Source organism: Euprymna scolopes, chromosome 31 (genome assembly GCF_053919585.1).
Source record: "Euprymna scolopes isolate OS-2025 chromosome 31, ASM5391958v1, whole genome shotgun sequence".
Taxonomy (NCBI): Eukaryota; Metazoa; Mollusca; class Cephalopoda; order Sepiida; family Sepiolidae; genus Euprymna; species Euprymna scolopes.
Window position 1 is genome coordinate 68,599,971 of NC_136512.1, and position 72,089 is coordinate 68,672,059.

At 33.1% G+C, this 72,089-nt stretch overlaps 2 protein-coding genes across 2 annotated transcripts in view; one reads left to right on the plus strand and one right to left on the minus strand.

Moving 5' to 3' along the window:
* Positions 1 to 765: 765 nt before the first annotated feature.
* Positions 766 to 39,704, minus strand: LOC145255807 (aspartate dehydrogenase domain-containing protein-like). Its single transcript, XM_080114495.1, has 8 exons — positions 39,522 to 39,704; positions 30,047 to 30,182; positions 26,214 to 26,298; positions 24,643 to 24,786; positions 23,743 to 23,848; positions 18,668 to 18,788; positions 14,944 to 15,098; positions 766 to 2,958 (listed from the first exon to the last, which is right to left on the minus strand). The coding sequence occupies exons 1-8, from the start codon at positions 39,559 to 39,561 to the stop codon at positions 2,921 to 2,923; spliced, it is 825 nt and encodes a 274-aa protein (XP_079970621.1). The 5' UTR covers positions 39,562 to 39,704; the 3' UTR covers positions 766 to 2,920.
* Positions 39,705 to 60,112: 20,408 nt separating this feature from the next.
* The window catches only part of LOC145255803 (dynein regulatory complex subunit 2-like), a 59,333-nt gene continuing 47,356 nt past the window's right edge, over positions 60,113 to 72,089 (plus strand). The window contains exons 1-2 of the mRNA XM_080114490.1: positions 60,113 to 60,481; positions 67,761 to 67,898. Of these exons, the coding sequence (XP_079970616.1) occupies positions 67,764 to 67,898 (135 nt within the window). The 5' untranslated portion in view covers positions 60,113 to 60,481; positions 67,761 to 67,763. The remainder of the gene's footprint in view (positions 60,482 to 67,760; positions 67,899 to 72,089) is intronic.

A 72,089-nucleotide genomic window follows, 5' to 3' on the forward strand; every position in this document is an offset into this window, starting at 1 on the left:
TAGAAGTGGTTAAGAGATTCCTAATCAATTCTCAGATCATATGTGCAAGCAAGCACACACACACACACACACACACACACACACACACACACACACACACACACACACACACACACACACACACACACACACACACAGAGAGTTGTAACCCTAACGCAAAGCAACAAACACACTAATATCTACTAGTAGGAACTGTGGAAATTCCACAGTGACATTTTTCAAAAGTAATATATTGCTGCTAGGCATTCTGTGGACATTCCACATGAGTGGAGACCCCACGATACTATTTTAGTCCTTTTGTTAAAATTGTGAAAGTATTTATCTAAGTAATCTGGTTAGTGTAATGCCAGAATATATCTGGTCATTATGGTTTATCTTCAATATCCTTATAGGAATCTATGACATATTTTCATTGTATGGACGCCATTTCTCCTTAAGGCAACATTTAAATAGGTGTAAGTATGGTAGCTAGTTCCGGCAGGCTTCACTACACTGTCATGACAATGTTTCGATCTGTAGTTATTAATAACTAAGATCTCATCAGGCGAAAAGTCTGTCTTTCATTTAAGACATATTGAAAAAGGAAGGAGAATGCAGTACAGGTCTTCTGTCCAGTTATGACCGATATTATGACCATCAGAAGTTGATACTTGGACCAAAGAAAAAGGATTTCTAGGGAACAGAAAAAAATGGGGGAAAAAATGAAAGGTATGTGATTCATTCTTTCAGTTTCTGGTATACAACATAAATGAATCGAAAATCCTCTTACATGAAAATATTCTTTATTCCATTAATTACATTTTGGTAGAATTTATCAGAGGTCATCAGAGGTCAGCAGATGTGTTCTATTCTTAGCACCTCTACAAAATTTCCAATCCTATCATGAAAACTCAAAAAAGAAAACCAACAAAAAAAAAAAACATTAGCATAAACCCAGAACCCCAACTTTTAAAAAAATTTTTTTATTGTAAATCGTCCCAGACAAGGCATGAAACCACTTGATGTAAGGAGCTAAAAAATACTTCAAGGTAAAAAACTAGCCAATGATAAGTGTTAAGTTGATAACTTCTGAGCTAGAAAACAGCTTTTTGTTTGTGTTTTTTTCCTTAAATAGAAATTGCTCCAGACAAAGCATGAGGTCACTTAATGTAAATAGCTAAAAAGAATTACTTTAAGGTCAAAAACTAACCAAAGATATGTGTTAGGCGGATAAATTCTGATCTAGAAAACAGCAATTTGTTTGTTTTTAAATAGAAATCGCTCTAGATAAGGCATGAAGTCACCTAGTGTAAGTAATTTTTTTTAAGCTACCTAGTGTAAGGAGTTAAAAAAATTACTTTAAGGTTACATACTAGCCGATGATAAATTCCAACCCAGTAAATAGCAATCATTCCCCCTTTGTTAGAACCGTGGCTCATGAAATGTGAGGACTAAGGGACACAATAAAGGAAGCAAGAGTTGTGAGACTTCTGGAAGTAAATCCAGGGTTTTCTTTCCTGACTTCGAACATAGATCCTTTTTACCTATTTTTTTTTCTCCAATCTCAGGGACCTACTTTCCAAGCTTCCAGAGGTTGAAATCCATTTTTAAAAAATACTCTCCCCCCTCATTTATAATTAGACTATATTTTTATCTTTTATTTTTTTTTTAAATGTTTTTTTTTTTTTTTTTTTTTTAATGTTTAACTGGCTTTGCAAATTTATTTTTCTCTCTGTTCCAAACAATGAAATCGAATAAGTCGCATTTCTAGGTGTATCAGAATTTTTGTAGGAATTTTTGACACCCCTAACACGAAACTGCGAATAAAATATAAAAAATTCGTAATTTCTCTTTTAAAAGTGGGTTGTTTATTTTCTTTATGGATTATACTTCCAAAATAAACTATTAAAGTTGTTTTAAAAGTAATAGAAATATTTTTTTTTATTTTTTAAAAAACAGTAATGAATTTTACGAACTCAATATTTTTCAATTTTTAAACTTTAAAAATCTATAAAAATTTTTCTATCGATTCTATTTTTACGATATTTTCAGGGTCAATGGGAAATTTTATGCTCTTTCCAATAAACCGAATATAATATTTTAGACAAACGTTTTTTTTTAATTCACGCCCCCCCCATTTTCAAGTGTCTATTAAAAAGTAAATAATTAATTTACTCACCAAAGTTTTATATATCACAAATTGAAGAGAAAAAGGTCAATAAATAATATATTCAAATTTAAAACAAAAAAAAAAATGCGTTTTTTAGAAATTTACCTGTAAAGTTCGAAATTTAAAACCTTTTTTTTTTTTAAACCACGTATTTATTTTTTCTTTTATTTTCTTTTAATGAAACCTTGGCTCTTGTTCCTTTAATTGAAAAAAAAAATTAGAGCATGAATTACATTTTTCGAGTAGTTATAAGCTTGGAAAGACAGGGGGTCGAATAATTCACGCCTCCCATTTTGAAATATCTATTAAAAAGTAAATAATTAATTTACTCACCAAAGTGTTATATATCACAAATTGAAGATAAAGGGTCAATAAATAATGTATTGAAATTTAAAACAAAAAAAATGTAGTGTTTTTTAGAAATTTACCTGTAAAGTCCGAAGTTTAAAACCTTAAAAAAACACTTTTTTTTTTTTTTGTAATGAAACCTTGGTCCTTGCTCCTTTAATTGAAAAAAAAAAAAGAGCTTGAATTACATTTTTCAAGCAGTTATAAGCTTAGAAAGATGGGGTGGAATTATTCAATATTTTTCACGAAATTTCTGACACACCTATCGCATTTCTATCTAGTATGCTTTTAAAGTTAAGAGTACATGTATAGTTTTACCAGGGGCATCAAGCTATTAGGTAGGTTTGAGAGGGTGTGACGTTTGATCAAATTGAACATCAAATTTTCATCTTCATTTTGATTATTTCTTTATGTTTTTTTTCTTCAGCACAAATGCAGTCCACCACCTTTTCCACCAGCTTCTAAAAAAAAATAAATAAATAAAATAAATAAAAATAATTTTTAAAAAAAGTGATGGAATTAAATAGGAATGACAACAATAATTTCTTCAGACTATCACAATAAATATAAACAGGCTTATTTCTTTTAATCTGGAAATGAAAACTTGTACATATGTATGTGTGTGTATATATGTGTGCGTTTGTTTATGTGTGTACGTGTGTGTGTACGTGGATGTATGTGTGCATTTGTTTATGCTTGTATATTTGTGTGTGCATAAGCGTGTCTGTGTGTACCTGTATGCATATGCGCGTGTCTATATTTTTTTATATGTGTATGTGTGTGTATCTGTGTATGTGAGTGTATCTATATGTGTATGTGTGTGCGTGCATGTGTGTATGCGTATATGTGTGTGCATGCGCGTGTGTGTGGACATTCATTGCACAGATTGTGATTGTACGATCCTTGTCTTTGTCCGAATCCAGGTTACTTGACTGAGACCACATAAGCGGCACTACGGCCAGTGTCGATTATGGGGTCCCAGTCAATGATATAACAAAAAGGTTTGCCTAATATTTTATTTGGAGAAATCAAACGACAGACGATAGGTGTTAAAGATTGCGGCTTGAACAAAATGCGTAAAAAAAATTCTGTATAGGCATTAAAAAATACTTTTATCTTGTTGTTCTTGTTAAATATGAACAAATGAGGAATCATTTTGAGTTAAGATCCAGTTAGTATTACGCACGCAAACTTGAGAAAAACACACTTGAAACGTGTCAAGATTTTGTGAAAAAGCGAAATCACAAGACATCAGGTCATATTCAGTCGCCATTTTGTTTTGATTTTGCTTATTCACATAATGATGACACATTGTCAAATGGTTATGCCGTATTAATAAACAGAGAGAGAAGAGGAGAGAGAGAGGGGAGTAAAGAGAGGGAGAGGAAGATAGAGAGACGAGAGGGAGTGAGAGAGGGAGACGGAAATATATATATATATATATATATATATATATATATATATATATAGAGAGAGAGAGAGAGAGAGAGAGAGAGAGAGAGAGGGACAGAAGCAAGAGTGATAGATATCATATGAAATAAAGGTTGGAGGATCAAGCACCGTATAGTAAGAGAGGATGAAAGTGATAGACAAAAGTTTAGTAAGATATGGAGCACTTGGCGAAATTAATTGAAAATTTCGGCTAGTTAAAACAATTAAATATAACTCAGTCTCAAAACCGAGGAATATTTTAGCATGTATTTTGTTTGGTTAAAACATATAGGAAAAAAAAAGGCCTTAGAGAAACAAACGTTGATTAACATAGTTTTAGTTATAATCCTCTCATATAAAGTTATGCATGTGTCTATGTTTACATATTTACTAATTAACCGATCATTATAAATTTTCGAATATAGCTGCTATGTAAGAGGGTCATAATGTGGGCTATATTTAGTCTAATTTAATTTTATGCAAAGAAGGTGAAAAGGGAAGGAAGCCCTTCATGAAAATTCAGATACCGGATTTTTGTTAAAATTTTAAAAGTAGTTATTAAACAATGAATAAATATTTGCCTAATTTCAGTTTCTTTAGGGTATTTTTTAAGGGGTTTCACGGGGCAAAATATGGGCAGAATCTATCATTTGAAAACTCAAATATTTCAGAAGTGCATTAAATTTGATCCATAATCATCAGAGACAAACTAAACAAGATTCCTTGAATTTAAATTTCTTCTTGTGATCTCTTAAGCTTAAGCCTGAAATTTTAGGCATTTTCTAAAGTCCAAATCATGTAATTGATTTTGACCAAAATTGGAATAAGGATTCTAGATATAAAGTCTAGCATCATCATATCTTGATTTTAATCTCTACAAGGGGACAAAAGGCGGTGCAAAACTGGGGAAATCATTTTGGTTCTTGCCCAGAATTCCTGTTGTATTAAAAAAAACTGTTAAGTGTTGTGACATTATGTGGAACAAAGATGGCAGCATAGTTTAGATCAGATCCTGACTGTAATTAGCAGTAACCAAGATGGCGGCCAAGAATCGAATGTGGTCCATGACGTATTTAGTGGCGAACTGATTGAATCCAAAATTCGACAATTTTTATACTAACTTTGGAAGGTTTTCATTGATTGTTTAGCACAGCCGGTGGTTATAAAAATGATTGGCAAATTTATTTGTCTCACTCCCCCATTAGGAGTCAAAAACATTTTACAAAAACAAAAATAAAGAAAAATCTACGATGTACATACTCATAATGAACCGAGCATATCATATCCCCCAAAATTGTGCCAATTGATCAAGTAGTTTTATTTTTAACTAAGAAAATCAAATTTTATATCAGAAAAGTGACTGCCTCACCCGGCATTCTGAAAAAAAAAAAGAAAAAAATCTAAGGAAAAAAAACAAACAAAAAAAACAAACAAGGTAGATAACTTAACAATAATTCAAACCTTGCAGGATTTATGCCTATGAATTCCCCTCAAAAATAATTTTCTTTATATAAATGTAAACTACTTAATCAATCAACGTGATTTTTGGAATATGATATCTCGATTTTGTGCATCAGACAAAGTTTTCCTCATTTTTGCTTTTTTTTTTTTTAATATATGGACATTATGGAAAAGAACCTTAGTTTTACCCGTCCTGGTGTGGATATTCTTCTGGCAGTATAATATTATCCGTATATAAATGAGAAAAAAAAAGAATGTACACATATCTAAAGCAATAGCAGAAACACTAGGAAACGACCTTTGTTAGGTAGTGGAATGGAATCGTAAGTGGATGATAACATATAATGCTACTAAGACTGAGCTTCTTTCCTTTAACAACTACAAAAAAACTTCTCAACCAGCGATTTCCATGACAAATAATACTCTACCTGAGGGCCCATCTTTCAACCACCTTAGCTTAACATTCACAGGTTACATGAATTAGAACAAATACATTGAGAACATTGCCAATGGAATGCACTCTGATGAACTCTTGTTCATCAGAGTGCATTCCATTAAATGTAGATACTCCTAAAAACAAAATCTCAATTGTTCATCAGAGGGCATTCCATTAAATGTAGATACTCCTAACAACAAAATCTCACCTCTTTACTATTGAGGTCCCTAAATGCTGGAAAGCCCTGCTGAACAGTGTGCTAAGGAGACAACCAAATGATGCAAAACAAGTATTGAAGCAAATATTCCCACATAGAAATATTATAGTAAGCCCTATTCTCCCCAATGGTTTACTTCTACATGCGCAGCTGCCATTGCACAAAGGCAGCATGCATCCTGCCGGTTTGTATGTCATAAGTTAAGTACAAACAAACAAAAATATATAGAAATCATTATAAGAGTGAAAAAGACGCACGGACTTTCTTTACTGGTAAATATCTCAGACAAGAAATTGTCTTGATTTCAGATTGCCTATTTGCTTCTATTTCTTTTCAGCCTAATTTGCCCAGTTTTTAATTTAATTCATGCCTGGCCAAGTTACTGTTATAAAATCTAAACGTGACGAAGTTTTCAGAATCTATTCAAAATATATAAGCAGAATATTGGTATTCTTCCTTTCCTTCCCCTTAAAGAAGGAAAAGCTCTCACTAACGACCAAATGTAAGGTGTGCCCCCCCCCCTACTCCAATTGACCTGGCTTAGCGAGGTCAGTATTTCCTTAGCGTCAATTGCATGGTGGTCGAAGAGATATGTGCCGCTACACCGAAGACCTAATTTTTAGCTAAGTACATTTTTTGTATTTTCTTTGCACACTTTATCTTATTTTATATTTTATTCTATCCTCTTTTTAAACCAAACAAATCTAACCCTTTATTTTATTTATTTATTTGTTATTTTTATTTATTTATTTATTTATTTTTTTCGATGTAATTTTATCTTATCTCTCAGACATCTTGACCATTCTTGATTCACTTATTTTAAAAACAATTTCCTGACTAATTTCTTTTTATCATGTCACATCGACGTAGTAATACGGAGGGGGAATCCCTTTTTAGCTTATTTAGATGACAGAAGAACTTTATTTAAGTACAATACTTAATAGTAACAGCCATTGTAAGGTGCAAAAAAAAAAAAAAAAAAAAAAAAAAAGTGCCACCTCATTTAACTTTCACTATTCGTTACCTAAATATGCAGTATCTTAGCTGTGATACTAGAGCTATTCTTCCTGAGTGGATGCTATGCTCCTATACGGTACCTTAATGTCTTCCTATAAATACAAAATACGGAACTTCAGACCGCCATGAACTAGTTCTTGTAACTGGAACAAACACCTAACTGCTAGCTACGAAATCCCAATATACATTTTACCTCCAAGACGATTACCTCTGTCTAGCCTGCATGCGCAAAAAAAAAAAAAAAAAAAAAAAAAAAAAAAAAACTTACCTGCCACTCTAAATCCTTGATCTGTTTCTTGTAAACTAATAACTCCTATCCTTTGAAGGCTAACAATCTTCTCATTCCCACCAAACCGCCACTTAACTCCTACATTTCACTCCGTTTTGTACTGGAATCTTTAACTTCCAGCCCCTGACTCTCACATGCTAACTGCTTAGTCATCACTAAACATCTATACAATTCTACCCTCTAGACATGCATTGGAGTTCATTCCTATTCCAGTTGGGATTAAACAGCTAAAGTATGTACTCGGAAGCAAAGCACACCGCACTGCATTACACAACTGTCCCCTCTTAGATATCTTTGCAACGCTAATACGAAACTGAACCAATGCTCCTTGCTATGCTAAATGTCCATAACTTTTACTTGAAAGCTACAAACATCTTCTCTCAATAATAGTAACTCACCTTGTACCTCCAACTTTATTCACACCTACTAAAACCAGCCCATATATCTATTTATCAAATTACACATGACTCAAAACTTACTGTTTTACCCGTACTATATTGCACTCGCATCTCATGCCCTGATATTCATCTAAAATAGTTTTGGCACAACTCTTAGTTCAATTCTTAACTCCTACTCACACTTAAATATTATACTAGACCCTAGCTCACATGGATAAAAAAAAAAAAAAATAAATAAATAAAAAAATAAAAAATAAAATAAAATAAAATAAAAAAAAAAAAAAATAAATAAATAAAAAAGGAAAAAAAAATGAGAAAAAAATATTCATAAACAAAAATGAAAGCCTCTAACCACACTATCTCCTAACAAGCCTCCTTACAATCATAGTTGCTTACACTGCATGAGCTCTACTCAACCCCTTTATCCAGTAACAATGAAATAACAATATCCCTAATCCACTTTGAGGAGTGTAACTATTTAGCAGATATAACCTCTACAAACTAACCCAATAACATTATCTAACCACGCGGGGTCGCAGAAATACCTGGATTAGAACCCAGGCGCGGAGCAAACCCTCTCAGTGGTGACGGACCCAGTAGATCTTCCCAGATCATCCGTCTAGGAGAAGGAAAACTCTGAAACTAAACCAAAGAAGAGGGAGGCCTCTTCAGTCTTGGATGACAGCCTTCCTAGAGCTGGTGACTCAAACAAATTACCGGTTTGCAATACCAAAATTGCTTAAGGAGTAGATAGGTCCTGCCTATCGCCCGGCTTCCACACTCCTTCTTTGCCTATTAGTCAGGCGCAGAGATACTATCAGTGATTCGACAGAAACACCCATTGGTAGATCTTGTTTCTTGTCTAGGGCAATGAACGCCGTTTCCCCCCACTCCCGACACACCCCACCCCTAAAGCTGGGCATTTGAGAATGCTTGAGTACCACATATGCCTGAGCAATTAGATCGGGTTGACCTTCCTCTGATGGGTTGAGGGTACCGGATTGACAGTTACTGGCTGCTGTTTCCGACTGGTAGTACAGGAGCCCTAACTCTTTGGTAGCGCTTAGAGCGGCTGCTCCATCAACAGTTGAATAATATCGGGATGTTTGCAGTGCCATGGCGCGCATGGAAAGGGACCCTGCACTCATCCCCGGTGGGCTTTCCTGAGGCCACAGTCCTAGTTGATGGTGGGTCAGCTGATGGTCTACTTGTGATGCATGTGTGATATTCTGCATAACCTCCTGTTCGGCTTCCCCTAACCCAACTGAAACTCGTTAAAAAACATGATGACAGTACAATCTAAAAATAAGCTTAAACCAGGCTTAGGGTCAAACAAATTCAACTTGCCTCCTCCCTTGAGGCTTGCATTCACAAATATCCGTGGGCTTAGAACTAATTTAGCTGATGTTGAAGCATTTCTCCTAACAAATACCCCGGATATCTTAGCACTAAGTGAGACTAACCTACACTCCTCCATCCCCTCTAACTACTTTAACATGCCTGGATATCTCCCACTCTGCCGTAAGGACTCTGACAGACATATGCACGGACTTGGAGTTTACATTCGTAATACCCTTCCCCTGACTAGAGAGACAAACCTTGAAACGGATGATCAAGCCTTTATGTGCTTTAGACTAATCATGCAACACAACATTAGCTACTTCTACTTTCTCTACCGCTCTCCTTCGACCCAAGACTGCACCATAATAAACAAAGTATCTGACAGCATAGACACAGCACTCTCCTTCGACACTAGCGCCCAAGTACATGTATTTGGTGACTTTAATGTCCATCACAAAAACTGGCTTGGATTCTCTACTTATACAGATGCAGCAGGCAGCGCAACTCATAGCTTCTCTGTATCTCACTCCCTATCGCAAATTGTTACTTTTCCAACCCGCTTCCCTGATCAGGAAGAACAACACGCATCACTATTAGATCTGTTTTTGACCACAATTCCTGATGATTGTGTAACAAAATCCGACAGCCCACTTGGGAACGCTGATCATGCGGTAATAATGGTTGAAATCGCCCTAAACTCTAGACCCAAAACTGATGAGCCAGTGCTCAAATCAACCAGATATTATAAAAAGGCTGACTGGGAAGCTATCAGAGATCTTATCAGAGACGCCCCATGGGGAAATATTTTTTCTCTTCCTGCTGAACAGTGTGCAACTGAGACCACTGAATGGTTCAAAACTGCAATCGAAGCGCATGTTCCCATGCGGAAATTCTATAGCAAGCCCCACTCTCCCCAATGGTTTACTTCGACTTGCGCAACTGCCATTGCTCAAAGGCAGCATGCATTCCGAAGGTTTAACCGACATAAGTCCAGTTCAAACAGACAAAAGTACATAGAAGCTAGAAGTAACGTTAAGAAAGAAATAGCGACAGCTAAGAGGGAATTTACGGAAACCACTAAAAAACGCATCGAAGCACAAAAATTAGGAACTCGTGACTTCTGGAAAATCTACAACAGTGTAGTAAATAATGGGCAATCAACGATTCCCCCACTAACCAACAATCACGAGGTTCTTTGCTCAGCAACCGAGAAGGCTAACATGCTTGCCAGTCGGTTTGCCTCCAACTCTACACTGGACCCTTTAAACCACCCCCTACCTGACTTTCCTATGCGGACAGACGCCAAGCTAGACGATCTGGAAATCACCCCTGCTCAGGTGCATGCTATCATAAAAAACCTTGACACTTCCAAAGCATGTGGACCCGACCTCATCCCTGCTGTGCTATTAAAAAAGTGCTCAGCCGAAGTAGCTCCAGTTCTCTCCAAACTCTACAACAAATGCCTTAATGAATCTTGCTTTCCGAGCTGCTGGAAAACTGCTTCTGTGGTACCAGTATTCAAGAATTCTGGCGAAAGAACTGACCCATTAAATTATCGCCCTATTAGCCTCCTCCCACTTTTTGCCAAAATATTTGAGATCTTAATTAACCATGCTCTAGTCCAGCACCTTACAGATGCTAAACTTCTGACCGACCATCAATATGGATTTAGACAAGCCCGTTCCACGGCAGACATCCTCACTGTAATCTCTGAACGCATATACCATTCACTGGACAAAGCGGGAGAGGGCAGAGCGGTAGCTCTAGATATATCTAAGGCTTTTGACAGGGTATGGCATGAGGGTCTCCTCAGGAAGATTAGATCTTACGGTATCACTGGTAGAATACTTAACATAATTAAATCCTTCTTAGATAAGAGAAAAATCCAGGTTGTCCTCGACGGTCGTACGTCTAAACAATATAATATAAATGCCGGAGTGCCCCAGGGATCTATCCTTGGTCCTCTGCTGTTCCTGATATTCATAAATGACCTCCCCGATAAAATTGCCTCTGAGATGGGTATATATGCTGATGACACCACACTCTATAGCAGGCACGACAGGAAAACAAATGAACATATATCTAAAGTAATGGCAGAAACACTAGAGGATGACCTCAAATCAGTAGTGGAATGGGGACAAAAATGGATGGTAACGTTCAATGCCACCAAGACAAAACTGGTTTCATTCAATAATTACAGGAAACCTTCTCTACCACCTATAGCAATGGCCAACAACTCTTTAGCTGAGAGTACGTCTTTCAAGCTCCTTGGCCTAACGTTCACAGGAAACATGAGCTGGAACAATTACATCGAGGGCATTGCCAGGGCCGCTGCGAGGAAGGTGGGCTCTCTCTACCGTGCTAGAAAACTTCTAACACCCGAAAGTATCCTGTACCTCTATAAGGCCACTATTCGCCCATGTATGGAGTATTGCTGTCATATTTGGGCCGGTGCATCGGCTACTAGTCTCTCTCTCCTTGACAGGGTTCAAAAGAGAGTCGCAAATCTGATAGGCCCTAAACTGGCATCAAAACTTCAGCCTCTGTCCCATCGTCGAAACGTTGCATCCCTCTGCCTGTTCTACAAGTATTATAATGGTGAATGCTCTGAAGAACTGCAAGCACTTGTGCCCCCACGACGTGAACACCCTCGACAGACCCGACAAGCTGCAAAATCCCACCCCCACACTGTAGAGATCCCTAGATGTAAAAGATCGTTCTACTCCAGTAGTTTCTTCCCCAGAACTGCTAGACTTTGGAATTCCATTCCAGGTCACTGCTTCCCCAACTGTACTGACATGCATAAGTTCAAGTGCAACGTGAACCAACATCTCGCTGCCCTAATCCCTACATAGTGCCCCAGTAGATGTTTCCCCTGATAGTAGCCCCCTACACCAAAGTGGCAATGTGCCTTGTTTGGGGTGAAAATATAATAAAAAAAAAAAAAAAAAAAAAAAAAAAAAAAAAAAATACCGAAGCCAAAAGAAGGCATGTTGAAATAACCAGAAAACACATCGAATCGCAGAAGATAGGAACTCATGATATTTGGAAAATTTACAAATAAAAGACAATCAGTAATTCTTCCATAATCCAATAACCAGGAGGTTACATACATGCACAGCAACCGAGAAAGCTGACATGCTTGTTGGGCGATTCATCTTCACCTTAGACCCAACAAACAGCTATGGCGATTCATCTTCACCTTAGACCCAACAAACAGCTCGCTCCCAAATTTCCCTATGCAAACGGAAACCACAATTGATGATCTGAAAACCACTCCTTCTCATGTCCATTATATCATAAAAACTTAGATACCTCCAAGGCATGTAAGCCTGATCTCATCCCTGCTATACTAATTAAGAAATGCTCAGCTGAGCTAGCCCTGGTACTTTCCAAACTCTACAACAAATGCCTTGCTGAATCTTGCATCCTTAATAGCTGGAAGATGGTTTCTGTGGTGCTAGTATACAAAATTTCTGAAAGAACTGATCCATTTAATTTTTGACCTATCGGTCTCCACCTCCTCTTTGCTAAAATCTTTGAGTCATTAATCAATCAAGCACTAGTCCACCACCCCACAAAAACTAATTTTCTCTTTGTCCGACAATACGGATTTAGGCAATACCGTCTTTCTGCAGATATTTTAATGGTCATCTCTGACCGCATATACCATGCATCGGATAAGGTCAGGGAAACCAAGGTTGTAGCTCTTGATATATGCAAAGCCTTTGACAAAGTCTGACATGAAGAGCTTCCAATGAAAATTAAATCATACAGTATTACTGGACAAATGCTAAATATTAGATCCTTCTTGGCCAAGAGGAAGATCAAGGTTGTTCTTGATGGATGTACATCCAAACAGCATAATATTAATGTGATAGTGCCTCAGAGGTAGATCCTTGAAACTCTATTATTCCTGATATTCATAAACGACCTCCCAGATAATCTTGTATCTGAGAAAATGATGCAACGCTCTATAAAAGGCACAAAGGAAAAAGGGATGTACACATATCTAAGGCAGTGGTAGAATTCTTAGAAATTGATCTCCAGTCTGTAGTAGGATGGGACCGTATATGCATGGTAACATTTAATGCTACTAAGACTGAGCTTCTTTCCTTTAACAATTACAAGAAACCTTCTCAATATCTATCCACCGATAGCCATCACTAATAACACCCTACCTGAGAGCTCTTCCTTCAAACACCTCAGATTAACATTCACAGGCAACATAAACTTAAACACATACATTGAGGACACTGCAAAGGCTGCTGCAAAGGCTGCGGGTTCCTTCTACCATGCTAGAAACTTACTCACACGTAAGAGTATCCTCTATCTCTACAAAGCCACCATTCACCCACGCATGAAGTATTGCAGCCACAAATGGGCTGGTGCATCTACTAATAGTCTCTCCCTCACGCACACGGTCTGAGAAAGAGTCTGAGTCTCCAATCTAATAGGTCCTTTACTGCCAAGTTACAGCACCTGTCCAATCGCTGTGATGTTGCATCCCCGTGCCTGTTTTACAAGTATTTTAATGGGATGTGCTCTGATGAACTCGTTGTACTTGTGCCCCCTCAACATACGTACTTCTGACGAACTCATTTTGCAACAAAATCCCACCTCTTCACTGTAGATGTTCCTAGATACCGGAAAGCCTCCTACTCTAATAGTTTTTTTTCCCTTGAACTGCTAGGCTTTGTAATTCCCTCCCTGTTAACTATTTCTCTGAATGTACTAACATGCAGAAGTTTAAATGTAATGTGAACAATTATCCCTATGTAAACATGGTCCTAAATAGTAGCACCTTACGTCCTTGTTTGGGTGAACATGAGTAAAAAAGAAAAAGCCTTCTACTCTAATAGCTTCTTTCCTTGTGACTGCTAGACTTTGGAACTCTCTCTCTCTCTCTCTCTCTCTCTCTCTCTCTGCTTCTTGCTTCCCTGACTGTACTAACCTGCAGAAGTTTAAATATAATGTGAACAGACATCTCGTTGCTCAACTCTCCACATGATCCCAAAATAGTAGCCTCTTACGTTCAAAGTGGCAATATGCCCTGTTTCGGGTGAAAAAAGTAAGAATACGTGCCGCTGTTTTTTTCTTATTGATTTTTTTAGCAATAATTAAATATTCGGTATTAATGTCTCCTACCTTGGAGGAGACGCTAATACTGAATATTTAATTATCGCTACAAAAATCAACAGCAAAAAAAAAAAAAAAAAAAAAATCAGCATAATTTTAAAAGCAATAAAAAATAGCAAATAATATCAGCAGGGGCCCATAGCATAATGGTATATGCACGTGACCATAGAACCTATGGTTTGAGATTCGAGCCTTAGTACAGTCAAGCTATGCTAATGAGCTGTAGAACAGTGAAACATGTGTTCCTAGAGTACTGTTTAAAAAAAGTAAAATAAAAAATAAATTATATATATATATACAGGGTGTCCGTAAAGTTACTATACAGTCTTATTGTTTTATTGTATTATATTTGTATTAATAGTTAATATTTATTTTTTTACAGGTTTATTTAATCAAGCATGCCACGCAAGCTAACTTTGGAAGAGCGCAAATTTATTTCTTTTTATTTCTTTTGCTACAAATAAATATTTTAATACAATATCTTACTGTACTGTTAATATATTACAGGGTGTCTGTATAGTAACTTGTAAGACTGTATAGTAACTTTACGGACACCCTATATATATATATATATATATATTTACGTATGCATATATATGTATTTATTTGTTCCTATAAACATTTATATGTCACTACACGGTCATGAACATGTTTCGGTCTGTCAAATACAAGTAACTAGAGATCTCTTCAGGCGATACACAAATAAGAGATACTTACTCAACATGCTGTTTAGTAAGGACCTTTGGGCAACATCAACTTTTATTTTAATGGGTAACACTGGTCGCATGATGACTGATGAGCTCCTCAGCATCCGTTGTGTCTGAACATCTTGGTTTAAAACCTCCAGCTTGACTATAATCTCATCCTGTAAACTGGACAAAGAATAAAAAAAAAAAGTTTATTCAACAATATTTCAGAGCTGTGATAATGTTTCAGACCGTTTTCCTTGTCTTAGTCGCTATCATTTCTTTTTTCATAACGTCTTAACAGTTTGTACTCCTTCTCCAGATGTTCTTTTTTTTTCTCATAGTCAGTAACTACTCTCATTCCATATTCCATGCATCGAGTGTCAGGTTGTAACAGTCAGAAATAAACATGAAGAAATGTCCCTGCTAGGTGATTTGGTCATACACTGACCAGTCAACTTATGGGGTACATTGATTTTATCTGCCTCCTGAATAACTACTTCAGCTCCTTTGGGAAGCATTTACTATGGACATGAAAGGGATAACTGCTCACATTACATTTAAACTTCTGCATGTTAGTACAGTCAGAGAAATAGTTAACAGGGAGGGAATTCCAAAGTCTAGCAGTCCAAGGGAAGAAACTATTAGAGTAGGAGGCTTTCCGGTATCTGGGAACATCTACAGTGAAGAGGTGGGATTTTGTTGCAAAATGAGTTTGTCAGAAGTACGTATGTTGAGGGGGCACAAGTACAATGAGTTCATCAGACCACATTCCATTAAAATACTTGTAAAACAAGCACAGGGATGCAACATCACAGCGATTGGACAGGTGTTGGAACTTGGCAGTACAGGACCTATTAGATTGGAGAACTCTGGAAGCGACGAGAAACGTCATGAACTCTCTCTCTCTCTCTCTCTCTCTCTCTCTCTCTCTCTCTCTCTCTTGTCCCTGTTCACTAGACGGCCAAGCATCAACAATCTTCGCCTGCACATAACTGCTGATAGACCTTTGGCAACTATTTTTAATATCTATAGAAATTTTTTTTTCACGTTTTGTTCTTGACGTGATCTTTAACGCTTATCATCTGTCGCTTGACTTCTCCAAATAAAACATTAAACAGATCCCTTTGTTATAGGGCTGAGAACTTTGCATAGTTCCTTTCTTCATTTGGACTTTCTTTCACCTGTAAACATGTGCTGCCCAACATGGTTATTACTGCATATGATATTGTTAAATGCTTGGCTAAGGGAAGAGGTGGGGGGGCACAGAAAACTAAAAAGTCAGACCACCCAAGAGATATTCTATTTGTTCGAAGAAAATAAGACCTTCATTGAGTGGGAAAAGTCCTGCTAGGATCAGCTTTCTGAGAGGAATAATGTTCAGGGTCCTCTATGGTTGAGCCAAAAAATGAAGACTGGTAGATGTTATCTCCAGCGGCCAACCTCTGGACAATGACCACTAACAAAAGACCAGAATCAGTCAGGGGTAAAAAGATGTCAGGAGATGAAAAGAGAGAGGTGGCCAGAGCCAGACCCCTTCTCTAGAGAAGAAGAAAGATGAGAGAGCAGGAGTTGAATGATTGAGATGATTTTGATGATAACCACCAGGCAGTTAAAATAGTGTGCCCCTCAGGAAACGGGTGGCTCCCTTTGGGAGCTTTCAGTAAAGGATTGCCTTAATGAGTCTCATATGTTTTGGTCTGGTAAAGCAGGGATCTGATGCTGCAAGTCTGTCATTAAACTAAATAGAAAGATGCCACTTAGATCTTAAAAAGTAATAAACATTTATTATTTGTTTAAAAGCTGGACTTCTGGTTTTGCATGACTGAGTGGTCCGATGAAGAACTTTGGTTCCACATACAATGTGTAGGACGACCACCGTGGTGCAATAAACGAATACACACGATGCGCACGCACACACACACACACACACACACACACACACACACACACACACACACACACACACACACACACACACACACACACACACACATCTACACCAAACTGTGTCAGTAATTGAATAAATCTTTTCGTTAGTGAAGAAAAATGAGAAACAAACAATAGGAAGGAGAGAGACTCCACAGCTCCAAAACAGGTTGCTCAAAACAATTTAGTTTCAACACATTGGGTGCTGAACAGTTCAATGAAGTCACTTTATGTTAGATACGAAAAGTCTCAGTTCTCATTTAGAAGGACACAGTTTCCGATAAAGACAACACCTCAAAGTCCAGGCTTCCGTAAAAGGAAAACCCACTCCTCACAAGTTCGGTAGTTCATAAACAGAAACGATCACCTCAAAACTTCACTTATCTTCGCACTCAATAACAACACCGCATCGTAGTTTGCTACACACCATCTGCCAAGTGGTCTCCCACCGTCACCTTTATGCCAGCGAACACTAACTAATTTGCATACGGACAAGTTTACCTCCCCCCAATCCTCACAGCTACGAGATCGCGTTTCCCATAAGACTGACTTACCGTAATGGTAGTGTTTCTTCTTTCGGATCAATTACTGCCCTGCGCACCAGATACAAACGAACCCTCTTATGTTGAGAGCTAATGTTAGTCTCGCTTTCATGTCCATGTTAAGTGTTAGAAAAAAGTTTTTGTTTTTTCTTCCATATATTACATAATACTAATAGATAATTTGAATGCCTACTAGACACTATCCTCGAATGTCTAAGATTTCTCTGTACAGGGGTTTGTGAGAATCACCTTGCATAAAGATATTTTTCCCTAGAAGTAAACCCTGACTAAATATTCAAAATCACATAGTATTCCTGGCCCAAATAACATCTCCTCACTATTGTATTGTATTTTGTATGATTCTTATGCATTGTATTGTATTGTGGTTTTTACATAGAATGCTGTAACAGAGCTACTGACCCTTGTGTAGCAGCAGTGACATCTCACATATGCAAATGAGAAAGCCAATGGCGCAAGGTGACGTCACAGCAAAGGAAGAGAAGGGAAGGAAAAAGTGAAATTTGGAACCATGTGACGGCAAAAGCGACTGGGGAAGCAGGGGTTGACATGAGATAGACATGTAACCCCGTGGCGACATGAGAGACTGGAAAAAACGTGTCGAGATGGCAAAGTTTTCTAAACAACATGGCAGACGAGAGGAATTGTAAAAGACACGATTTTTGTAAAAAGACATGGTTTTTGTAAGCCGTTAATAAATGCCTTTTGTTAAAACTGAAAAAAAAGCTGAGTTGAATCTCTTTTCGTTTGTTTCTTTATGACTGTCTCTGCATGCAACATGTTGGGCCAGAGTGAGAATATAATGGCCACATTAAAATAGTGCACCTTTTCCAAGTAATGTTACCTCAAGTAATAACACAAAGCTGAAATTTCCACCAGACAAGATGAATTCTCGTCCTGAAATCCACTAAGACCAAGAGACCACAAGAAACCTATCCTATAACATATTTAAATGTTCAATTAGGAAGAGAAAAATTATGTTCCCAACTTCTTTATTAACTCACTGTTTAAGAGATAAAGGAGAACTTTAATGGATTCTTCAAATATTCGTGTATCTCATATAGAGTTCAAGTGTTAGCCCCAGGAAGGGGGCCCCTTGATTTATGAGAACTTTGACTGAAGCAACATAAAACAAAAAGTGAAAAGCTAGCATAAAAAAGTTCGTCTCATTTCTATAAGATCAATCGAAACGTTTTGAAAATAAGATGAGAATCATAGTTCGAATAATACAAATAATCGAAACCTTTAAGAATTTTCTGCACTTACTTTGGATCTGAAATCAATTCAGTCTCGACTTTTTCGTATCCGAGTGTATGTGCTGCCGTAGCTGCGACTATCATTGGGTAGATATCCAGCGGAGCTTGCGGATATAGATCCCGGATATTTCCTGAGAGAAAAGAAGAATAAACAAATGACTTGATTGGAATCATTGTTGCATTTGTTTTACACCATGAATTGTTTTAACGCTTGGATTGTTTTACAGCATATTGCCCCTTGAATTGCTTTACGGCATATCAACCCTTGAATTGTTTTACAGAATATCAACACTTAAATTGTTTTACAGAATATCAACCCTTGAATTGTTTTACACCAACTCTTGAATTATTTTACGACATATCAACCCTTGAATTATTTTACAGAATATCAACCCTTGAATTATTTTACAGAATATCAACCCTTGAATTGTTTTACAGAATATCAACCCTTGAATTGTTTTACAGAATATCAACCCTTGAATTGTTTTACAGAATATCAACCCTTGAATTGTTTTACAGAATATCAACCCTTGAATTGTTTTACAGAATATCAACCCTTGAATTATTTTACAGAATATCAACCCTTGAATTATTTTACAGAATATCAACCCTTGAATTGTTTTACAGAATATCAACCCTTGAATTGTTTTACAGAATATCAACACTTAAATTGTTTTACAGAATATCAACCCTTGAATTGTTTTACAGAATATCAACACTTAAATTGTTTTACAGAATATCAACCCTTGAATTGTTTTACAGAATATCAACACTTAAATTGTTTTACAGAATATCAACCCTTGAATTGTTTTACAGAATATCAACACTTAAATTGTTTTACAGAATATCAACCCTTGAATTGTTTTACAGAATATCAACCCTTGAATTGTTTTACAGAATATCAACACTTAAATTGTTTTACGGCATATCAACACTTAAATTGTTTTACACCAACTCTTGAATTATTTTACGACATATCAACCCTTGAATTGTTTTACAGAATATCAACCCTTGAATTGTTTTACAGAATATCAACCCTTGAATTGTTTTACAGAGTATCAACCCTTGAATTATTTTACGGCATATCAACACTTAAATCGTTTTACACCAACTCTTGAATTATTTTACGACATATCAACCCTTGAATTATTTTACAGAATATCAACCCTTGAATTGTTTTACAGAATATCAACCCTTGAATTGTTTTACAGAATATCAACACTTAAATTGTTTTACAGAATATCAACCCTTGAATTGTTTTACAGAATATCAACCCTTGAATTGTTTTACAGAATATCAACACTTAAATTGTTTTACAGAATATCAACACTTAAATTGTTTTACGGCATATCAACACTTAAATCGTTTTACACCAACTCTTGAATTATTTTACGACATATCAACCCTTGAATTATTTTACAGAATATCAACCCTTGAATTGTTTTACAGAATATCAACCCTTGAATTGTTTTACAGAATATCAACACTTAAATTGTTTTACAGAATATCAACCCTTGAATTGTTTTACAGAATATCAACACTTAAATTGTTTTACAGAATATCAACCCTTGAATTGTTTTACAGAATATCAACCCTTGAATTGTTTTACAGAATATCAACACTTAAATTGTTTTACGGCATATCAACACTTAAATTGTTTTACACCAACTCTTGAATTATTTTACGACATATCAACCCTTGAATTATTTTACAGAATATCAACCCTTGAATTGTTTTACAGAATATCAACCCTTGAATTGTTTTACAGAGTATCAACCCTTGAATTATTTTACGGCATATCAACACTTAAATCGTTTTACACCAACTCTTGAATTATTTTACGACATATCAACCCTTGAATTATTTTACAGAATATCAACCCTTGAATTGTTTTACAGAATATCAACCCTTGAATTGTTTTACAGAATATCAACACTTAAATTGTTTTACAGAATATCAACCCTTGAATTGTTTTACAGAATATCAACCCTTGAATTGTTTTACAGAATATCAACACTTAAATTGTTTTACAGAATATCAACACTTAAATTGTTTTACGGCATATCAACACTTAAATCGTTTTACACCAACTCTTGAATTATTTTACGACATATCAACCCTTGAATTATTTTACAGAATATCAACCCTTGAATTGTTTTACAGAATATCAACCCTTGAATTGTTTTACAGAGTATCAACCCTTGAATTATTTTACAGAATATCAACCCTTGAATTATTTTACAGAATATCAACCCTTGAATTATTTTACAGAATATCAACCCTTGAATTATTTTACAGAATATCAACCCTTGAATTGTTTTACAGAATATCAACCCTTGAATTGTTTTACAGAATATCAACCCTTGAATTGTTTTACAGAATATCAACCCTTGAATTGTTTTACAGAATATCAACCCTTGAATTGTTTTACAGAATATCAACACTTAAATTGTTTTACAGAATATCAACCCTTGAATTGTTTTACAGAATATCAACCCTTGAATTGTTTTACAGAATATCAACCCTTGAATTGTTTTACAGAATATCAACCCTTGAATTGTTTTACAGAATATCAACACTTAAATTGTTTTACAGAATATCAACCCTTGAATTGTTTTACAGAATATCAACCCTTGAATTGTTTTACAGAATATCAACCCTTGAATTGTTTTACAGAATATCAACCCTTGAATTGTTTTACAGAATATCAACCCTTGAATTGTTTTACAGAATATCAACCCTTGAATTGTTTTACAGAATATCAACACTTAAATTGTTTTACAGAATATCAACCCTTGAATTGTTTTACAGAATATCAACCCTTGAATTGTTTTACAGAATATCAACACTTAAATTGTTTTACGGCATATCAACACTTAAATTGTTTTACACCAACTCTTGAATTATTTTACGACATATCAACCCTTGAATTATTTTACAGAATATCAACCCTTGAATTGTTTTACAGAATATCAACCCTTGAATTGTTTTACAGAGTATCAACCCTTGAATTATTTTACGGCATATCAACACTTAAATCGTTTTACACCAACTCTTGAATTATTTTACGACATATCAACCCTTGAATTATTTTACAGAATATCAACCCTTGAATTGTTTTACAGAATATCAACCCTTGAATTGTTTTACAGAATATCAACCCTTGAATTGTTTTACAGAATATCAACACTTAAATTGTTTTACAGAATATCAACCCTTGAATTGTTTTACAGAATATCAACCCTTGAATTGTTTTACAGAATATCAACACTTAAATTGTTTTACAGAATATCAACACTTAAATTGTTTTACGGCATATCAACACTTAAATCGTTTTACACCAACTCTTGAATTATTTTACGACATATCAACCCTTGAATTATTTTACAGAATATCAACCCTTGAATTGTTTTACAGAATATCAACCCTTGAATTGTTTTACAGAGTATCAACCCTTGAATTATTTTACGGCATATCAACACTTAAATCGTTTTACACCAACTCTTGAATTATTTTACGACATATCAACCCTTGAATTATTTTACAGAATATCAACCCTTGAATTGTTTTACAGAATATCAACCCTTGAATTGTTTTACAGAATATCAACACTTAAATTGTTTTACGGCATATCAACACTTAAATCGTTTTACACCAACTCTTGAATTATTTTACGACATATCAACCCTTGAATTATTTTACGACATATCAACCCTTGAATTGTTTTATGACTAGGGCTATGACAAGAGAATATTCTTTTCATTAATTTGACTCTCAATTAATATCTCATATAACTCCCTCTCTATATATATATAATATCTCATATAACTCCCTCTCTCTATATATAATATCTCATATAACTCTCAGTTAATATACCATATGTTTTAGATAGAGTGATATATGTGGTTCTCGATTAATTAACTGTATCTAACTGTCGGATATACACTCGAGAGTCAAAACAAAGAAAAGAAAATTCTCTTGTCATAGCTCTAATTATGATATATCAACCCTGGAATTCAGTTATTACTAGCTGTACCTACCCAACGTTGCCCGGGAACGTTTTGCTTTACTTTTTTTTTTTTTTTTAAAAGATGCCGTTTTTTTTTTTTCATATGTATAATAGTTATATCTACCCGGCGTTGTCCAGGAGTGTATTTACTTGCAATGTGTCTTACTTTACTTTTTAAAAACTACTAGTAAAAATATGTGTTCCCACACCAATCGCATATTGTCACTAGGCTGGGAGGATTAGATAATTATGAAAGAACCACATACAATACGCGATTAAAGCAAAATAAATTGTTTTGCACTATTAAAATATTTTTAAACGTTTACTCATTTATTTATTTTTTTATTATCATCGCTTATGTTTGAATTCACGTTTTGAAACATGACGTTAATCATAAACCTATGACCTCACACCAAAGCTATAATTATTATTATTTTCTTTTATGTATGGAAATCGCTCCAGACAAGGCATGAAGTCACTTGATGCAAGGAGTTAAAAAAAAAAAGATACTACTTCAAAGTTAAAAACTAGCAAACGATAAATGTTATATAGATAGATTCCAACCCCCAAAACAGCAATTCTTCACCTCTTTATCAGAAACATAGCTTTTGGAATTTGAGGACTAAAGGATCATTGTATTAAGAAAGAGAAAGAAAGAGAGAAAGAGAGAAAGAAAGAGAGAGAGAGAGAGAGGCGGGAGAGAGAGAGGAAGAGAGAGAAAGAAACAGCTTTGATCGCTATTTGTGGAAGTTGACCTTGTTTGTTCGTTTCTATCATGTTTTTCAGGACTTTTCACTCACAAAGGCTAGTTGGAACAGGGGACAGAATTTTCGTTGTTCAAAGGAATATGAAAATTAGTTAACCTTCATGTAGTCGCTCACATATCCGTGACTGAGTATATTAAGAAGTTCGTTTTAATGGCTTTTGAAAAGAAAAGTAGGCTTTTAATATCAATGTCAGAGAGAGAGAGAGAGAGAGAGAGAGAGAGAGAGAGAGAGAGAGAGAGAGAGAGAGAAACAACTCAACTTTATAGGTATGTAGATATTAGATAAATGATAGAAAGTGAAAAGATTTACCGTGAAAAAGGACAACCGCTTCGGTTTTGACTTGGTCATTTTTTGTTTTCAGGTCTCCCAGGAGGGAAAAGTTGGATGGTTGCTTAGTTATTATTATTTTTAACGACTGAATAATAAAAAATAAAAACATAAAAAATAAAAAAAATAAAAAAATAAAGAATAAAATAAAAAAATTAATTTTGAAGATTCACACACGTGCATACATATTCAAGACTAGCGAGTGGGTGGGGGTAACCTTGCTGATTGTAAAATGCACTTACATATATTTTAATTCATACAGATTTCGTATTTATTACTACAGAACCAATTCTCTATTAAATATTATATTGTACCTAATATATAGAACTGGTTTCAAAAGTTAAAAAAAAAAATGACTTGAGTGCCATTAGCTAGAACCAAAACTAAAACATTTAGTGCTTTAGCTTCGCCCTAGTGTTACATAAAAAGGAAACATTTAAAAGAAACAGGGCAAAATAACAAAGAACATTGTCTGCCAAGAGGTACTGGACTGAAGGAGTAGAGTAAATTAAATATTGTTCTTACTATGTGATTTTATTATTCGTATTGAACTATGTAGCACAATATTACTTCCTGAGAATGTATTAGTACTTATTAATTTATCTCATTTGGGTCAGTTGTATATTTGAAATACAATGGCACTATTTTCATAGAAATATTAATAAATTCATATTTGCTGCCTGTTATTGGTTTTTAAAAAAAATTATTTTTTTGTGCTAACTAGGAAAATATCAGCTTTATTTTTATTAAACATATTTGTTGATTAAAAATATTGTTCATTCATATATATATATTTTTTTAAAGATTCCATGAATGGTACTATTTTTTGGAAGAGGGTGGGCCGTTATTCCGTGCAATATACCGACAGGATAAAAACCTTACACGAAGAGTGTCTTGATCTGCCATTCGCATTATACCTTCTACATCCCACAACATTCCCACCGGAATGTAGATCCCGTGATCAATAGCTGCAGATTTGAGGGATTTCTCAATTTCTGGATAAAGCAAACAGGAAGGGTAGGCGATCTATAAAACAAAAAAATGAAAGCCTATTAAGTACAAAAATAAAATGAATAACATAACCAGTCCAAATCCTGGCTGGCCAATTCTTATTTATTATTGTTACACTATGTTCTTTGCAAGTAAAAGTGAATAACGTCTTTAAGGATAATCTAATGTATAAAATTAAGGCAATCGGATTATCAACGTTAGACCTATATAGCAATGCATCTGTAAAATTTTGGCTATCCATTTTTTAAATTTTATTATTCATGTTATTCAAAAGGTGGAGAGTACTGGAAATCTAAGGAAATTGTTGTTATTGCCAATGAGTGATTACCAATGACAACCAGTATGAGAATTCCTTGTGAGTAAGTAAGTAAGTAAGTAAGTAATAATAATAATAATAATAATAATAATAATAATAATAACAATAATAATAATAATGATAATGATAATGATAATAATAATAATAATAATGATAATAATAATAATAATAATAATAATGATAATGATAATAATAATAATGATAATAATAATAATAATAATAATAGTAATAATAAATCACCACCATCACTACAACAACAACAACAACAACAACAACAACAACAACAACTCTCTCTCTCTTACTCTCTCTCTTGCTCGCTTTTCACATTTCCTTTTATGCGAAAGAAAAAAAAATTACATGGCGATGTCAAAGAAAAAACAACAAACATTTCACGGCATCTACATTATTGCTCACTCGATTTGTACATTTCTTTTTTATGCTGAAAAAAGACCCAAACATTTTACGGCGTCACCACTATCTACATTTTATATCCCCCCCTTCTCTCCCCCTCGATATATATATATATATATATATATATATATATATATATATATATATATATATATATATGTATCTATTGTATTTTGTCTCCGAGATGAGTATTGGCTGAAGAGACCTTGATATGGATATCTAAAACGGTCCTAATTATCGGGCTTGAAACCGACGGTACCAATGACTTGTCTTATCTAACAACTTTCTGTACACAAAATACAAAATATAAATACGTTTTTATTTTTCTCAACTTTCCTTTCTCTCTCTCTCTCTCTCTCTCTCTCTCTCTCTCTCTCTCTCTCTCTCTCTCTCTCTCTCTCTCTCTCTCTCTCTTTCTCTCAAACTATTTTCTGTATTAATTAACTTACAGATATTTTTCTATAATGAAAAAATAATAGTTTCTCCACAGGAATTCCTTCTTAAAAAACAAATTTAAATTTTGTCTTTTTTTTTTTGGTGTGCGTGTGTATGGGGGGGTCCATTTACAAAACCTGAGCCACAGCAACGCGTGGCCAGGTACCGCTAATAATAATAATAATAATAATAATAATAATAACAATAACAACAACAACAACAATAATAATAATAATAATAATAATAATAATAATAATAATAATAATAAAAATGTTCTTACCATATAATCTGACTTTTGAAGAAACAATGCTCCATATTTTTTCGCTATTTCAGGCAAGGAAAGATCAATGATCAAATCTGGATTTCTACAAAACAAATAAAAAAAACGTATAAATCGGCTAGAAGCATACCCGTTCCAGGACAGGTAAAATCAATTTATTAAACAAAAGCAGTTTTATATCATTTTATATGTCCCCATTTAGAAAAGGAGACAAATGTCCACCTTTAATCTTTAAAACAACTTCGTCTCCGTGTTACATAGGTTTATCATTGAGGTTCTCACTAGGGTTATCATAGAGGGGCACCAAATTGACGTTTGGTGTATAACATAAAAGGATTCCGTGCGCGTATGATTGCCTCTAATATAAAGGGTTGTGTGTTTGATTATCATAAAGGGAATCGTGTGTATGACATGTATTTTCAGAACCTACCTCTGCTTCTTCGACGTTGGACCATCTGGAAATTTCTCATCCTGGAGGGAGACTTGATACCTGTTTTTGGATGAAGATTCAATCACTCCAAGACAAGGAATTAGTTTTATAGTTTTTATTTCACTTTCCCCAGAGGTCCTGCAGGAGGTGGAAGTGAAATCGGCCTGTGTGGGTTCTTCTTCTACACACGTCAGCGTTCGTCCCCCCCCCCCGTGGAGAGGAGGAGACAACGGGAAGCTGTCCGTTGTCTTCTGTGTCCAAACAAATCTCACAGATCTAGCCAACCTGACCACGTCACTCATACGTAATCTGGTCAGCTGACCCTCGGTTCTGGTAAACGTGTCTACATTCCACGTTTACTCACCTCTCTCTCTCTCCCTCTCTCTCTCTCTCTCTCTCTTTCTCTCTCTCTCTCAATCCATTATGTAACATCCGTTGACGTAAATAAAACAGAGGAATGAAAGAGAAATGTGTTAGTAATAAAGGTTAGAGAATCCATAAATGACGGATGGAATGAATGCGTTGTTTCTAAAGAAGAGAAAAGAGTTCATACATAGAAATGTTTGTGAACAGTATGTAGGTGTTTCAGTCAGGGCCGTGTGTGTGTGTGTGTGTGTGTGTGTGTGTGTGTGTGTGTGTGTGTGTGTGTGTGTGTGTGTGTGTGCGTATGTGTGTGTGTGTGTCAAGCTACAATTTCTTATAAAGATCCGTTTAGATTTTAAATTTGAGACATTTTCTAGAATCAAAATCATGTAACAGAATAAGGATTCTAGACACAAGGTTTAGCAGCATTACATCTTGACTTTAATCTTCTTTAGTGGACATAAAATTGATGCAAATTAGTTCTGTTTGGATAACTAATTTTACCTGTCCTGGGACGGGTGTTTTTGTAGTTATCCAATAAACGTGTATAATAAGTGGACAAAGTCTTGTTCAAATATTTTAAAACAACTTTTATTGAATCGTTTTTGTGGACATGTAAATAAAAGGGGAGAAATGAAAGAGAAAGGTGTGAGTAATAAAGGAATACATCCATGAGTATCGATGAAAGCAAAAGGTTAGAGAGTCCACGTCTTGGTCAATAAATGTCCTTTTAGTGGGGAAGAGAGAAAAATTCACATATGAAGGATGTTTATGTACAGTACAAAGTGTTGAAGTCATGGCATGTATAAGTTTCTCTCTCTTTTTTTTTTTTTTTCATTTTTCTTAAACTTTTTCTTCTAGGGGATGGGACATCCAACCAGATGTCTGACATTTACCCCTATTTTAGTGAGTCCAACCAAGAGATCTTTTCAGGATTCCAGCCGTCCCTTTCAGTGCAATCGTTTGTATTTCACTTGCACTTGGTTCACCAGGTATACTTGCTATGTACTTTTTAAAATTCTTTTTCATAAACCCAGTTGCTCCTATGATGACTGGTATAATTGAAACGTCTTTTAATTTTTTTTAATTTCCATGTGTGTGTGTGTGTGTGTGTGTGTTATATTAAGTCCATGTGTGTGCAGTTAGTACGAATATGCCGTAGCTCACACCCAGAAATTAAGAGACGACCCGCATCCAAATTTCCATAAAGTAGAATTCATATAAAAAGCAAATGTCATTTTAATCCAATTTCGTTATATATAAAGTTAAGTATGTATATATGTTTATATAAAGACTGCTGACTTACTTTTTACATAACTTCAATCACAGCCACACATTTTTTTTATATCAAAATCTCCATCTTTGTTTTTCAGTCAATAATCCACAACATGAAGCAAAGTAGATCCCATAAAGAATTTAACACAACAGAACTCTTTATATAAATACAAAGGGAGATAACCAGTGTTTTCTTGTGAAGACTACAATGTTCTAAAAATATAGACAAAACAAAAATTAAATAACAAAAATAAAACAAGTCTCTCAGAAGTCTCTCAGAATTTCAGGAGATGTTCTAATCTGATTCCATGTGTATGGATGAAAACCAAAAGTTAGAAAGCCCACATAGCATTAAATAAATGTCCCGTTAGAACCGATGCACGTCAAAATTACTATGAATTCCTTTTTTTACAATAATGATCATATATTATTATAACAATATTCGAAAAGGAGGCTACATTAAAGGGAGTTCACTCTCATATTCTTGTCGAAGGTTGCCAGATTAGCCTCACAAAAGTCGGATGTATGTCTGAATTTTTATAGGGAGCTTTCACAATCTCTTCATCCCTTTTGCATAAAGCTAAATTAAATTAAATATAGCTGACATTACGATCACTTAAGCCTCATATCTCTGTTCCAATATTTATAATGATCGATTAAATACTTTAGGAGTGAATTCTTTACATAAAAGCAAAGAAACATACACACATACAACTGTCTTTATATAAAATAGACATACATCTTCCTTTACAAAACAACCAAACCAAACACCACGAATAAATATTTGAAGATATAAAGCACTTGAAGCATAGAAATTGTTTCCAAAATTACTGTATTCGGCATTAAATAACCTGAAGAGGGTTGATATGGCATAAAACAAAACAACCAACAGATTAAGACTAGCAATAATTTCATAATTTTTTTGTTTCGTCAACCATGACCGAGTTTTAAGCATTAACTATTCTATTAATATTCTTTGTGGTCATGGCTGATGGAATAAGAACGATCTACCTTGTAGATTAAATAAAGAGTTCATCTCAAAATTACACATAGGTTTCTGAGTTCAACAGAAAGATTCCAAAGTTTGAAAAGATGCATTTGAAGAAGGCCGGAGGTTACATCGGCCGAAACATGAAATAACAACCAAGATAAGAATAGTAGTCTGAATAATTGAAATAATACAAATTATCAATTCGTATCTACAAAAAAAGGGGGAAAAAATTCAAGACTTTATATTTATATGCAACTTACTGATGTTTCAACATTTTTGAGATGAGGATTGATAATTTGGATAATTTTGACTACTGTTCTCATTTTGAGTAGTATTTGCACATTTCTGACGATGTAACCTCTGAACTGCTTCACGTATATCTTGTCAAACTCTGGAATCTGCACAGAATTTCGTACAGAACACTTTTATTTGATCAACGTGCTGGATAAAGTGCTTGCTATAATTTAGTTGTAGGTAACAGCCTTTCTGGAGGTTGAAGATTCAATTCTCAGTGCGGGTTATACTAAGAATACAATTTTAAATTACTTAAGACCCAGTCATGGCTGACGAAACAAGACCATTCTACCCCCGTGGATTAAATAAAGAGTTCAGTTCAAAATTCTGTGCAGATTCTTGAGTTTGACAGTAAAGATTCTTGAGTTCGACAAGATGCACCTGAAGAAAGTTGGAAGCTACATTGGTTGAAATATTGTGAAATTAACTCTCAGGATGAGAACAGTAGTCCGAAAAATCCAAATAATAAAAATAACTTACCGAGTGTGAAATTCTCCGAGGTCTTTAAGAAAGCATTTACTCTCAATATGGCTGGCAAGAGCGGAAGGATTTGGGCACCACACAAACGATAACTCCAGTTGAAAATGTTGAAGAATGTAGTCAACAAGGTATCTTCCTGAAAATGGCAGTAAAAACAGCTTGAAAAATGAGACTATTTGATAGTCTGTTTCATCAAGTGTAGTAACGCCTAGGTAAAGAAATAAAATTAATTCTAGACGTCTGGAAGCTGGCAATATTCACTGTGGTTTTGTGTTGTTAAAACTAAAACGCATTGGAAAGTAAATAGACATTGGGATAAAACATTTCATTTATTATTTGTTTGTCTATGATAGTAAACAGGACAATGTTATACATAGACTACACATACAGAATATATTGTTTGGTTATCTTTCAGATGCAAGGTTCATTGTTTACTTGCGGTTTTAACGATGTAAGATTCCGTTGTACGGAAGACCAAATCGGCCAAAATGTCTATGATGTTTTTATTGGCGCTTTTCTTCGTATTTTTAATAACATTTTTTTGCACCATTTACAAGTTCTTTTTACAAATAATTTTTTTAATACTGTAATAGTAAAATAAAGATACATTTATTAATTATACGGAATAAGTATCTCGTAATGTTTTCACACGAGATTTTTTTCCTGTTGATTTCTCTTTTTTTTTTTAATATTAAAATTGATTTAACGTGATTTTCAAGCCTTTAACATGACGGAGTTTATAATGAAAACCAAATTACCGTTAAAATTAAAATAATCTTTATTAGAAATTTGTAACAAAATTACAAAATTATAAAACTATTAGATTATAATTAAGAACTTTTAATTAAACAACGTAAACATTTTATAATGAGTGTTTTCATGAAATGTATTTTTAATAATAAAAAAGTGAACTTTTTTTACTTAAACTTCATAAAACAACGTATCCAATATAGAATTTTACTAAAATAATTTTACTATTACAGTATTAAAAAAAATATTTGTAAAAAAAAACTTGTAAATGGTGCAAAAAAATGTTATTAAAAAATACGAAGAAAAGCGCCAATAAAAACATCGTAGACGTATATTATCATTTAAACAGTATATCAATTTAAATATTTAAATTCAGTAAATAAATTTAAATATTTAAATTATGGCCGATTTGGTCTTCCGTACAACGGAATCTTACATCGTTACAATCGCAAGTAAACAAGGAACCTTGCATCTGAAAGATAACCTATTGTTTCTATGCAAAAAAGAATGCAGAAAGTCATTCCTATAAAGAGATGAAATATGTATGTGCTAAAGAGAAACAATCTATTCAGTGACAAGAAATATGGATTTCTTCCTGCAAATCAACAGCTGATGTGCTGACTGTAATATTGTAACAATAATATTATATACGGCAAAATGACTGCATTTGTTTTCATTTCTGGAATAAAGGATAAAATTAGTGTCTCTTTAAACAAAAGTTCATGCTGAGAACATAACTCAAAACTTGTACTGGGTAGAATGTGTTGAAATTAACAATCTGTTAGAAGTGATCTCCCTTAGAATCTGTTAAGAGTTATTCCTCTTTGAACGTATTTTCTACTTTTCCCGAAGTTTCGTTTTTCATTTTTCTAAGCAATTATAAACGTTTGTAAAAATATTTGTACGATATTGACTAAATTTTGTACGATACTGCAAAATTTTTCATCCGATATTGCAAAAGTTTCTAACGATATTGCACAACTGTTCGTACAATACTGCAAAATTATTTGTACAATATTGAAAAATTACTTGTAAGATATTGAAAAATTATTCATACAATATTGCAAAATTATTCGTGCAATATTGCAAAATTATTCATACAATATTGCAAAATTATTCATACAATATGGCAAAATTATTTGTACAGTATTGCAAAATTACTTGTAAGATATTGCAAAATTATTCATACAATATGGCAAAATTATTTGTACAGTATTGCAAAATTACTTGTAAGATATTGCAAAATTATTCATACAATATTGCAAAATTATTTGTACAGTATTGCAAAATTACTTGTAAGATATTGCAAAATTATTCATACAATATTACAAAATTATTTGTACAGTATTGCAAAATTACTTGTAAGATATTGCAAAATTATTCATACAATATTGCAAAATTATTTGTACAATATTGCAAAATTATTCATACAATATTGCAAAATTATTTGTACAATATTGCAAAATTATTCATACAATATGGCAAAATTATTTGTACAGTATTGCAAAATTACTTGTAAGATATTGCAAAATTATTCATACAATATTGCAAAATTATTTGTACAGTATTGCAAAATTACTTGTAAGATATTGCAAAATTATTCATACAATATTGCAAAATTATTTGTACAATATTGCAAAATTATTCATACAATATTGCAAAATTATTTGTACAATATTGCAAAATTATTCATACAATATGGCAAAATTATTTGTACAGTATTGCAAAATTACTTGTAAGATATTGCAAAATTATTCATACAATATGGCAAAATTATTTGTACAGTATTGCAAAATTACTTGTAAGATATTGCAAAATTATTCATACAATATTACAAAATTATTTGTACAGTATTGCAAAATTACTTGTAAGATATTGCAAAATTATTCATACAATATTGCAAAATTATTTGTACAATATTGCAAAATTATTCATACAATATTGCAAAATTATTTGTACAATATTGCAAAATTATTCATACAATATGGCAAAATTATTTGTACAGTATTGCAAAATTACTTGTAAGATATTGCAAAATTATTCATACAATATTGCAAAATTATTTGTACAGTATTGCAAAATTACTTGTAAGATATTGCAAAATTATTCATACAATATGGCAAAATTATTTGTACAGTATTGCAAAATTACTTGTAAGATATTGCAAAATTATTCATACAATATTGCAAAATTATTTGTACAGTATTGCAAAATTACTTGTAAGATATTGCAAAATTATTCATACAATATTGCAAAATTATTTGTACAGTATTGCAAAATTACTTGTAAGATATTGCAAAATTATTCATACAATATGGCAAAATTATTTGTACAGTATTGCAAAATTACTTGTAAGATATTGCAAAATTATTCATACAATATTGCAAAATTATTTGTACAATATTGCAAAATTATTCATACGATATTGCAAAATTATTCATACAATATTGCAAAATAATTCGTACAATATTGCAAAATTATTCATACAATATTGTAAAATTATTCATTACAATATTACAAAATTATTTGTACAATATTGCAAAATTATTCATACAATATTGCAAAATTATTCATACAATATTGTAAAATTATTCATACAATATTGCATAATTATTCATTTAATATTGCAAAATTATTCGTACAATATTGCAAAATTATTCATACAATATTGTAAAATTATTCGCACGAAAAAACGAAGATATTGTGCTGTGAATAGAGATAATTATTTTAATTTTATTTTTAAAAAAGTATTTGCATATGATGTTTTAGAGTTTTTTCGTCAAAATACGGACTGAACTTTCAGAAGTATTCGGATGCATAATATTATTATATATGTATAACTTTTATTTCTTATCAGTGAGAATTTCATTATTGTACCTATTTACAATGCCTCCCCACGACGGTAGAGTTAGACACCAGGGTCGGTTTTTAACGTGGGGGAAAAGGTACAAAAATAAAAAATTGTCTCAGTCGTGAAGGACTGCTCCTCCACCGAAAAGAGAACAAGAAAAACTCATTCTTTACACGGGTTTTGTTAACTATTCTGTACTTTCATCTAACAATTTAATAAACAAGAGATACCATAAAAATTAATTTAACTTGAAAATTTTCTCTAAAAAAAAAAAAAAAAAAGAAAGAAAAATAGCACGGTCTGTCACTTAGTAGCAATACCAAATGTTATCTTCAAGTTTAGCTACCCCGTGTTTACAAAGTACCAAACTTAGTATCATTATGATCAGAGTTAATACGATGGTGCTTGTTAAGATAGAGTTGACATCGATGTTTTAAAAAACTATGTCGTTTTAAGCAGCACTTACTTAATTGTCATGTAGCAAATAGTAATACAGCCAAAAATTACGAAAATTCATAGAGTAGAACAATTGCTATCGTGTTTTTAGTAAAAAAAAAAAAAAAAAAGGCCATCGCTATGATCTTAAAAAAGTCAGCCATAAAAGTATGGAGAAGGAGATAAATATGTTCCCTATATTCGCAGTCTTCAAGATGTTAATAATCTATAGAAAATGCAATTCCTCCAAATGTTCTGTAAAAATGACCTAACTATAAATAATTTTCTACTCGATTAATTTTTTGGCTTCGGTTCTAGCTGATGGCACCAAAGTCATTTTTTTCCTACTTTTGAAATCATGATCATATATTAGAAACAATATAATAAACAATAGAGAATTGGTTGCATAATAGTAAATACGAAATCTACATGAATTTTAAAGTAAAATAGAACCCCGGAATTCGGCATTTAAAACAAGTAACAAAATACAATACAGTAACATTATAAATAACACCGTAAGGCGGGGCAAATACCTTAACCAGAGGTGGGAAAAGCATCGTATTACACATCGTAACCTGAAAAAAAAAAAAAAAAAAAAAAAAAAAAACCGTATCCTACGGTCACCGTATCAACTGTATCATATTTAAGTGTATTTTATGACCGGGCCACACCGGTCACCGTGCTAGTCTCTCTCTTTTATATATATATATATATATATATATATATATATATATATATATATATATATATATATATATATATATATATGAACAAATGATTAATAAAACATGTTAAAAAACATCTTGAAAAAGAGTTAAAAACATATTTAATTTTAAAAAAAGAAAGCACAAGATAAGTGGATAGTCCTTAATCCGCGGAGTTTTGAAGAAATACTCTCCTTCTAATCAGAGGGCAGGAATTAGCAAAATGCGGGATCGGATTTTGCATGTAAAAGTATTTAATGAAACCACAAGTAAGTATATATATACGTTTTTATTTTTATTACCGTTTTTTTCTGTTTAGTTACATTATTGTTTCAGCTACGCGACCGTTTTTTGTAGCCTAAGCCGGCCAAAAAAAAAAACGGTCGCGTAGCTGAAACAATAATGTAACTAAACAGAAAAAAAAAAAACGGTAATAAAAATAAAACGCATATTTGCTCTACAACAGTATTGAGCACTTTCTTCAGTTTTTATTAATTACCACTTCTACTATATATATATATATATATATAATATATATATATATATATATATATATATATATATATATATATATATATATATATATATATATATATATATATGAATAAATAAGAAAGATTTTGCTTCAGGTTCACAACAAAGTTATGAATGAAATGTTTACTATTTTAAATTTAAAAGATTTAAAGTAGCGAACTTTGAACCGGCAAAGCCAGTTATTTATATAAAAAAACTATCGTTGATGGAAAAGAAAAAAAAAAACGAGACTGACTTTAATTTATATATTAGATGAGTAACCATTTTGCTTTTTACTTTTTAAAAAAGTTATAACAGTTACAAGTGTTCATTGTTTTTATGAGGTAAATATAAACTGCGGTGGAGTTTTTAATTGGAAAAAATATTTTGGTTCCATTGTTTGAGAATTACATGTTTAATGTTGATTAATTCTTTGTTTGAAGAATTTTGTTTTGTTTGCTTTTGCATAAAAGAGATTCTTTTGGGCAGGCTAATTTACGTTTAGTTTATGACAAATGTCTTATTGTAGATATTTAGAATGTAGGAATTTGCGGGAGAATGTTTTTTTTTTTGCATAGGGTTGTAAACAGAAAAGACATCATCATCATCATCATCATTGTCGTGGTGGTCGTGGTCGTCGTCACCATGATGATGATGATGATGATGGATGATGATGATGATGATGATGATGATGGATGATGATGATGATGATGATCATCATCATCATCATCATCATCACCCTTTCTCCTCCTCCTCCTCCTCATCATCATCATCATCATCATCATCATCATCATCATCATCATCATCATCATCATCAGCATCAGCATCATCGCCATCATAGTCCTCCTCCTCCTCATCATCATTATCAATAGCAACAGCAGCAACAATAGTAGCAGCAGGCAGGCAGGTGACGGTGGCTAAGTGGCTTTTTTTTTTTTTTTTTTTTTTTTACACAGTGATCACCACTTATCAAGGCCCGGAAGCCACTCAGGGATAAGGGTTATTGCAAGTACATTACGTTAGTGTGGAGATTTGATGAAGTGTTTACTTAAGGGGGCGGTTCATTAGGAATTTGTTAACATTGGACTTGAAGACTAATTACATTGGCTGATAACCTGGGTGTGCCAAGTTCGAATCCATTTAATTCAACAGAAACACTTTCATTTAGGATGTTGGCGGTTCCCTACTGTAAATACCCAATATCCTTCTAGAAATAATTCTTAATAAAAAAGGTATCGCGAAACGAATGCCAGCAAATCATCATCAGGGATGATGATGATGATCATGATGGATGATGATGATGATCATGATGATGATGATGATGATGATCATCATCATCATCATCATCATCATCATCATCATCATCATCATCATCATCATCACTGCCACCATTACCACCAATTTTTGTCTCTCTACATCCTCTTTCTCACAGAGGAGACGTTGTGAGTTTATCTCTGCTCTAGCGTTACTTTGATGGTAGATGCTTGACGGAACTTCAATCTATAGTCCCCACCATCCTTAAAGTTTTTGCGATAAACTCTCGTCTAACAGCAACAACTACCAATAATTCCCCTGTTTCTCTACCTGTGCCTAAATCTGAACGAAAATTCCATGAAATAACAGACTCCCCCCCAAAAAAAAAGTGGGTATAAAGTGGGCATTCATTTCATGTTAAATTAATATAAAAAAGTGATCCCTCACTTTTTTAACCATAATTTCTCCACATATCTTGGAAATTACTTGTTTCCTGGAATTTTAACCGTTATTTTCGTTTTCAGCATCATCAAAAACCTTTAATAGTGTTAATTTAATAAACAACAAAACGTAAGATTCCAGTAACCATTTAGTAAGTTTTTAGAAATAAGAAATGACATAATTATTGGAATTTAACCTTCTAGGACTATCCATTTATCTAGTGTTTCCTTTTCAGATTAAATATGTTTTTAACTCATTTCAAAGTGTTTTTTTAAACATATTTTATTAACTGTTTGCTCATATATATATATATATATATATATATATATATATATATATATATATATATATATATAATATAAAGCTGAATGTGTGTGTGTGTGTGATCACGAATAGGCTCCTATACGGTTGACTATTTTAAAAAACTGATTACATATAATGATAGAAGATGTATCGAGACACAGGAATGGGTATGTTTGATCTGGCAGAACGGTGGTTCATTAAAATTGTGGGGTCTGCGTTCCTGGTCCACAAAGTATGGAAATAAAAAATTTAAAAATTACAAAAAACGTTTACAAGTGTTTTTGATATAGATGTACACAATAATACTTTAATAAGTATGTTTTAACTTAAATTGGGATGGTATAATACAATTATGGGGTCTGCGTTCACACCTGGCCTCCATAAAATGGAAATAGGCACAAACTTTAATAAAGACTTTTCATATATATCTGTGTAAGTATACTTTGATAATTATGTTTCAGTTTGAAGAAATATGGTATAATAAAATTATGGGGTGTTCGTTCGTGCCTGACCTCCATAGAATGGAAATATGTCACAAAGTTTAACAAGGTTTATTAATATAGATCCACAGAATATTGTGATAAGTGTTTCAGTGTGAACAGGTATGGTATAATAAATTATGGGGTTTATCTATTTTATTTTTACTTTCATCATGTTTTGCTTTGGTTTTGATACCTACAAATTCGAAGCTATCTCTTTACAACCCTTCCTTTTCATAACCTATCATACTTTCATAAATCAGTCCATTTTCTGTAGGCTGCTTTTGAACCCAGTCAACGACGGGTACTTTTGCTAGTATATATATATATATATATATATATATATATATATATATATATATATATATATATATATATATATATAACAGTAGTACATGTATGTGTCTGCCTATCTGTGTGAATAGTTAACCGATAAACTCTTAAACTACTGATCACATAACATTGAAATTAACAGGAAATAGTAATCATACACCAAGGATGGTTTATAACGGGTAAAATCTTTGTTTGGATGGATAACGCCGCACAGAAGTCAGCAAGTAAACTGCTTATTTCAACTTGCCGACATATTTGTATTTCTTTCTGCGCATGTCCAAATTCAATTCATTTCTTCAAGTCGTTTAATATTAAAACTTTCTTAACTATCTCTCAATAGCTATATCAATAGGGAACACGTCACTAAATGTTTTGGTTTGGATTCTAGCTGATGGCATTCAAGTTACTTTTTATTTTTTTAACTTTTAAAACCACTCCACTATATTATATAGTAGGTACAATATAATATTCAATACAGGGTTGGCTCTATAATAATAAATATGAAATCTGCATGAATTATAATATAGTTACGCATATTTTAAGACCCACCAAAGCCGGGCGTCATCCCCACGAGTATATATACATACACATATACTCTTTATTTGTTTTTACACAAGCAGTAGTATGTTGCTACACAGTCATGGGCACGTTTCGGTCAGCTAGTTACCTAGAGACCTCTTCAAACGATACAGCTCATACGAAAGCAAAACTTTGCATTCATATAAGCTGTATCGCCTTAAGAGGTCTCTAGTTACTGGTAACTAGCTGACCGAAACATGCTCATGACTGTGTACCAACATTTTACTGCTTATGCCAAAACAAGTAAAGAGTATGCCTGGCTCTACTTCGGTATTGAGCATTCTTGTATTAATCTCGTTACGCTTCATTGGTTACTTAACCTCTAGAAAACTCTCACACACACACACACACACACACACACACACACACACACACACACCTGTGGAACTCTCTTCCGTTTGCCTGTTTCTCACCTGACTACAACTTGGATGTCTTCAAGTCTAACATAAACAAATTCCTGATGAATCGCCCCCTTAAGTAAACCACTTTATCACATCTCCAATACTAACAATTATTATGATACTATCCCATTGATTACTGTTCACGAAAAAACCCTTATCCTCGAGTGGCTTCCGGGCCTTGATAAGTGGTGACCTTCATGTAAAATCACACACACACACACACACACACACACACACACACACACACACACACACATATGTGTGTGTGTCTTTTTCAGAGGTTAAGTAACCAATGAAGTTTAACGAGGTTGATACACACACACACACACACACACACACACACATATATATATATATATATATATATATATATATATATATAACATATTCAGTAATTCTTTTAAGAGAGATATAGTAAAAATTATTCCTTACCCATGTTGCCATAACCAATGATGCCAATTCTTCTAGGCATAATTTTGCGTTTTATCTGTTGGAGTTGGTAAAGTTCGTCCGTCCATAAACAAAGATGATTGTGTAATTAATGAATGTTCAGAGTTGTTGGTAATTAATCAGAGACAGACAGACAGACAGACAGACCGACGACATTTCCTTGTATGTATATGCGTAGGTAGGAATATTCGTGCAACTGTTGTTAAAGAAAAAAGCTTTCTTCTACAAAGACTGAACTATCTATCTATCTATCTATCTATCTATATATATATATATATATATATATATATATATATATATATATATATATATATATATATATATATATGAATAAAAAAGAATACGAAAAGTATAAAAGCTTATAACTTCTTTATTCGTTTTCAGTTGGTGACGTGCAGCAATACAAAATAATAAGAGCAGAGTGTATTTTAATGTAATATAAAAAACACTAATTTAATTAAAATACAAGAAAAACAGTGCTCGTTGTAATGCAGATATATAATAAGCTCAATAGGCACATATATCCTAGAGCTATTTTAGGTACTTGTACAGTTTAGTCAAGACATTAAAAAATGAAAATATCGAAAAAAAGTTTAAATTGTACCTATCCGTTATGAAATGAAGTTCTCCGAAAAAAAATTCACTTAATTTCATCAAGTAGTTTTTTTTTTTTTTTACAGCGAAAAAACAATTTGTTATGATACCGAGCAAAAGGTTCGGTTTTTAGGAAGAAAAGCTAGTAATAAAGATGGGGAGGGGTGTCAGCGCTTTAACTGGAGTTATCTCCCTTTGGCATTTCTAAAATTCAAACAAATTTTTTAAAAAAAATCCAAGATAGCTGCCTTCAACGCGCTCTCATAAAAACGTTTTTCCGCTGTAAAAAAAAAAACAAAAAAAACTACTTGATGAAATTAAGTGAAATTTTTTTCCAGAGAACTTCGTTCCATAACGGATACATACAATTTAAACTTTTTTTCGATATTTTCATTTTTTAATGTCTTGACTAAACTGTACAAGTACCCTATTTTAATATTTAGTAAGACGATTGATAATTTAGAATTAAAATTAAAAATTAAAAATCGGTTTCATAAGGAGGAACAAAACAAAGTAAATATATATATATATATATATATATATATATATATATATATATATATATATATATATATATATATATATATATATATTCGTTCACATACACTTTTCACAATAAAGCTAGAATCCAGAATTAGACAGAATCGAGCAATTGCATCAATTCATGCTAATTCTATCTAATTCTGGGTTCTAGCTTTATCGTGAAAAGTGTATGTGAACGGGTATTTATATATCTATCTATAATCTCCTCTTAATGTCTAATATGTGTAGAAAAAGTGGTTCATCCTTCGTAGGGCCGAAGGTTGTTCCGAAATCGTGTCTGAGGAGTCGGCTAATTTCAGTTAATGTTTGTAGATGTGATATCTACTGCCTGCATACCAGCAGTAACTATCTTAGTTGTATAGGACGCGTTGCTTGTCACATCGAAGAATGTAGAACTGGATAAAAATATAAGAATTAAAAAATCGAGGCATAGCCAATAAATTGCGCCGTGGCCCATATGGTTAGGTCGTCAGTATTGCACACTTCATGCATGCGACGACCTGGGTTCGCGCCTATGTCGGAGCACGTCACTGATTAGATGCAGTACATAGAAACCCACTTTGGGTCTGGCGTTGTCCGTTGCCGATGAAATTGCTCGATTCTATCTAGTTCTGGGTTCTAGCTTTATCATGAAAAGTATATGTGAACGGGTATTTATATATCTATCTATAATCTCCTCTTAATGTCTAATATATATATATATATATATATATATATATATATATATATATAGTAAGTTATAAAATATATATGGCAGTTAAGCTACACAGAATATTCCGCATTTCATCCATGCTAGGATTTCATATATTAACTTATGTGATTAAATTAAGTAATCATATATATATATGATTACTTAATTTAATCACATAAGTTAATATACTTAAAGTTTACGCATAAATTTATACTTTCATAAACTTTAAGTATTTACTTCAACAGTGCTCAATACGTGGGTAGAGCTAGGTAGTAAGTTATAAAATATATATGGCAATTAAGCTACACAGAATATTCCGCGTTTCATCCATGCTAGGATTCATCAGGCTTATGCCAGTTACCGGTAAGCCTGATGAATCCTAGCGTGGATGAAATGCGGAATATTCTGTGTAGCTTAACTGCCATATATATTTTATAACTTACTATACATACATATATATATATGAATTTGAAAATATAACGGTTCAGAAACCAACCAAATGCAGATTTTTTTTAATAAACATATTTATTTATTCACTTACTATATATTTATATCTATTATATAAATCTCACCTGTCTGTTTAAATGTATGTATATATGTATGTATGTATGTCTGCCTAAAACTTTCCACAGAGACGACGGATTTTCACAAAATCGGTATCGTTTTGAAGGCCAACCATTCGGATGACAAATATCGAAAAATAGGCTAAAAACATTAATTTCTTCCCCCTTAACTGAGCACTTTTCTACGAGGAGAGGTCGCTTTTTTCACTGATATTTTCGAAAGACATCCCCTCTTTTTGATTGACTAGCCCTTATTTAAAACTTCGCCACTTCCGGTTTGACAATGGATGCAACGGCAAAAACATAGTTTTTTTTTTTTTTCAGGTTCTTTTCCTCCTTCGCGATACAGGTTCAAGCCTGCCTACCTACTACCACTTTTTTTTTTGCTCAACACACACTTCCAAACACCCGGGCAACGCCGGGCACCAAGACTAGTTATATATAAAGCAGAAGGTAACATGATTTATGGAGACGGAAACACTTCAAAGTCTGATAAAGATGAGGATCTTGCTGATTCTCTCTCCTCTAATCTGGAGTGTGTAGTACAGTCGAGTAAAAAAATGGTTAGTAACCTTTCATACATTCAAAACCAAACTTTTGTCTTTTCACCACCAACGCTCAAATGCTTGAAATGAATGGTTTTCGCCTCGATGAAACATCCGGTTTCAACAAACTTCTGAGACTGATCTTTATCTCTGAACTAAAATGGAAAACCTACATTAAATCCGTTTCCAAAACCACTGGAAAGATGGTTGGATCATTCATACTTGGCTTCTTAGGATGGTAATCGTTCGTGTCGACATTATCATTCATGTTCACATTACTGGTCAAGTCCATATCGGCGTTGCTGTTGGATGTGTGTTGACGATCATTCCAAATTGAAAGTTCTCTTGCATATTTTTTTTCCAAGTTACTTAGTTTCAAGGCAAAGTTAGACATAATCTATTTTGGCATCATGGCTTTCGACCTCGAGCTTATACTTCTGTTTGACGACAGTGACTCCAGGTAGTCAATAGTTGAATGGTAAAGAAGGAGTTGAGTAAAACATATCGAGTATGTCATCCGAATCAGTATATGCTGTGTATCATCAATTGTGTGAGTAAAATATTGTATATGGTGTTTTGCTTTGGTCCCCTTTGCTGCATGGAAGCAATTTGCAGCATACAACCTTCAGCCAGGTATAACGGTCGGTGTCTTCACAGATTTGCAATTTTGTTTGGCTCATGTCAGGTTGGTGCTTGCAATGTGCATTTAATGCTGAATTGTCCGAGCATTTGGAAGGACTCTTACGAGCATCCTTTCAAATGGAGAACCTAGGTTTGCCATGCGGCATGCTTGCCCAAGTTTGTACCATCTTGAAGAACTGCGTTGGAGTTACCCAGCATGCTACAGTAGCTTCACAAGTGTCACAATGCACGCAGAAAGAGACGGATGCATCCCCGAGATTTTACAAATGTGATGGATCTAATCATAGGACAAACAATTGTTTCCTGAGACACAAGGTATTTAGAGGTGCTAGTGAAAAGCCGCCCAAAACACTCACATGTTAGTGATGCCAATGTCCGAGGCACATTGCTCAATGTTTTCTGAGAAACAGACAAGGAGACAAGAATTCAACAGCAATCTCATCCCCTAAATGGGGCATTACCAGTGGTGACTGTCCACACAAATGGAATGCTATGTAAAGCTCTGGTGGACACAGGATACCCACGAGTGCTAGTACGCAAGTCTTACAATCAGTTGGTAATGGACAAAGAAAGTAATCAGCATGTTCACAGCAGACGGAGGTGCACTTAACTGCAGATGGAGGTGCACTTACCTGCTGTGCAACTGCGGCAGCGAAAGTTAGCATTGATGCAAAGCTCACCATAACTATGGAAGTTCTGGTTTCAGATGGAGACTTATTAGGATTTGCAGTTGTTCCTTAGAGTGAGTACAATCAAACAGTTGGGGTTGGGGGGGGGGGATGACTAACTGGCGCTAGAGAAGTGACGTTTTGCAGTGTGATCATTCAAATTGTGCTGCCAACACCATTAACAAGCCTGATTTCAGAACAAATTACGACAAGACTACTTGGAGAAATGTTGCATCCCTCTGCCTGTTCTACAAATACTTTAATGGTGAATTCTTTGACGAACTGCAAGCACTTATACCTCTTCGACGTGACTACCCCCAACAAACCCGACAAGCAACTAAGTCCCACGCCTTTACAGTAGAGATCCCTAGGTGTAAGAAAGCCTTTTACTCCAATAGTTTCTTCCCTAGAACTACAAGTCTTTGGAACTCCCTTCCGGGTTTCTGCTTTCCCAACTGTACTGACATGCAGAAGTTCAAGTGTATTGTGAAAAAACATCTTTCTACTCATTTCCCTTCATAATGCCCCCGCAAATTATGACCCCGATAGTAGCCCCCTACTTCAAAGTGGCACTTGCCTTGTTTGGGGCGAAAATTAAAAAAAAAAAAAAAAAATTTCATCCTGCAAATGGGCTGCTGGCAATCAACCTCCAATTACATTAAGAAATAGACTGAATATCCAGCCTCTACACAAATTCGAGAGGCGTATATCGGGAACTACAACTGTGGATAAATAATGACTGGCTACTTCCATATTCAGAAGAACAGCTTGTATCCTCACAAGGTCTAATTCCTCTGCAGGAAAATAAATGACTGGGAGCTAAATGAGTATGTTGATGCATATACAGCTAATGTGGATATTTCTTTTTACAAAAATTGAATGAATGATGTTAGCAACGTTCAAACATTTTAGTACTTATCACCCCTGTGGCCGTTTCAAACAGTGGAGATTAAGGACAAAGGTATTTTCTCACTCTTTGATAGTGCAAGCCCTTGTTACTGCCGTTCTGAGCCAGGATGTGATCAGGATGTTCCCTCTTCTTATATATATATATAATATTTTTGTGAATGAAAGTGTGTGTCCTGCAGTTGGTGTCAAAGAACATTTGGATCTGTTTGGTCTGGATAGTGAGGTCCCAGAACATCTGGGAACAGGCATACAGGCACGTGTTGGGATTACTTGTCCGGGAGGATCAAGGAAAACTTCGCTGATGTCATGGAAGTGAACTGCTGGTAGTTCCTGATAAACTCACTTGCTGAATTGTCTTCTCAATGTATAGGAAACTGACAGGTCATTTCTTGGTATGTGGTTGTTTATGTATCGCCACAGCATTTGTGAAACAAAGGGCGAACACAGTAACGACTGGGTGGGATGATGAAGCGCAGGACCCGCTACCATACCAGATGATTGGAGACATTTGTACGAGATTGTGGAGAGCAATGGATCTGTGGCAGAAAATACAAGCTAGTTCTGTTTAGTATATGAAGAAAACAACACCAGCTTTGCTGAGTTTGATGCTAGTTTGCAAGGTGTAAACCTTACATTGGAATGAAAAGCAAAAACTATTCATTTATAAACTGACTCTGCAAATGTGCTCTGCTGGGTAGCTGACACCTTCTCTGGACGGACAAGTGCACATGAAAGCAGCATCTTTGATCAGAAATGTTGATCAGAAGATGGCTTACAACACTTCAAGAGTTGGTCTCTGAATATGAGCTGCAGATTGATGTGAGGCTTGTTAAATCTCATGATAAGCAGGCCAATCACCTTACAAGGGTACTGCAGTAATGGTTGCATGGAATCTGTACATTGGCAGAACCTAGAATCTATGTGTGCTGTGGCCAAAGAATGGAATGTTCCTCACACACAGGCCATCTACCGATCTAGAGGCACCCTGCTGTGAAGAGAACATTGTACTTTGTGAAGTTGACCAACCTGGAATAACTACAGCCGAGGTGCAATCATACAGGCCATCGACTTATTCAACAGGCACCCTGCTGTGAAGTGAATAATGTATTTTGTGAAGTTGATCAACCCAGGAATAACTAAAGCCAGAGTGTGATCAGTCAATTGATATCGCCTCACAGAAAACTGGAGCAGGATTCCAATTGATGTAACCCATTTTGGAAATAAGCTATATCTGACGTTAATAGACTGTGGCCCCAGCTGTTTCGCAAAATTGTAAGCCTTCGCCTTACCCAGACTCTGCTAGTATCATCAAACAGTTGGAAATAGTGTTTTGTGATTATGAGCCGCCAATTGAGCTGCTTGCTGACAATTGCACAGCATTTTGCAGATATTTACTGAGTTATCGATGTCTGATTTTGGTGTGGCCATGTACCATTGCATAATCAAGAACATTGCTACAAAACATGGTGCTCAGTCTTGGAGGCAGTGTATTGGAACAATTTTATGTGAAAAGACAACAAAACAGCTTCGACTGCCCTGGCTAATGCAATCTTCACCTATAAGATCCACTTTAAAGGTATAGATGTAGCATTTGTGCCTGATATTGCACTTTTTTTATCCATACATGGCAGGAGATGTTATCTAAGTCAAGAATCTGAATGGAAAATATATGATGCAGTTCAGCAAGGGTACAGTGACAAAGATGAATAGCCTATACTCAGTCTCTGTGCCATATAAAGGCTGTGCATCCAGTGTGCAGGGAAGATCTTTCCATCAATGACTACATGGCTTCCTCAGATGATGCATGAATGATCAGGCGAGACATACTCTTGCTTTGATAGAGTTCAAACCCTATTTTTGATAGAGTTCAAAACCTATTTTTGATAGAGTTCAAACCCTATTCTTGATAGAGTTCAAAACCTATTTTTGATAGAGTTCAAACCCTATTTTTGAAAGAGTTCAAAACCTATTTTTGATAGAGTTCAAACCCTATTTTTGATAGAGTTCAAAACCTATTTTTGATAGAGTTCAAACCCTATTTTTGATAGAGTTCAAAACCTATTTTTGATAGAGTTCAAAACCTATTTTTGATAAAGTTCAAAACCTATTTTTGATAGAGTTCAAAACCTATTTTTGATAGAGTTCAAACCCTATTTTTGATAGAGTTCAAACCCTATTTTTGATAGAGTTCAAACCCTATTTTTGATAGAGTTCAAGACCTATTTTTGATAGAGTTCAAACCCTATTTTTGATAGAGTTCAAACCCTATTTATGATAGAGTTCAAAACCTATTTTTGATAGAGTTCAAAACCTATTTTTGATAGAGTTCAAAACCTATTTTTGATAGAGTTCAAAACCTATTTTCGATAGAGTTCAAACCCTATTTTTGATAGAGTTCAAAACCTATTTTTGATAGAGTTCAAACCCTATTTTTGATAGAGTTCAAACCCTATTTTTGATAGAGTTCAAACCCTATTTTTGATAGAGTTCAAAACCTATTTTGATAGAGTTCAAACCCTATTTTTGATAGAGTTCAAAACCTATTTTTGATAGAGTTCAAACCCTATTTTTGATAGAGTTCAAACCCTATTTTTGATAGAGTTCAAAACCTATTTTTGATAAAGTTCAAAAACAGATTCGAAATCTAGTTGGTGATACCCTTTTCTTCTTCCCTGCAACCTCTTTTCCACAGAAGAGACATTGCGAGCCTGTCTTTGCTCTATTGTTATTTTCATGGCAAGTGTTAGTCTGAGCTGCAATCTTTCCCTCCCCTTGCTAAACTTTCACAAAAGCACTCAACTAGCTACAACCACTATATACGATTTTCCGCACTCTCTAACTGTGCCTACATCTAACCACAAATTCCATGAACAAAGTTTCTTTCTTAAAATTACCCGCCTGTGAAACACTGTTCCACCTGCCTGCTTCTTGATCGATTACAATATGATAGCCTTCAAGTTCAATGTAAACAAGTTCTTGTTGAGCCGTCCCCTTAAATGATCCAAATTCTATCCAATCTACATCATTAACGATTACGTACTGTTTTGTCCGAATGAAATGAAACTTTGTTCATAACTAGTTTATTATATTCAAAACATCACATCAAAACACTAGGGTCTTTGGCCTTTTTTTCTTTTTTTCTCCGTTCTACAGCATATGTTCTAGATGGCCTCTTTTGTTTTTTTTGGGGTCAACCTGTATATATATATATATATATATATATATATATATATATATATATATATATATATATATATATAAAAGGATAAAATAAAAATTTATTGATTTTAAAATACCAGTAAAGCTAAAATCTATAGATCATCTTCAACAAGTGTAATTTTAAGTTTAGGAAAACATATCCACATTTAACATGTGCTTTTTACAGAAATCAGGGAAAATAGCAACTCTATAGTTAAATATTTAGAGATTTATGAAGAATCGGAATCGGTAATGTTATTGGAATCGGTAAAAAGACTATAATCGTCCCATCACTAATATATATATATATATATATATATATATATATATATATATATATATATATACAGTAGCGTCCAAAAGTTAAGGAACGATCGATCATTTTTTTTTAATGGCTTCTAACTTTATGAAAAAGAAAAAAAAAATTTTGGTGAATTTTCCAATGTTTAATAATGGTAGTTAAAGAAAATTCTTTTTTTAAATTTTTGATTTTAATACATATTAGTTTTTTTTACATATACTTAACTTTTGGACGCTACTGTATATATATATATATATATATATATACACACACACACACACACACACACACACACACACACATATATATATATGTATATATATATATATGCCGTGTTACATATTACGTATCAATATTTATATATATATATATATATATATTTCTGCAGAAATATATTTTCTTATTATTATTATATATCAATCTTTATTTAAGAAGCTCAATGTAATTACAGAGCAATATAGAAAATAAATGACAAAAAGTTATATTCCAAAATTCATGATGTTGACCATCTCATAATTTATTCCTTTAATTCAGTTGACTTATACAATTCTTGACAGTATCTGTTTCGTAGCGCAAAATCAATCACTTAATTATTATATCAATCAGTGAATCTATTTTACTCATCAGAAGAAATAGCAACAATCAATCAAAAGGAATTGAAATGTGATTTGACATTGTAAAAATCCGCAAAAAAATCTCTTCCAAGAAATTTGGCTGTTAAGGGGTCAAAGTTCAACGATTTGACCTTTGAGAACTCTACCAAACTCCTTCGCCAATTCTAAGTCTAAACACTTAAAATTTTAGATATAGGTTCCTTGGACATACATCTAACTTAATAACTTGATGTGAGCCCAAAACAATAAATAATTAAAATAAACAATAAAAAAAAATTTACCGCATTTTTTTTTTTTTGCTCAACATACACCTCCACACATCCGGGCAACGCCGGGCTGAAATGCTAGTATATATATATATATATATATGTATATATATATATATATATATATATATATATATATATATATATATATATATAAATGAACGTGTCTGTGTATGTGTCTGTGTACATTTTCCTACGCAATAACTTTGTCAGTTTTCAGTCTACAGACTCGAAATTTGATATGCAGCGTACTGAGATTTGGGACAATCTTTGCGATCGGTTTTCGGCCAGGAATTTGACTGTTAAGGGGTTAAAGTACAACGATCTTACCTTTGAGAACTCTACCAAACTCCTCCGACAATTTTGGGTCTAAACACTTGAAATTTTAGATATAGGTTCCTTGGTCATGGATTTAACTTAATAACTTGATTTGAGCCCAAAACAATAAATGTTAAGGGATCATAATAGGGGTCAAATTTAAAAAAATTGACCGCTTTTTTTTTTTGCTGAACATACACCTCCAAACACCCAAGCAACGTCGGGCTGAAATGCTAGTATATATATAAAAGTGAAAGTGTCTATGTGTGTGTATGTGTGTGTGTGTGTGTGTGTGTGTGTGTGTGTGTGTGTGTGTCTGTCTGTCTGTGTACATTTCCCTATGCAATAACTCTGTCAATCTTTAGTGTACAGACTCGAAATTTTATATACAGGGTACTGAGAGTTGGGAAAATCTTTGTGATTGGTTTTCGGCCAGAAATTTGTCTGTTAAGGGGTCAAAGTTCAACGATTTGACCTTTGAGAACTCTACCAAACTCCTCCGCCAATTTTGGGTATAAACAATTGAAATTTTATGCATAGGTTACTTGGACACGGATCTAACTTGATAACTTGATTTGAGCCCAAAACAATAAATGTTAAAGGGTTATAAGCTTTTTAACCGGTTTGGGTCGAAAGTTTGAGCTGCCAAGGGGATCAAAGGTCAAAAGATTTGACCTTTGCGGTGTTTAGCAAACTACTCAGCCAAATTTGGGTTTAAAAATTTTCAATTTATACATAACGGGTATTCAAACATGCAGCAAACTTTTTTAGTCAGTTTTGGGGTGAAAATTTGGCTGCCAAAAAGTCAAATTGAAAGAGTTGACCTTTGCAGATTCTACCAAATTCCCCCGCCAATTTTTTGGTCTAAAGACTTGGAATTGTAGGTAACTGGAATTTTGATTTGAGACCAAAATAATAAATGTTAAGATTCAACATTGGGGTCAAAGTTAAAAAAAAATTGACATCTGTGATCTCTACGAAGTTACTCAGGCAAATTTTGGTCTAAATATTTGAAATAAAGTGTATTCTTACATAGGGCGAGTTATGAACAGTACATAGGACCCGAGCAAAGCCGGGCTGAACTGCTAGTATATATATATATATATATATATATATATATATATATATATATATATATATATATATATATGAAGATGTCTTGTGACTATAAGAGACAATCAAATAAAGAATTATTTTTTTTTTAGGTCACATGAGTTTTGATAATAAATTTGTACTCATAATCGGTGTTAACAGACAGTAGTTCAAGTAATGCAACAATACAATATATTCATCTACACACACACACACACACACACACACACACACACACACACATACATACATGCATATATATATATATATATATATATATATATATATATATATATTAGTAGGCTGCCCGGCATTGCCTAGTCGTAAAATATGCTTAAATATGATATTTTGATTAATACAGATTTCGTATTTATTATTATTATTATTATATTATATTGTACCCAGTATATAGTAATGATTTAAAAAGTTTAAAAAAATGACTCATACACCAGCACCGAGAATTTAAACCAAAACGTTTAGCTTACAATTTACTTTTTCCTTTGACGTTAATGCCTAAGCTTTGAAGACATGTTTGCTGAAAGGCAAAAAATTAAAACATGAACCAATAGCTATTACGTTACGCACGCATATTTGTAATGCCGTCGTTCGACCTTCATCTAGCAAATTCCATTTTTTTTATTTTCACACTTTTGCTCCGATTTTCCCCGGCTAAAACCCAAATATAAAGTTTCGCATGGGTTCGGATACCTATATATTAAGTTTCATGTCTGTAGACCAAAAACTGTAGGAGGCGTTTGGTAGGCAAAATTTTTTAAACGAATATATACACGTATACATAAATATATATAGAAAGAGGTTTGTGTTTAATCTTTTTACATAAATATTACGCAAGTATAAATTATGTAGAATATCTGCATGAATATAATTACACGTAATAGTTAAGTAAAGATGATCATCCTATAAGAAAACCGAAAAAAACTAATTGGGAATTAATTAAAATGAATATTTAAAGAATACGCAAATTCATAGATCTTTTGCAGATGAATGCAAAAAGTTGTATTTTCTTTTTAAATAAACTAGTAGTTCTGCCCGGCTTTGCTCGGGCCCTATGTACTGTTCATAAGGTTATGTGCATATGTATATATTAAAAAGTGTGAATATGTAAAGTAATGCCTTTCTGTATAATAGTCTTCCTTAACTACCACAGAGAAAAGACAGACAGGCATTTTCACTTTGATAGATATATAAATAGATAAATAGGTAGATACATAAATAGACAGATTGGATGCATATATAGTAATGATTTAAAAAGTATATATATATATATATATATATATATATATATATATATATATATATAAAAGAAAAGACTCATGCGCCAACACCGAAAATCGAAGCCAAAACGTTCAGCTCACGATTTATTTTGCCTCTGCCATTAATGACTGGGCTATGAAGATATGTTTACTGTAAGGTTAAAAAATTAAAACATGAAGCAATAGCTACTACGTTATGCATTCGTAATGACGGCGTTCGACCTTCACCTGGAAAATTTCATTTTTTTTAATTTTCACATTTTTGCACAGATTTTTCCGGGTTAAAACACAAATATAAAGTTTTGCATGGATTCAAATACCCTCCATATGAAGTTTCATGTCTGTAGACCAAAAACTCTAGGAGGAGTTTGGTAGGCGAAATTTGTTAAACAAAAATATATACGTATACGTATATATATGGAAACAATTTTGTGTTTACGATAAACTTTTTACGCAAATATTATGCAAGTATAAATCATGTAGAATACTTGCATGAATATAATTACACGTAATAGTTAACTAAAGATGATTATCTCATTAAAAAACCGAAGCAACTTTAATTAAAATGAATGTTTAAAAGAATATGCAAATTAGCTAGATCTTTTGCTAGTGAATGCAATTCCACACCCCATATATAAGAAAAATGTATGTTCTTTTTAAATAATTAGAAAAGAGGGGTTTTTAATATGAATGGCAATACACACAAAAGAAAATCAAATTTATAGGAGTATAGATAGAAAAAAAGAGTTTTTGATATGAATATCAATACACAAAAATCCCAAATATATATATATATATATATATATATATATATATATATATATATATATATATATATATATATATATACCTTTGTAACAATCCATGAATTATGGGATTCAACGAGATACGTCCACATATATACTTACAGATTACCCGGAGTCACCCTGGATTCAATGAGATACATGCAAATGTATGCAAGTAGAATACACGGTCGTCAGGGATTTAATGAGATAGATGCAAATATATACGAGCAGAATACTTGGCGTTGCCTTGGATTGAATTAGATTGATTAAAATATATACTAACAGAATACTTTGCGTTGCCCAGGATTTAATGAGATTGATTGAGATATATACTAGCAAAACACCCAGCGTTGCGCGGGATTGAATGAGATAGGTGAGAATATATATTAGCAAAATACCTGGCATCACTTGGGATTTGATGAGATAAATGTGTTCCATATTACCTGTCCTTGCATATACATGCTGTAAATTACCTACCCTAGGTAAGATACAGTTATTTCATATGTGTAATACCCGTCTTATGTAGGTAAAATATTCCTTTGCTCGAAATAGCAAATGATACATAAACATACAAAATTCCTCTCTCATAAGAATAACAAATATATTACAAAACCAAATTTTCTCATTGTTTATACGGTCCCGAGCAACGCCGGGTAGCCCCGCTAGTATATATATATATATATATATATATATATATATATATATATATATATATATATATATATATCTTTTGTTATTTCTATCTCTACTATTATATAAAAAGAACTTTTTCTGTGTGTTGTTGTGTACGTTTGTGTGTTTGTTCTCTATAGACTCCGAAACAGCTGGGCCGATTTTTATGAAATTTCACCCGAAGGTACTTATGTACCTGGCAGTGTTCTTAGATAGGTTTTGTATTGGAATGTCTTTGATAAGTATTGATTATCGATAATCAAAAACATCTGATGAAATAACGAACAGGTGATTTGGACCAAAGTTAGCACCTTATATAGCCTAACCTTACAAGAGCCTTTCAGAAGTTTTATTACCACACAAGCTGACAAAAAATATCGGAGTGTGAAACATTCATTGAGCATCATTCAATCCCGGGCAACGTCTGGTCTTCCTGCTAGTATATATATATATATATATATATATATATATATATATATATATATATATATATAATTTTATGTGTCTATTTTCAATATTTACTTCAACAGTGTTCAGTATGTGAGTAGAGCTAGGTAGTAAGTTTTTAGAATATATATGCCAATTAAGCTACACGGAATTTTCTGTGTTCCATTCACGTGAGGATTCGTCAGACTATTGCAACTTTTAACTAACTCCAACTGTTAAATTTGCTCTGTGCAAATCAGGCCAGATCACTCGGCAATGCCCAGGTGACATCTTCTTGCCCCAACCAGCACACAATCTCCTTCGTCGCTGGCTAACTTCATTCATCCTCTAGAGCAGGCCTAGTCACATCAACCACTCAGCTTTGTTTTCGAGCAAATCGAAATGTCTCATGTACCTAGTTTTTCCTTGGCTGATATTTTTCCACTTATGACAATACTAATTTTCTACTTATGACAATACTAATTTTCTACTTATGACAATACTAATTTTCTACTTATGACAATACTAACTTTCCACTTATGACAATACTAAATTTCCACTTATGAAATTACTAAATTTCCACTTATGACATTGCTAATTTTCTACTTATGACAATACTAATTTTCCACTTATGACAATACTAATTTTCTACTTATGACAATACGAATTTTCCTATATAACAATACTAATTTTCTACTTATGACAATACTAATTTTCCACTTATGACAATACTAATTTTCCGCTTATGACAATACTAATTTTCCACTTATGACAATACTAATTTTCTTCTTATGACAACACTAATTTTCTTCTTATGACAATACTAATTTTCCACTTATGACAATACTAATTTTCTACTTATGAAAATACTAATTTTCCGCTTATGACAATACTAATTTTCTACTTATAACAATACTAATTTTCTACTTATGACAATACTAATTTTCTACTTATGACAATACTAATTTTCCGCTTATGACAATACTAATTTCCGCTTATGACAATACTAATTTTCCACTTATGACAATACTAATTTTCCACTTATGACAATACTAATTTTCTACTTATGACAATACTAATTTTCCACTTATGACAATACTAATTTTCCACTTATGACAATACTAATTTTCTACTTATGACAATACTAATTTTCCACTTATGACAATACTAATTTTCCGCTTATGACAATACTAATTTTCCACTTATGACAATACTAATTTTCCACTTATGACAATACTAATTTTCTACTTATGACAATACTAATTTTCCACTTATGACAATACGAATTTTTGATCTGATTTTCGTCAGGTCACGCATGTTTCTGCTAACAGCGTTTTAACCCATGATTTACACAATCATTTCTCCCCGAACTTTATGTAAATTGCAATTTTCTCAGTACAATTTCCCAAATGCATACTAGCGCCATTAATTGCCCTAAATCTCTCATAGGGTTCCATCACTTTGACATTTCTTTTTACAAGAGAGTTACCACATACCAAGGCCTGGAGACCACTCGAGGATAAGGGTTAATGTATGTAAGCTGGTCAGTGAAACAACTGTGTAATAATCGGTAATTGTTTTTTATACTATAGAGACTACTGCTTATCAAGGCCAAGAGGCCACTCAAGGTGAGACAACACTGTGATGATCGGTAATGGTGGAAATTGGATAGAAATTAATTATTTAGAGGACGACTAAACAAAGACTTATTTATATTACACTTAAAAATGACCACGTTGTAGTCAGTTGGAATACAGACTCGTAGGACAGATTTCCATAGGCAGGCAGTTCTAGGAAGAAACTTTTTCATGGAATTTGCATTTAGATTTAGGCACAGATAGAGAGCTAGGAGGAATTCTGGACAGTGGTCGTAGACAGACGAGTGTTTGTTGTAAATGTTTTGCAGGTGGGTAGGGGCAAAGATTAAACCTTAGTTTAATATTTCAATGAAAATAACGATAGAACAGTAGGTGTATAAAAATGATGCGGTCTCTATTCCATAGATTCAGCTAAAATCTAATTAAAATTACATTCAGTAGATTTATTATCAGGAATCAAAATTATACTCTAAACATTTAGGGTTCAATTAACATTTATTGGAAGAGTTTACTTGCTATCTTTTTCTCACAGAATCTGTCTCTGTTCTATCGTTGTTTTCATGGCAGTTGCTCGACTGAGCTTCAACTATGGTCCCACCTTGTAAAACATTCACGGCAAATACTCGACTAGCTAAAATGGCTATCAACAGTTTCCCCCACTCTCTATCTGTTCCTAAAATTAAACGAAAATTCCATGAGAAAAGTTCTTTTTGCACAACTGCTCACCCGTAGAACACAATACTGTGGAGCTGCTTCCCAGTTGACTATAACGTTATTGTTTTCAAATCCAATGTAAACAAGTTGTTGTTGAGCCGTCCACTAACTAATTAATTTCTACTGAACTTCTGCCGTCATCGATCATCCAATGTTGTCTTACATGGCACTCATTAATCCTTACCCTTGAGTGACCTGCAGGCCTTGATAAGTGGTCACTCTATAGTATAAAAAATGTTTAGTAGGTGATACTGTCGATCTATTGTTTAATGACCGATTTTGCTAAAACATGTTTCAAGTGTTTTTCTTGGATTGATGCTATATTATTATTATTATTAGAGAGAGAGAGAGAGAGAGAGAGAGAGAGACAGACAGACAGACAGACAGACAGACAGAGAGAAGGGAGGAGGAAGGAAAGAAAGAGGGAAAGAGATAGAGAGAAAAGTGAAGAAAAAGTGAAAGAAAATGGGATAAGGAGTGAGAGGGGGAAATAGAGAGAAATATCAAAAAGAGGGAGAGAGAGAGAATTAAAGAGATTGTGAAAAAAAAAGGAGAGGGGAAAGAGAGAGAGAGAAAGAGAGAGAGGGAATAAACGAGAGAGGGGAAGAGGGAGAAAGAGATAGAAATAGAGACAAGGTGGAGAGAAAGAGAGGGAAAATTGGAGAGAGAGAGAGCGATATAGAAAAAGAGAAAGAGTGAGAGAGATTGGAAGGAAGAAAAAGAAGAGTGAGGAAAGAGAAAAAAAGATGGAAAAAAGAGAGAAAAAGAGATAAAAGTTAGAGAGAGAAAGAGCAAGAGAAAGAGAGAGAGAGAGAGAGAGAGAGAGAGAGAGAGAGAGAGAGAGACACACACACACACACACACATACACAAACAGAAAAAAGAATAAAATTAGAGAAAGAGAACAAAGAAAAAGTTTATTGTTTCGCCCACTGTACTAACATGTAGAAATTTAAATGTAATGTTAACAAACATCTTGCTGTTCAACTCCCTACGTAGAATGATCCTGTAAGATTGGTCCCTAAATCACAGTAGCCCTTTAGCAATGTGCTTTTATGGAGGATTCGATCATCAGTTTTGGGAAGGCGGTCATTAGTTTTTAGGGATATGTTCACGCCTATTTTGGAGTTATACCTTAAGGAGTTTAGTCATGAGAGAATTATTTTTGGGATGAACCGGATTCAGAGAAATATTTTCAGTGAAAGAGATTTGCAGGTTTTATAATCAAATGTGAGAAAAATGAGTCATTGTCATACGATAAACAAAACAAAATAATGAGTTCAGAATTCATAAAAGAGATAATTTATATATGTTTAAAATAGAAAGTTTAAAGTAACAGGAAAACATAGAATGCTCGTGAATATTTTTAGAGTTCTTATAAAGACAAGAGGGTTCATTAGCTGTGACATTAGAAGAAGTCTGGATCGATTAATTAAGTGCTGTCTGTGAGTTTCAGGGGTCAAAAAATCGTATTCAAAACTTTGCTCATTTGTATCAATTCTCATTCATTGAAAGTTGTTTTTAAGAGTCAATGTTTTTTTTGTTTGTCATATTAGATGATATTTCAGTGATAAGGTTTTGGAATATTTCAAGGAATAAGATTAATAAGGGTATAACAGATTGACAGACGATAACGTCGATGAGTTGTGTGTGTGTTTGTGTGTTTGTTAATGTTCGTGTGCGTATGAGTGGAGAGAGGTGTTGCCAAAGGAAGCGATCAACGACACCAATCCGTAGATTCGGATTAAGTGGGCTCCACTAGTTTATTGGAAAAAAAAAAAAAAAAATCTGGCCTTTTCAAAGGATCTAGGTAAGTGTCAGAAAGAGCATTTCAAATAAAATCAAAAAATTTTATGATTGGTACAAAATATAATTGTATAAAATAAAATATGCATCAAGTGCGCTTGAAAGCCAAATCACAACGTAATATTAGAAAAATAAACAAATATTTCACTTGTTTGAAATTTATCACAAATATATTTCAGAGGTATACTCCATCTTCAGTGTGTTGTTTTGTTTCTTTTTTTTCTTTTCTTCTTCCTTGCCATGTTGTAAAGTTGGAAAAAGAAGTATGTTTGTAAAGAGCCGCGCGTTGTATCTAGTGGTTGTATTTTGAAATGTTTGAATTGTGTGTAGGCAACGCGAGAATAACGTCAAGGATAAGAGTTCATATAGAAACGTTGTTTTAATTTGAATAAGATCGATTACCCATCAAGTGCGCTTGTTATAAAAATATATACTAATGTATATAGATTTATTTGTTTATTCAATAAGAATGATACATCAATTAGGAGTTTAGAATAAGTAAAACACCATGATATTTCGAAGCTTAATGCTTCTCACCAGAAGAGGCAAGAAGATGCTAGGTAACATAGTAGGGATGCAGCATTTAGCGATAGCGACATTAGGAGCGAAATAATTGTGCAGTGAGAGATAAAATATTGAGACTGTTTAGGGTGTTGGAATGTTTTTGGTACCAATAATGGTGCATCCCCCCCGCCGTTTACATTTATTATTTTTTATCTGGTTCTTATATATGATTTTCTGTATTTCGTATCCTTTATGATTTTTAGTTTCGTATATTTTGGATTTGTACGAAACTCCCTTTAATTTGACAAAAGGAAAATGCTAGCTCTGTAATGACGTCATGAGCCCAGCGCGAGATTCTTTCTCTTTTGAAATTCTGCTGACGTGGAGATTGAACGTGTTGTTCATTGCCCGGCGCTGAAAATGGAATTTTGACGAGCCTCCTTCAAAGAAGAAAACCCGGCAAGAAATTAATACCCGGAAACGTGACGAGACGTACTTCTGGAAACTATTTACGTGACTATGGTTTTGCACGTATTTTAGAAAGAGTGAAATTATTTTAAAGAAAATACCCATTTTGGAATTTCTACAAAGAAGAAAACCCGGTAAAAAAAAGAATCTGGAAAAGCGCCGCGGTCTTGCTTCTGAAATCCATCTTGTGTCTACGGTTTGCATGCAAGCATGGAGGGAGAGAAAATTCTAAAAGGACTTTAAACAAAAAAAAAAAAAAAGAAAAAGGCACGTGCCTGACTGGCTTTCAATTTGTGAGTACGCCCCTAAAATTAATTTCATATGCGAGTGTGATTAGGAGATACTATTTTGAATATTATTATTGAATTCGTTAATGGATACACACATCTTTATAAGAACCAGTGCTATTTTTTTCATAATATGTTACCTTGGCGTTTCATAAGTTTAAGATCCGCAAAGGGAAAAATTTGCAACCTATTATTGTAAATAAAATCTCTTCTTCGTTTCAAATCAAGACCTTTATATTTTATTCTTTACCCCTCCCCCTCTTTTGTTTCATGCTTTTTTTTTTTCAGGTTAGTTACTTTAGCGTCGAATTTATCTGGAAGCAATATAAATTCCGACAAGGGGGGGGATGGGAGAACTAAAGTGATATATATATATATATATATATATATATATATATATATGAGAATCGAGAACCAGACGAATGACGTCACAATATTTCCGACTCATTTTGAATTTTAATATTTTTAGCCATCATGTTATGGCTTACGTAAATAGAAGGCCGTTCCACCAAAGTCACGTGACCTGATGCCGTCGCAGAATAAAATATAATGGCTACGATTAGGCGATAGACGACTATTATGAGGATAGTTATTTTCTGTTAACAATTCTCAAAGAAATTGTCGAGAAATTTATAAAACTGGTCTCAAAGTGATTGTATTTCACCTCATGGGAAATGGACGATGTCAACTGTATTACCAAAAGAAAAAAAAAAGAAGGAAAAAAAACTGTTATATAAAAATCTCATTAAAAACATTTTAAAATGAGTGTATTTTAAAATTAATAATTAAATATATAAAAAAAAAAATTACTACAGTATTCCCCCCCCCCTCTCGACAAAAAATACTCCTTTTAATTGGCATGTCTTGATGTAAAATAATTTTTTATCTTTGGGAAAATAAAATACAGTCACTTTTGTACCAGTTTTATGACTCCATCGGCAATTTCTTTTGAGAATTGAAAAAGAAAATGACTATCCTTATAATGTAAACGTGGTTATTATACTTCATACTGTGACGTCATCAGGTCACGTGATTTTAGTCAAACAGCCCTCTATTTACGGGGGCCACGTTGTGTGCAAATAGTGTCGATTTAATTATCAACTATTTGGGGAAGTAAAATAGGATCTACCGCCTTTATTTCCCTGCTGGCATATTTCCCCTCCTCTCCCTTGTTCTTATTTAAAGAAAAAAAAAATCAAATGAAAGGAGACTTGATTGTTAATACGAAACTCTCAAAATGGTGGACTTGTTGCCGTGACGACGGAACCACAATAAATATACTTCAGCAGTTTGCACATCGTCGACCGTTGTAAACAAAACGTGCCTTGTCATTTTTTTTGTTTGTTTGTTTTGTTTTCGTTTCATTTTTCGGATACCCCCCCCCTCTTTTTTTAAGTATAAATCTGCTACGATTTATAAAAGATATTTAATTTGGATGGTTAGTTGTGTGACACATATCTAAAACGTACGTATATTTATTTTTTTATTTTATTTTATTCTATTTTATTTTGTTTTGGTACTTATTCCGCTTGACATTTCTGGCGATGAACAAAAATGAAGAACTTTTTTTGCTTCATTTTTTGGTCTCGGTTAATGGAGGAGAAATCCTTCGTGACTGATGCATTTTTTAAATTTTTGTTACTAACCAGAGTGCCCACTTTTGGGGGGAGCTGTTTTTCCCCACACACATTAAAAACCTGTCCTCACGGGGAGGCAAGAAAAAGAAAATGAAGAAAAACTTTTATCATGTACCTGCTTGTCATGGAATGAAGATGCTATATTAAAAAAAAATCACAAAAATTGATCAAGTAGTTTCTTTTTATTTTCGAAAAACAAATTTGCCGTTTTTTTTTTTTTTTTTTTTTTTTTTTACCGATAAGTGAAGGCCGAAGCCATTTTAACATTCTTATTTTCTGGAGAAACATATAAATAAATAAATAAATAAATAAAAATAAATAAATACACGTTATGTTAATAAATTATTGTTTGGTTTTAATTCTTACGTCACATATATATCGGGCTTTGGGACCGAGAGATTCCAAGGCCATTAACTCGACACTCTCCCGCTTCCCGCCAATTCAACAACATAAACTTATCCCTCCCCATATTAAACGCTACCTATTCCGTCTCCACCCGGTAACTGGCTACCAGCCCCAATCTGGGCGTGTCCAATGGATACGGAATGGGTGGAGTGATGACCTGATAAACCTCATATCGACCGACCTCCTCGATCCCAGAGGATCACAGACACGAACACCAATATTCTTCCAGCTTCTAGCTGCACACTACACCCGAGGGTGTTATAATATTCCCACAATCCTTCTTCTGGGCTCACCGGAAGTTGCAGACTTCTGTCTTATGTCCTCTAGCTCTCTTTACAGCTGATCAGAGTTGATTACATTGCGGGACAAATGACCCAACGCCAGGGCCTCCAACTGTACCCTTATATGATTGGTCCATTCGACCAGAGTCTGCTCGGTTCGCCATAATCGGTGCAGCATTAGGTGTATCCAAAATTTGGAGGAATTTTTGACACCTCTACCAGAAAACTGCGAAAAAAACAAAACAAAACAAAAAACTCGTAATTTCTCTTTTTAAAGTGGGTTGTTTATTTTCTGTATGGAATATACTTCTAAAATAAACTATTAAAGTTGTTTAAAAGATAATCAAAATATTATTTTTTAAAAAACAGTGTTTCCAAAATGTTTACAAAATGCCGGCGCGCCTTCATGCAGCCATTTTTTTACGTAAGGAAATCAATTGAATTTTACGAGTTAAATATTTTTCAATTTTTAAACTTTAAAAATCTACCAAAATTTTTCTACTGATTCAATTTTTACGATATTTTCAGGGGCAATGTGAAATTTTATGCTCTTTCCAATAAACCAAACATAATATTTTACGCAAACGTTTTTTTTTTTAATTCACTCCCCCCCATTTTGAAATGTCTATTAAAATTTTAATAATTAATTTATGTACCAAAGTTTTATATATCACAAATTGAAAATAAAAGATCAATAAAGAAAATATGCTAATTTAAAACAAAAAAAGGAATATTTTTTTGGAAATTTACCTGTAAAGTCCAAAGTGTAAAACCTTTTTTTTTTTTTTTTTTTTTTTTTTAAACACGTTGATTTTTTTTTTTTTTCTTAATGAAAGCTCATGTTATGCACCGGACGATGACAGCAAATTTTTCTATTTCATTCAATGTTTTCTTTTTTTTTACATATTAAAAAAAAATTTTAGTCGATAAAGAAGTATTAAAATATATCAATCAAAAACTCGTGTATTTCATTAAGAGAATTAAAAAAAAAATCGGTGAACTGGATTTTTTGTTTTAGGGGAAAAACTTATAAGTGAATGTGTGTTTCTTTTTAACTACGGAGGACGAAAAATACTAATTTTGGTTAACACACGCAATAAAAAAAAAGAGACATTATTTATGTCCCTTTGATGAATCCATATTTGATAAATTTCATAGAAGCAGAGGGAGCTCTTTTAAGCTTGGCGCAAAACACGTTACGAAAATGCGATTTTCTACGACCCTCGCTTTAAAAAAATCCTTTTATTTAAAAAATACATGGAATTTAAAATATAAATATGGATAAATTCTTAACAATGAAGAATGGAACTACCCTTTTAATAGTATTTTTTTTTATAGGTAAGTGATTTTGGGGGATTTATATATAGATATATTTATCGAAGCAAGTAAAAATACGTTGATTTTCTTTATATTTTTTTTCAAAGAAAACCACTTAAAAAAAACAAATATTGCATAATTTGCTATTAAACTTGTTATTTTCTTTTAAATTTGGTCTTTGCTCTTTTAATTGAAAAAAAAATAGGGGTTGAATTACATTTTTCAAGTAGTTATAAACTTCGAAAAATAGTAAGTTGAATTTAGTTCTGATCATCATTTTCTGATACACCTAGTGCTGATCATCATTTTCTGATACACCTAGTGCACATACGCATCAGATGCAAGTATCACTAGCAGTATCAGAATTTTTGTAGGAATTTTTGACACCCCTAACACGAAACTGCGAATACAATATAAAAATCTCGTAATTTCTCTGTTAAAAGTGGGTTATTTATTTTCTTTATGGATTATACTTCCAAAATAAACTATTACAGTTGTTTTAAAAGTAATAAAAATATTTTTATTTTTTTTTTAAAACAGTAATGAATTTTCCGAACTCAATATTTTTCAATTTTTAAACTCAATATTTTTAAATTTTTAAATTTTAAAAATCTATCAAAATTTTTCTATTGATTCTATTTTTACGATATTTTCAGGGTCAATGTGAAATTTTATGTTCTTTCCAATAAACCGAATATAATATTTTAGACAAACGTTTTTTTTAAATTCACGCCCCCCCATTTTCACGCCCCCCCATTTTCACGCCCCCCCCCATTTTGAAATGTCTATTAAAAAGTAAATAATTAATTTATGTTTAATAGGTTTATATATCACAAATTGAAGAGAAAAGGTCAATAAATAATATATTCAAATTTAAAACAAAAAAAAAAATCAGTTTTTTAGAAATTTACCTGTAAAGTCCGAAGTTTAAAACCTTATTTTATAAGAACACATTTTTTCTTTTTGTCTTTTTTTTTTTTTTTTTAATGAAACCTTGGTCCTTGCTCCTTTAATTGAAAAAAAAAATTAGGGCTTGAATTACATTTTTCGAGGAGTTATAAGCTTAGAAAGATAGGGGGTCGAATAATTTACGCCTCTCATTTTGAAATGTCTATTAAAAAGTAAATAATTAATTTATGTTTAATAGGTTTATATATCACAAATTGAAGAGAAAAGGTCAATAAATAATATATTCAAATTTAAAACAAAAAAAAAAATCAGTTTTTTAGAAATTTACCTGTAAAGTCCGAAGTTTAAAACCTTTTTAAAAAAAAAAAAACACATTGTTTTGTTTTGTTTTTTTTTAAAATAAAACCTTGGTCCTTACTCCTTTAATTGAAAAAAAAAATTAGGGCTTGAATTACATTTTTCGAGGAGTTATAAGCTTGGAAAGATGGGGTGGAATTATTCACTATTTTCACGAAATTTCTGACACTGCTAAAGTATCACTGTAGGAAAGCTTCTCCCCTCGGGAATTCTGTCTCGATCCTGTTAGACACATTCCAAATTTCTCCATGCAAAACCTCTAGTTGGCTAACGATATCATTGACGCCTTCCCTGTTCTCTTGCGTCTCTATCCTAATAAATACCTCCTTGTTAACATTGTACCAATGTCTTCTGGGCCCCTTTCTAATTCTTCTACCACGTCTTTACTAACCTGAGGTGTTCCTCGATGACTATCCCAAATAATAATTAATCTCTCTCTCTCTCTCTCTCTCTCTCTCTCTCTCTCTCTCTCTCTCTCTCTCTCTCTCTATTTAATTGAACAATTCCAGAGTTCAACCGAATTAAAAAAAAAAAAAAAAAAAAAAAAATTATAATGTACGTATCCATCACGGAAAATGTCATATTTCAAAATTTACGTAAATTATCAAGTAGTTTTTTTTAATAAAAAAATAAATTTTACCAGTAAGGGAGAGCATAGTATCTTGAGCCGTCATATTTAATGAATAAAGGGAGACAACTAAATTATAATTACCGAGATCGAAATCAGCTTGTAATGCTATTTGCTATTAAAATTGATTAACTATTAAAATCACTAAAAATCGTAAAAAATGATTCTCCCATTCTCTCAATATATATATATATATATATATATATATATATATATATATATATATATATATATATATATATATATATATATATATATATATATATATATAATATTTTTAAAATGTAATTATCAACATCTAAGTAAATCGCGATATATCCAGACAGTTGGCGAGATGGTCCAGGGGTAAGGGTTTAGGCTCATTACCGTTGGTTCCCGATTTCGAATCTCGCTAGATACAGCCACTCTGATGAGTCGTAGTGGATAATTACATTTTAAAAATAATATATATACCGCTCCCCATGTGGGGGTACCAAATTGGTTAAAAGGGAAAATTAATCCCAACTCGCATTTAGGTAAAAGTGCACTTTCGTAAATAATTGAATTCATTCCAAACATATCGCTAAAACCAAAACAAAAACAACATCTATATATATATATATATATATATATATATATATATATATATATATATATATAACATTGTAAGTTTTTCCAACCAAACCAAAACAAAAACAACATCTATATATATATATATATATATATATATATATAACATTGTAAGTTTTTCTTTTAATATAATTTGCTATTGATTTCCTTTAAAAGAATCGGAAAAATCGGAACTTCTGTGGGCATCAGAATCAGAAAAGAATTAATTTAACCTAATTTCCGATTTCAAAAACGAAACTAATGTTTTAATATTTTTTTTAAAGGTTACTCTCACTGTTGATACTAGTGACAAATATCTGTTGTTTTTAATTATCAATAAAACTAAAATCATAATAGCATCAAAATATATATTTTAGTTGCATGAAAAAAAAAAAAATTATTTGTCATGTCAGGTTGTTTGATAAAACCCATGTGCAAAGAGACTGAATAAACTCGTGGATAAGTGTATAGGAGGTATTCAAACTTTCTTGTTTCTTTTCGGGGCAACATGCATATCTGGGTTAGTGCACCAGCCACTAGTCTCTCCCCCACACTTAGACAGCATCCAAAATAAAGCCTTTAATCTAATAGATCGCACACTCTCTACCAAGCTTTATAAGTGCTACAATGGAATGTGCTCCAACAAACTTGTTGCACTCCTCAACCTAAATATCCTTATTGAACAACAGAGTGAGGGTTGCCCCAAAATCAAATCTCCTTAATTACATTTCCAAAAAGACTAAGTTAAGAAAAAACTGATGGAAGACAGAGGAATTTTATTCAACTTTATCTTTGTTCTAAATCACTGACCGAGAGAGAGAGAGAGAGAGAGAGAGAGAGAGAGAGGGAGAGAGAGAAAGAGAGAGAGAGATAATCACTGTTCAATCATATTTTGTCAGCCCATCTCACTTTTTACGTCCAGGGAAGGGTTGTCCCAAACTTTGGATAAATTTGCTACGTAACCATTTAAATAATACAGTTGATTTAAACGGTTATTACAATAATGCAAACGAATTTGGAAAGGTTATTGAAAGAGGTGGCGAGTACTGGAAATCTGGGAAAAGTCGTTGTCACTCAGACTCCAGGGAACACCACAGATTGTTGGCAGAGAGAAATCTCAAATGATGGCCTATGTAAAAGCTCCTCATAATATAATTTAAGTACTTTATTAAATACAAACAAATTTTACTTTATTTCTTAAATACAAAAATAAATTACGTTATTTATTAAACACAAATTTTTTTTTGCTATTTCTTAAATACTAAAAAAATTACTTTATTTTTTTAATACAAAAAAAATAATTTATTTACTGAATACAAAAAAATTAATTTATTTACTGAATACAAAAAATACTTTATTTCCTTAATACAAAATATTACTTTATTTTTTAAATACAAAAAAAATTCAATTTACTTATTAAATACAAAACAAAAATTAACTTTATTTTTTAATTGCAAAAAAAATTATTTTATTTCTTAAATACAAAAATACTTATTTTTTTTTTGTATTTAAGAAATAAAATAAATTTTTGTTTTTAAGAAATAACTTTGTTGCTTAAATACAAAAATTTACTTTTTTTCTTAAATACAAAAAATTATTTTATTTCTTAAATACAAAAAATTATCAAATTTCTTTTGTATTTAAGAAGTAAACTATTTTTTTTTTGTGTTTTAGAAATAAAGTAAGTTTTATATTTTTTATTTAATAAATAAAGTAATTTTTTTGTAATTAAGAAATAAATTTATTGCTTAATACAAAAAATTACTTCATTTCTTAAATACAAAAAATATTATTTTATTTATTAAATATAAAAAATCACTTTATTTATTAAATGCAAAAAATTATCAAATTTCTTTTGTATTTAAGAAGTAAACTATTTTTTTGTATTTTAGAAATAAAGTAAGTTTTTTGTTTTTATTTAATAAATAAAGTAATTTTTTTGTAATTAAGAAATAACTTTATTGCATAATATAAAAAATTACTTCATTTCTTAAATACAAAAATATTATTTAATTTATTAAATATAAAAAAAATCACTTTATTTATTAAATGCAAAAAAAATACGTTTTTATCAACCAATGATTTGAAATTGAATTCCAAACCTGTTAGCGATGACACTTTTATAGGACGTCATTTTATTTTGATGCATATGCATAAATTGAATTAGGTAAATTTATGAAAAAAACATTGTTTACTTATTACTTAGCATTACATATTTATCTACAAAATAAACTTTTCTATTATTAAAAGCATTAAATGTGCAGGCATGATTTTTTTTTTACATAGGCGTCTCCACTTATCAAGGCCGAGAGGCCACTCAAGGATAAGGGTTAATGAGTGTACAGTAGTCAAAAGGACAATATAGTAATCGATAGTAATGGAAGTTCGGTAAATTTGTTAACTTAAGTGTAACGGCTCATCAGGAACTTGTTCACGTTGGACTTGAAGACAACCATATTATAGATAGCTGGAAAGCAGGAAAACGGAAGACAATTCCACAGGCGTGCAGTTCTAAGAAAGATGCTTCCCAATTATTTAATGATGCCACTTTTTTAAAAAATATATTTCAAATTAATAATATGCACTGAATATGTTTCATGCTTTCTTCCATTTTTTTTCTAGAAAATGCCGAAAAGAGGGAAATCAGGCAAGAAGCCGAAGATGACGGAGGAGGAGAGAATCGAGTATGAAGAAAGAAAACTCCAACTGGAGGAGGAGATGCGGAAGAAGAAAGAAGAGCTTTTAGTTCAGTTTCTCAAGGTAAGCATTTCTGCTACTTCTTCTTCTTATTATTATTATTCATCTTATGCTAGATATTGGGCGATGAGGCTCACTAGTATACAAAGCGGCTAAGTGAGAATAACAGGAAATATAAGGTCAGCCAAGGTCAACTTCATCAACCCGAGGTGAGGATTGCTAGACTGTGGCAATCAATAAAAACAAATATGACGTCACATTACTCAAAGAAAGAGTGTGAGAGAAAAGAGGCAGTACATTTGGGAGCATGCAAAACCTGGACGTGAAAAATGAGATGGGCTGACAAAATATGATTGAACAGTGATTATCACTCTCTCTCTCTCTCTCTCTCTCTCTCTATTGGTCAGTGATTTAGAACAAAGATAAAGTCGAATAAAATTCCTCTGTCTTCCATCAGTTTTTTCTTAACTTAGTCTTTTTGGAAATGTAATTAAGGAGATTTGATTTTGGGACAATCCTCACTCTGTTGTTCAATAAGGATATTTAGGTTGAGGAGTGCAACAAGTTTGTTGGAGCACATTCCATTGTAGCACTTATAAAGCTTGGTAGAGAGTGTGCGATCTATTAGATTAAAGGCTTTATTTTGGATGGTGTCTAAGTGTGGAGGAGAGACTAGTGGCTGGTGCACTAGCCCAGATATGCATGTTGCCCTGAAAAGAAACAAGAAAGTTTGAATACCTCCTACACACTTATCTATGAGCTTATTTAGTCTCTTTGTACATGGGTTTTATCAAACAACCTACTTCAAGTAAGTAGTAAGTTGGATACTCCATTAGACCAGATGAATTCTTGTCCTAGAGTTCGGCAAGAAAAGACCACAAGAAAAATAAGCCATAACATAGTTATCTGACCAATTGGGAAGAAGGAAAGAAATATTCTTCACTGGAGAGTTAGTTTACTAACTGAAGCCTTTAGAGTTAAGGAAGACCTTAAATAAACACTCAGGCATCTATTAGTGATGGTGTAATGCTATGACCCTTTAGGCTGTGATCATAGCGTAGTATCTGTGTTGACTATGGCAAGCAGGGTCAAGGGTCAAAACATTATTATTATTATTACTAGTTGATTTGCGCGACGGCGGGTTGCTGAATCAATTATTATGATTAGAAGAATAAACAATTAAATTGGGGGAAAAATGATGGACATATAATATCGCAAAAGGAATGTGAAAATAGAAAATAGATGTAAACATGATTTTGGGTTTGCATAAACAAATAACTAGATTGAGGTTACATCAGCTGTTGGTCTGAGACACGTAATGATGTGATGTAAAGAAACATGTGATGTATATAGATTTGGGGAGATTCTAGCCAGTCATTAGCTGGACATCAGAGAGAACGGACGACTCAAGATGACATGGGAAGCGGCGTCACTTCGGACAGTCATGTAATTTCTGAAAATGCGGGCCAGATCATGAGAATAAATATTCATAAATAATTCAGGTATGTGTTGTGTTATTTACATCTGTTAAAAAAGAACTGTTGTCTACAACTGTTTCGATACGTCCACGTCAATCGTTTCCTGTTCGAACTGTTGCATAAATGTTAAAATATACACACTAGACGATCAACTAAATAATACGATGTATATACATACATGCATTTACACGTACACGAATATACAGATAAAATATAAAACCCAACTATTTAACATGTATGTCGTTATAGAACGTATTCATACACCTGCTTATATGACAATGGGACGATTCCAATATTTTTCCCAATTCTAATGCAATTACCGATTCTGTACTAAATTCCCGATTCCGATACAATTACTGATTTCGATTCCGATTCTTTGTAAATGTTTAATTATTTAACTATAATATTGTCATTTTCCCCGGCTATTGTAAAAACACATGCTAAATGTGTGTATATTTTCTCAAACCTAAAAAAGACACTTGTGGGAGGGGGTGATCTGCAGATTTTAGTTTTACTGGAAGTTTAAATCAATAAATATTTATTATTTTATTATTATTACCAGCAGTGGAAGAATTTCTTTTTGATAAAATCAGATAAAGCATATAATCAAAGAAATCATTTTTGGTATCGGAAAATAGGCACACATTTTTCCAATTCTGATTTTCCAAAAGTTCCAATTTTACTGATTCCCAATTCCAATCAATCGTCCCAACACTAGTATCTATGTATTGTGGTAGATTAGAAACTTTTTTCGTTTGGCTTATTCTTTTTTCTTTTTTCCTTTTCATTTCTTTGATGGTAGTTTTGCGTCGGATTTTTACATTGAGATATCATTGATATGATTCGGACAACTGCTAAGAGACAAAAGGCTTGAATTGCTACCCTTTTTCTGCTTCGTTGAGATTCGCTCTCTTCATCACTCCATAAGCAAGTTAGTTTTCACACGAACGTGTTGAGTCAAAATATTTTCCACCCAATAAAAATCGTTTCAAACTCAGAAAGCAATAAGCCTGTGTCAGATTAACTTTCTACAGCAAGTAAGTTTCACAGGATTGTGTTAAACTGAAAATATTTAAAAAAAAAAAAAGTCGATTTATACTACAAATTAACAAGTCGATGCAAGCTTAGACACTTCTATAAAACAGTGGCTTGGTGGACTTAAATCAAGGTTCTTTTTGGGTGACACCATTGATGCGCCTCGACTCTCAGCACCAACAACACCCATCCTAGCATCCTAGAAGACAGGAATGCCCACGCTGAAATTTTTTAAGCCTCTGCTATATATCCAATGAACACATCCACCCAGAAGGTGAATACACACACACACACACACACACACACACACACACACACACACACACACACACACACACACACACACACACACACACACACACAATGGAACTTTGAAATAAACTTTCTAACACTTTTGTTTTATTTCTTATTCAAGAGCTTTAAAACTTCCCCACAAACTTTGGTCTTTCAAAGTATATTTTACATTTCTGTAAAATTATCGATATAAATATACTAGCGGGAGGAAGGGGCGCCCAGCTTCATCTGGGCATGAAATATGCCTAAATATGATATTTTAATTTGTCCAGATATCGGATATATTATTATAGAGTCATGATTTCAAAAGTAAAAAAAAAGTATTTGGGTGCCATCAGCTGGAATCGAAACCAAAAGCAGAACTGTAGCATTCGAAGCTGATGATGTTACCATTGTACCAACGTGACACGCATACGAACTGATTAACAATTAAAGATTAAAAATAAATTAAGATGAATGTACAAAATGTATAATGATTTTTTTTTCAATTTTCATCCATATTTGACCCCTTAAAAACTATTTTAGCTGGCTAAAGACCAATGAAAAAATGGTCCATAAAAAATTCAATTATTTGAGGCTCCTAGCACCGTTCTGTGACTTTCAGTTTCAGAAGAGATAGAGTTTGAAAATATGGAGACAGACAGACAAGCAGACATACAGCCTTTTATATATTGGATTTTGTTCATTAAGTTGTTTTTATTTTTCGCTTTGATTCACAAAATTTCGTTTTTGAATTAGCTCTTTCTAACATAGCATTCATAACATACATTTTTTTCATACGCCAATTTGACTACTTTTGCATTGATTTCTAGGATGAAATTATTGGATGTAAATTAGCTTTCAAAACCTTCCATCTTTTAATACATGAGGACTTGCTAAAAATTTTAAAGCTAAAAATCAATTTCAATTCATCATGATTCCAAATTCTTTTTAAATTTCGAAGAGTCTCTATTAACAAAAGGTATTTTTTCAGCAGCAAATAGTTACATTTTTATTTTCTTATCGTTTTATTTCTTGGAAATCGCTGCAGACAAGGATGAAGCCACTTGATCTAAGGAGCAATAACAAAATACTACTTCAAGGTCAAAAACTTGCAAACGATAAGTGTTAGATGGATAGATTTCGACCCAGAAAACAGCAATTCTTCCCCCTTTTTCAGAAACATTGCTAATAGAATGTGAGGACTAAAGGACAAAATAAAGGAAGGGAGAGTTACAAGCTTGCCAAAAGTAAACTCAAGGTTCACTGTCTCCTCTCCACATTTATTACAACTATAAGGAAAATGAATTAGTATATTTTATTTTGATGATAACAGGAAAAATATAAGTTAACTTAACAACAAATTTCAAGTCGCACAACAACAAAGCTAAGTGATTAATGTGACTAGGCCTGCTCTGAAAAATGAGCCGAGGTAGCCAGCGACCAATGTGCTGGTTGAAGCAAGAAG

Bases quoted from the DNA above. Each gene is read 5' to 3' on its own strand.
- LOC145255807 (XM_080114495.1), bottom strand. From the start codon at position 39,561: ATGCCTAGAAGAATTGGCATCATTGGTTATGGCAACATGG. The intron at 26,299-30,046 runs GTAAGTTATTTT...TTTGTTTTGTAG, and splicing joins CTCGGAGAATTTCACACTCG to AAATCCAGATTTGATCATTG. The intron at 23,849-24,642 runs GTAAGGTTTTTA...TTTATTATTCAG, and splicing joins CAGATCAAGACACTCTTCGT to TCGTTAAAAATAATAATAAC.